This window comes from Mastigoproctus giganteus, chromosome 3 (genome assembly GCF_048544385.1).
Source record: "Mastigoproctus giganteus isolate SK-2022 chromosome 3, ASM4854438v1, whole genome shotgun sequence".
NCBI lineage: Eukaryota > Metazoa > Arthropoda > Arachnida > Uropygi > Thelyphonidae > Mastigoproctus > Mastigoproctus giganteus.
Genome location: NC_143577.1, coordinates 79,830,254 through 79,902,342, shown reverse-complemented (window position 1 = coordinate 79,902,342; position 72,089 = coordinate 79,830,254). Strand labels below are relative to the sequence as shown.

Sequence of the window (72,089 nt, the reverse complement as noted above, 5' to 3'; positions counted from 1 at the left end):
GCAGCAGTCTTCCATGTGCAACAGTATCAAAAGCTTTCCTAAGATCCAAATATATTATATCAAAGTTATTCCCTGCATCCAGTTCATTTGTGACCACATCATAGTATCCAATCAAATTTGTCAGACAAGACTTCCCCTTAACAAAACCATGCTGTATCTGAGCTATAACTGAAGTCTTGTCTAGATTATCCTGCAGTGCTTCTTTAACCAGTGCCTCCATTAGTTTCCCTGGATCAGAAGTTAAACTAACAGGTCTATAATTACTTGTCGCCCTTTGATCCTCCTTTGTGAATTGGGGTCAAATTTGCACATCTCCAGTCCAAGGAAGCTCTCATAATTATGACTAAAGGTTTGCTTACTTCCTTTTCTGCCTCCTTTAATATAACTGGATAAATCCCATCCACCCCCAGGTGCCTTTTTTTTATGTTTATCTTCAACAATCTCTCCCCCACTTTCCTCTCAGTTATTACAAAATCATCTAGCTCACTTCCAGAGTTTAATTCACCTCTGGCATTCCCCTTCCTGAATAACTCCTCATGTGTGAATGTAGATGCAAAATATTGATTTAGTTTGTTAGCCACCTGAGCAGGATCATCAACAGTTGAACCATCAATATCCAGTGGACCAATCTGATTCATCCCTTTCCTTTTAGAGTTTACATAGGTAAAGAACTCTTTGCTGTTTTTCTTTGCATTCTTTGCCAAAGATTTCTTATAATCTGCCTTTGCCTGCCTAATTTCCTTTGTGACTTGGTTACAAATCAGCTTATATCTTTCATAGGCTTCCATGTCACCCATTAATTTATACGTATCCCATGCATTTTTCTTCTCTGCCACATGTCTCATTAGTTCATCTGACATCCACTTAGGTCTAAACCTTGAACAATATTTCTTGGTACGTAAAGCCTAGTAGCTTCCAAGATTAATTCTTAGAATGAATACCCATTTGGAATTTGCTGTTGGTATCATCATTAGTTGGTCCCACCATATAGAATTTAAATACTGTTTCAGATAACTGTAGTCGCCTTTACGAAAGCAAAGAGTAAATCCCACTTCAACACACTGTGATCACTGCCACCTAGTGGTTCCTTTATCTGCAGATTCTTAATTCATGAAGAATCACTACTGATAATCAGATCAAGAGTATTGCTCCCTATAGTTGCCTCCCAAACATGCTGATGTAGAAAACAATCATCCAATAAATCCACAAAAGCCTTGCTAGTGTGTGAGTGACCAACCCACAAATTCCAGTCAGTATCTGGGAAATTAAAATCCCCCATTATAAGACTCTCTGATTTACTGGCTCACTCTATTTCCTTGTACAGGTTCTTGTTATACTTATCAGAGTCATTAGGCCTATAACACACTCCTACTCTGAATTTTGATCTCCCAGTGTTTAAGTCACACCAAACTGACTCGACACAGCACTGTCTAGCGATGTCGATTGGCTGCACGTCTTTGGATTTTATGTGTTTCTTAACTAATAGCATATTTCCTATCCTGCCTATCCTTCCTGTACACATTGTACTCCCCAAATTCCAGTTCTGCATTTCTTATATCTGTGTGACACCACATCTCTGATATCCCAACAATATCTGTCTTTGATGTTTTGAGCAACACCTCAAATTCATCACATTTATTTACCAAACTCCTAACATTGGTGTACATGCAAGTATACATGCACCTGTTCCTATTCTTAGCTACCCTAACACAACCTGTGTGTTTACTTGTACTGCAGTGACTCCCAGCAGTCTCTGAAATACCTTGCATCTTGTTTTCCAGGCTGCTGCTCATTCCAGTAGAAGCATTGCAAGAATCACTTTCATCTGTGCCAGTGGCTACTGTTAATCCTTGTATCCTCCCCAAGCTAGCAGTTTTCCGACCCACCTAATACCGCCTCGATAGCATCAGCAAATATTCTTGCACCCTTTCTATTTAAGTGTATCCCATCCCTGTAGAAGCAGTGTCTCCTGTTAACATAAGATTTCCAGTCAATGAAAGAAGGTCATTAATAAACAAGAGGAAAAGAGTGGAAGAAAGAACTGAATCTTGGGAAACATCAGCATTAGTGGAGAAGTTAGAAGATAGAGAGCCATCTACCATCACTCGCAGTGAGCAGTCAAGAGAGAAAACTGGAAACCCAATTTCAAAAAACAGACTTTTATCCCCACACGATCAAAAGCCTTTGAAATGTCAAGAGCAACTGCTTTATTGTCACTAAACTTTTCTATTGAATTTGTCCATAGATGGGTAACATAATATCACCAGTGGATCGATACTGACAGAATCCATGCTGACAATCATTAGTGAGATGGAAGGCTTCTATATAGTTTAAAAGTTGGCAGTTAATTGATTTCTCCGCTTAGAAAGAGTAGAAATAAGTGCAATGGGACAATAATTGGATGGGAGGGATTTGTTTCCATTTTTGGAAACTGGGTGGATATGAGCAAATTTCCAAGAAGGAAAAACACCTTTGGAAAAAGAAAGTGAAAAAAAAAAAACAGACACAGAACAGGAGTAAGCTCAGAGAACAGGTTTTGTTTGAGAACAAGTGGAGAAATACCATCAGAACCTGCACTTTCTTAGCATCAAGATTGATCAAAATCCTTCTGACATCCTTTTGATGGAAGACCACAAGAGACATTGAATGGAGTGCACTGGGAATGGTGGAAAATGGTTTACCAAGATCATCAATACGAGTTGAAAAAAAAATAGGATGCTATCTGGTCAGAGCTTTATCTTTGGCTGAAATGGCAATGGAACCATCTGGTTTTGACAGAAGTGGAAACAGAGATGGGCAAAAGTTGCAGCCAATAGCTTTGGCAAAAGGCCAGAATGCTCAACTACCATTTGGACAAGAAGCAAGTTTTCTACTCTTAGCTTGTTTGAAATCTAGTTTGGATTGATTAATAACTGGTTTACAATTGTTGCGTGCTTTGGTGTAGGCAGAAAATGAACTTGGAGATTTGGAAATAAGCCAATTATGATATGCAACATTTCTTCTCTTGAACAGCCTTAGCACATTTATTGGAAAAACCAAGGTTTAGATAAAGGACGATATTTTAAGGTGGAATGTGGAGTAAAGGATTTCATCCCTACAAGAATAATTTCACTGACATGATCTAAGCAAAAGTTGACATCAGAAGATTTGAAACAGTAATCTGAGCAAAGAAAAGAAGAATAGAAATCTCCCAAATCATCCCATTTTGTATTCTTGTAATGCCAAACAACATGAGGTTGAGAATGTCCACAACAGAAATTCTTCATTGGAGAAGAGACCATCACCAAGATGTGATTTGAGGTGCCCAGAGGACCACTCCCCTTGATCGTGTACTTAGAGGGGTTGCTTGTGAGAAAAAGATCAAACATCAAACATGTTGGCTGCATGGTTAAGATTGTCTGATGTTGTAGGTAAATGAACAATCTGTGCAGGGTCATTAGTAATTGCAATTGCCTCAATGGGCCCATCTTGACCAGCTAGGTCCATGTGATTAGAAAATGGAAGCCAGCTGGAGTTGTGAACATTAAAATCATCAAGGAAAATTACCTCACTGTTAGGAAAGTTGGACTAGAGAAAGTCAAGTTTAAAAGAGAGGAATTGAAAGAGTTCCAAGTGATTACTGGAGTTGGGAGAACAATAGAAGTAACAGATGAATTTGATAGAATGTGGTAGAGAGATTTTAAGTCAGAAAATAGTAATAGAGGTATGTGAAGCAACAAAGCAAGCATATGAGCTTATGTAGCATCAGCCAAAAAAAAAAAAAAAAAAAAATTCACATATCAATAACCTCTAAAAGATTGTCTAGTTCCTCCTTGAATTTATTTAAGCTATCAACTTCACACAACGACAGATGAAAGTTTGTTCCAGCAATTAACCATCTACTGGCTAAAGGCAAATTTCCGCACATCTATTCTACAACTGTTTTTCCTCAATTTCAATTTATGCCCCCTTAGGTTTGTAATCTGAGCAAGTGGAAGAATCCCATCAGAATTCAGCATGCTCAATCCATTCAAGGCTTTATACACAATCAGATCACATCACAAGTGCCTAGTCCACAGCCACTGCAGTTTGCAGAACTTAAGCCTTTCTTGGTAAGAGGATCCATTCATTTCCCCTCACCAATCTTGTTGCCATTCTCTGTACATGCTCAAGCAAATCTATATCCTTCCAAAAATGAGGCCTTATACAAAGGAATAATCACCTTTTCCCTGCTAGCAAATTTCCTATATATCATTGACCTGCTCTTGCAGCCTGTCTGCATTGCTGAGAAAACTTAATATCTGACTGCACAATTACTCCCAGGTCTTTTTCATTTTCTACCACCCTAAGTGTAGTACCACACGGTTGGTACGTTCCTCTGGGGTTACTTCTACCCATATGCAGTACTTTGCATTTGTCAAGGTTAAACTTCAGTTGCCGCTTCTCAGCCCATCTGCCCAAATTTTCTAGATCTTGTTGCAGTAACACACCGCCATTACTGTCATTAACAACCCTGCCAACCTTTGTATCATCTGCAAACTTCGATACTAAGCCTGATATACCTTCATCAATATCATTGATAAATATACAAAACAACAGTGGGCTCAACACCGAACTCTGCGGCACTCCACTAATAACATAAGTCCACGAAGAGCAGTGTCCATTGATTACCACTCTGTCTTCTGTCACTCAACCACTCTTTTATCCCTTGTAGTAACTTACCCTTAATACCATTCTGCTCCAATTTGTACAGTAGTTTTCCATGCGCAACAGTGTCAAAAGCTTTCCTGAAATCCAAGTATATGATATCAAAATTATTTTTTGCATCCAGTTCCTTTGTAACCACATCATAGTATCCAATCAAATTTTTGTCAGACAAGACTTTCCCTTAACAAACCCATGCTGTGTTTGAATTATTAATGCAGTCTTGTCTAGATGATCCCCAATGCATCTTTAACCAGTGACTCCATTATTTTACCCAGAATAGAAGTTAAACTAACTGGTCTGTAATTACTCGTGTCACCCTTTGTGAATTGGGGATGCAATTGCACGTCTCCAGTCCATGGGGACTGGAGAAGATCGAAAAGAGGAGATTCCAAATTACTGAGTCTCTGACAGGGAATGTCAGAATGGACATATGCACCATTTTTGCAGCAAAAGGAATCATACAACGAATAATTTGGACAACTTAGTTGAGCAGTGGTTGAATCAACTGATAACTGGGATTCTGTCAGAAAAAGTATGTGGGATTTGATAGATTGTTAGTGGAAATGGACATCATTGAGATTAGAACTCAGGTGATGTATATTTGTGAAATAAACAAGGAAGTTTTTGGGAGGTTTGATCTTTTCTCAGATAAGTTTGTTCCATTAGTTTGGCAATTCATGGTGTATTCAGAAGTAAGAAAAGGTGGCAAGGACATGCTGTATTAAGTAATGAAATTTTTGGATAGGGCATACGTGGTAAGAATATACCAACCAATTGTATCTATCGTATATAAATTATCAGGTGATACAGATGCCTAAAGTATATATATAAACTAGTGTGCAATGAAGTCAGAAAGGTTCGGTAAACTAAGGAAGGTTATAAGAAGTCTATGGCAAAGAAAAGCAGCAAAGACATCTTTTACTTAAATAAATACTAGAAGAAAGGGGATCAATCACAATGGCCCATTAGATATGGATGGTTTAATATGGATGGTCATAAACCTAATAAACCATTAGGTTTATGAACCTGCTGAGGTTGCTGACAAATTACTGAATAGCTATTTTGCATCTACATTCATGCATGAGGAATATTTTTGTGATATGGATGCCAGAAGTATATCAAATACTAACAGAGAGCTTGATTTTGTGATAATTGAGAGGAAAGTGGAAAAGAAATTGTCTCCCTTAATATTGTCTCCCTCTATCCAATTATATTAAGGTAGACAGCAAAAGAGGTCATCACGCCTTTAGCCAAATCTAAGGATGCTCTCATCACACCTTTTGAGAGCATCCTTAGATTTTCAGGAGAGTTCTCTATATACTGAACATTTGTTTCTGCAATTCACAAAGGGGATCAAAGGTGACATGAGTAATTACAGACCTGTTTGGCTTTACTTCTGTTCTAGGGAAAATAATGGAATTACTGGTTAAATAAGTAATGCAGGACCATCTAGACAGGGATGCATATTAAGGGGTGTCTTTTCTGGCCAAAGTGGTTGGATGCTATGATGGAGTAGCAAAGGAACTGGATCAAAGGTTAATTTTGATATCATATAATTAGATTTCTGAAAAGCCTTTGATATTGTTATACATAAGACTGCTAATCAAATTGGAGCACTGTGGCATTAAGGGCAAGTTACTGCTATGGATGGTTTTAGTAGGAAACGGCAGAGAGTTGCTATCAATGGGCACTGGACTAATGTTATTAGTGGAACCCCTGAGATTTCAGTGCTGGGCCTGTTATTGTTTTCAACATGATGAAGTGAATAGTGATAATGATGAAGATATATCAGGATGTCTTAAGTTTATAGATACTAAGGTTGGCAGATGGTTGATGACAGTAATTCAGTGTAACCCAAAAAGATCTAGATAAATTTTTCAGATGGCCTGAGAAGTGGCAGTTGAAATTTAACATTAACAAATGCAAGGTATTTCAATTTGAATCTATGCCTCCTCAGGCTCTTAATTGATGGGATACTTCCCATCCTTAGGTTCTTAATTGATGGGATACTTCCACAACCGGAAGTATCCCATCAGCATTGAGCCTGCTCAAACCATTCAAGGCTTTATATACCTCGATCAGATCACCTCACAGGTGCCTAGTCCCCAGATGCTGTAACTTGCAGAACTTAAACCTTTCTTCGTAAGTGTACCCCTTTGTTCCTCTCACCAATCTTGTTGCTCTTCTCTGCACTCATTCTAGCAACTCTACATCCTTCCTAAAATGGAGCCTCCAGACCTGTATACAGTACTCATGGGGCACCCACTTCTTGATTAGACTGAGGTTCGAGCCCGTGACCACCAAATACAGAGGATGCAGAAAGATCAGGGAATGACCACCGCATATCCCCGTAGCAATATGGCCTTAGTTGCTAATGATCCTAAAAAACCAAATAACAGTACTCAGTGTGTGGCCTGACCATTACTTTATACAAAGGGATAATCACCTCCTTGTCTCTGCTAGCAAAGTTCCTATATATCATTGACAAAACTCCATGACCTGCTCTAGCAGCCCGTCTACACTGCTCAGAGAACTTCATATCTGACTGCACAATTACCCCCAGGTCTTTTTCATTCTCCACCTTCCAGAGTGCAGTACCACACAGTTGGTATGTTTCTCTTGGGTTACTGCTACCCATATGGAGTACTTTGCATTTGTCAATGATAAACTTCAGTTGCCACTTCTCAGCCTATCTGCTTAACTTTTTTAGATCCTGTTGCAGTAGTATATTGTCTTTATTGCCATTAACAACCCTGCCAACCTTTGTATCATCTGCAAACTTGGAAGCCTGATATACTTTCAATGATATCATTGATAAATACAAAACAACAATGGGCCCAGCACCGAACCCTGGAGGACTCCACGGTCTTCCATGTGCTCCAGTATCAAATGCTTTCCTGAAATCCAAGTATATGATATCAAAATTATTTTTTGCATCCAGTTCCTTTGTGAGCACATCGTAGTATCCAATCAAATTGGTCAGACAAGACTTCCCCGTAACAAACCCATGCTGTGTCCGAACTATTACTGCTGTCTTGTCTTGGTATCCTGTATCACCTCTTTAACCAGTGACTCCATTATTATCCCCGAAACACATGTTAAACTAACAGGTCTATAATTATTTGTGTCACCTTTTGAACCTCCTTTGTGAATTGGTGATACGTTTGCACACCTCCAGTTCATGGGGACCTCCCCTGACTCTAAGGATGCTCTCATAATTATGGCTAAGGAGGTTGCTTACTTCCCTTGCTGCCTCCTTCATTATAACTGGATAGATTCCATCTGCTCCAGGTGCCTTTTTTATGTTTAACTTCAACAATTTCTCCTCCACTTTGCTCACAGTTATTACAAAATCACTTATCTTCCTGTTAGAGTTTGATAAACTTTTGGCATTCTGCTCCTTGATTAACTCCTCATGTGTGAATGTAGATGCAAAATACTTATTCAGTTTATCAGCTACTTGAGCAGGATCATCAATAGTCGAACCATCTATGTTAAGTGGACCAATCTGATTCATCCCCTTCCTTCCTCCTAACCTCCTTTGTGACTTGATTACAGACTATCTTATATCTGCCATAGGCTTCTGTGTCACCTGATATGTTTTATGTGAACTCCAAACACAAGAGGTATTAGAACTTATAGTACTTAGTATCGTGCTTGGATTGGAGGTTGAGAAGACGAAAGAAGATATTTGTTGACGTTGGACTTGAACTTCTGTAGATTGTAATTTTCAGGAAATACGTATGAAGGAAGGTTGTTCCAGAAAACAGCAGTTGAATGAATAAATGAGGAAGATGAAAAGTTGGTTCTGTGGATTTGAAGTTGGACAGTAAATGTATGTTGGCTGGTGGCGACATGTGTTCGGACTGTTTTGAAAGAGAGAGCGGGAATTATAGAAGTCAATTCAGAAGAACAGTGCCCATGGAAGTATCTGTAGAAGAGGCATGCAGCAGAAACAGTACATCTATGAAAAAGTGAGTGGAGAGACTCTGTTAGAGATGAATCATCAATTAACCTAACTGCCCTCTTCTGAATGGAATCAAGAAGCCTGAGAGAGGTTTTGGGGGCCCTTCCCCAGAGGTGGGAACAATATTCCATGGCAGGGCAGATTTGCGATTTATACAGAGTGAGCAGCTGTTTGGAAGAAAAGTAATGCCGAGAGCGAAAGAGGAAACCAAGTTTTTTAGATGCAGAGGAAGCAATATTTGTAATGTGCTTGTGCCATTAGAAGTCAGAGATTAGAAGTCAGGGTAATCTCCAAAAGAGATATATCATTTTGCCTAGAAATCGGAGTGTCACTAAAGATAAGCATAGGAGCAGAAGAATCCTTTTTGTGAGATATAAGACAAGACTGAGTTTTAGGATGGTTGAAATCAACTAAGTTGTCTTTGCCCCACTGGAAAATTACCTGAAGATCGGCATTTAAGGATTGGTAGCAGATTTTCGAGAAGTTGAAGCTGATTGAACAGGACAAGGTTTCTCAAAATGGAAAGTGGAATGCAATGTGCTATCATCGGCAAAACTATGGATAGGATTTCCAGTCAATGGAAGAAGGTAGTAGTAGTAGTGGCATGTGATGCAAGAAAGCAAATGTATGAGCTTATGCAGCATCAGCCAAAAAAAAAAAAAATCACACCATTCCCTCCAAATTTATTCAACCTATCAACTTCCACAACGACAGATGGAAGTTTGTTCCAGCAATTAACCACCCGCTGGCTAAAGGAAAATTTCCGCACATCTATTCTACATCTGTCTTTTCTTAATTTGAATTTATGCCCCCTTAGATTCGTAATCTGAACAAGTGGAAGGATCCCATCAGAATTCAGCGTGCTCAACCCATTCAAGGCCTTATATACCTCAATCAGATAACCACGCAGGTGCCTGGTCTCCAGCCACTGCAATTTGCAGACCTTAAGCCTCTCTTGGTAAGAGGATCCCTTCATTCCCCTCACCAATCTTGTTGCCCTTCTCTGTACACGCTCAAGTAAATCTACATCCTTCCTAAAATGAGGCCTCCAGACCTGTACGCAGTACTCAAGCCGTGGCCTGACCATTGCCTTATACAGAGGGATAATCACCTCCTTTTCCCAGCTAGCAAAATTCCTATATATCATTGACAAAACCCCATGACCTGCCCTGGCAGCCTGTCTGCATTGCTCAGAAAACTTCATATGTGCCTGCACAATTACTCCCAGGTCTTTTTCATTTTCAACCACCTTAAGTGTAGTACCACACAGTTGGTACATTTCTCTGGGGTTACTTCTACCCATATGTAGTACTTTGCATTTGTCAAGGTTAAACTTCAGTCGCCACTTCTTAGCCCATCTGCCCAAATTATCTAGATCCTGTTGCAGTAGCACACTGCCATTACTGTCATTAACAACCCTACTAACCTTTGTATCATCTGCAAACTTTGACATTAAGCCTGATATACCTTCATCAATATCATTGATAAATATACAAAACAACAGTGGACTTAACACCGAACCCTGTGGGACCCCACTAATAACATTAGTCCACGAAGAGCAGCACCCACTGATTACCACCCTCTGTCTTCTTGCACTTAACCATCCTTTTATCCATTGTAGCAACTTACCCTTAATACCATTCTGCTCCAATTTGTACAATAGTCTTCCATGCGCAACAGTGTCAAAAGCTTTCCTGAAATCCAAATATATGATATCAAAATTATTTTTCGCATCCAGTTCCTTTGTAACCACATCATAATATCCTATCAAATTTGTCAGACAAGACTTTCCCTTAACAAACCCATGCTGTGTCTGAATTATTGCTGCAGTCTTGTCTAGATGATCCTGCAATGCATCTTTAACCAGTGACTCCATTATTTTACCCGGAACAGAAGTTAAACTAACTGGTCTGTAATTACTCGTGTCACCCTTCGATCCCCCTTTGTGAATTGGGGATACATTTGCACATCTCCAATCCGTGGGAACCTCCCCTGAGTCCAAGGATGCTCTCATAATTATGGCTAAGGGTTTGCTTAGTTGCTTTGCCGCCTCCTTTAATATAACTGGATAGATCCCATTCACCCCAGATCATTAATATACAAGAGGAAAAGAGTGGGGGAAAGAACTGAACCTTGGGTGACACCGGCATTAGTGGAGATAATTTATATACATAATTTATATAAATTATATAATTTATCTAAATAATTTATATACTTTTTATATATACTTTTTTTTATATGCCACATAATTTATATACATCCCATACATTTTTCTTTTCTGCCACAAGCCTCAATTCATCCGATATCTATTTAGGCCTGAACCTTGAACAGTATTTCTTAGTTGGTATGAAAAGCCTAGTAGCCTCCAAGATTAAGTCCCTGTACGAAAAAAAAATGGAAAAAAATGATTCACCCATTTAGAATTCACCGTTGGTAACATCATCAGTTGATCCCACTGTACAGAATTTAAAAACTGTCTGAGACCACTTTTCACCTTTATGAAAACAAAACCCTTCCCTTTACCCTTGATTGTAGTTAAATCTTTAAGTAAATCCCACATCAGTACACTGTGATCACTGTCACCTAGTGGTTTCTTTATCTGCAAATTCTTAATCCATGAATAATCAATGCTGATAATCAGATCAAGGATATTACTCCCTCGAACATTTGCTGTAGAAAACAATCCTCCAATAAATCCACAAAAGTCTTGCTAGCATGCGAATGACCAGCCCACAAATTCCAGTCAATATCTGGAAAGTTAAAATCCCCCATTACAAGACATTCTGATTTACTGGCCCATTTCTCTGCACAACTGTTCATTGTACTCATCAGCGTCATTAGGCCTATAACATACTCCTACTCTCATTTTTCCTTTCCCAGTGTTTGTCACACTTAAAAGACTGAACATTGCACTGTCCACCCGTGTCAACTGGATGCACTTCCTTAGATTTTGTGTTTCTTAACTAACGACATAACCCCTCCTCCCTTCTTACCTTGTCTCTATCCTTTCTGTACACATTGTACTCCCCAAATTCCAATTCTGCACTGCTTATATCTGTATGACACCATGTCTCTGATATCCCAACAATATTTGCCTTTAATGTCTTGATCAGCACTTCAAATTCATCAATTTTATTTACTATACTTCTATCATTAGTGTACGTGGAAGTATACATGCACTTGTTCTTACTCTTAGTTACCATAACATAGCCCTTACTTGATGACTCCCAGCAACTCTTGAAGTCCCCAGCAAATTGCTCTGTAGGCTGCTGCTCATTACAATAGAAGTAGCGCAAGAATCACTTTTGTCTCTGCCTGCAGCTACTGTTAATCTTTTAGTCTGTGAATCCCCCAATCTAGCAGTTTTCCGACCCAAACTAACACTGCCTTAATAGCATCACTAAATATTCTTGCACCCTTTCTATTTAAGTGTATCCCATCCTTGTAGAATCAGTCTTTCTTGTTAGTAAGCACAGACCACGCTGAAAAAAATTCTACCCCGTGAGCCTTGCACAATCTCTCCAGGGCCGAATTGATTGACAAGGCTCTCATCTTATACATCCTTCTATTGTGTCTGGGTAGAATTGCAGACACTTTTAAATTTAACCCTAACTCGTGACTGTTTTATTATCCTTTGATTTTGATTGATTATCCTTTTTTCTTTGCCCTACTAGAAAATAGAGGAGAAAAGATTGGTGTGATTTGGCCATGTGAAGACAATGGAGGACGACCAATTGCTTAGAGGAGCCATTGAGAAGGAAAAAGAGGAAGACCAAGAAGGATGTGGATAGAGGGTGTGAGAGCAGCTATGAATAGAAGAAGACTGGTGGAGGAGATTGGGAAGATAGAAGAAAATGGGGAAAAAAAAATAAAGGAATGCCTTTTCGATATTAGGTCGAGGAGAACCATTGTAATAACGGAATAAATCCTAAGAAGATAAAAGAAAGCAAGTAATTTGATTAAAATTGTATTCATAAAATTATAAGTAGTTACTGCTAATATAGAGCTACTTCCTTATCTCATTAAAATTTCACCCTTTAATACTAGTAAACCAAAAATATTTTGAATAAAACGTCAAACTGATCATAAATATAGTCCATAATTCATACTGTTAACTTTATTAGAACTGAAAAATCCAGATCTGTTTTTTCCACTAAAGGAATTCATACAGCAAATTGGAAAAATGTGATTTTCTGAAGTTTTTAACATTAGTTTTGTATTTTTAGCAAATTTTATTCAATATATTTTTTAAAAAAATGTTATAATTTTTTAAAAATTCTGTTATGAAATTCTCACACATCATAATGAGTAATCCTTCCATGCTGTACTTGTTATGTGTGAATTAAACAATAACCAAAAAAAGTCTACTGCTCCTTTGTTCATCTTCATTGATACTGATTTCTAGACAAGGTCATGTATCCCAAATTAGAGATTATTCTGACCTCTATGATGCCTCAAGTTTGCATCTGAACGGCATCTGAATTCAAAAGACAAGTGGAAAAAAAATTTGGCTTTTCTGATGAATCACATTTCTTGCTATGCCATGTCGACAGCGGAGGGTACAGTGACAAACTGCAGAGGAAAATCATTCCTAGACTGACTCTGAATGCTAAAAACTACCTATCCATTGTGGCTGATCAGTTACACCCCTTTGTGGTGACTCTTCCCAGATGCCACAGGTGTGTTGCATCAAGATAATGCAACTTGCCACATTGCTGGCATTGTTTGAGAGTGGTTCACTGAACATGAAAGTGACTTCCAGCTGCTACCTGGTGCACAATAGCCTTAGATGCTGATGCACCACAAAACCCCTAATAACCAACCTAACCAACTAGCTGCTGATCAGTTACACCCCTTTGTGGTGACTCTTCCCAGATGCCACAGGTGTGTTCCATCAAGATAATGCAACTTGTCACATTGCTGGCATTGTTTGGGAGTGGTTCACTGAACATGAAAGTGACTTCCTGCTGCACAATAGCCTTAGATGCTGATGCACCACAAAACCCCTAATAACCAACCTAACCAACTAGCTGCTACCTTGGCCACCAAATTCATTGGATATGAATCCCATACATCTCTAGGATTAAATGGATCTACAGATGCAACCCTGGCAACGTGGTACAAAATACTTTCTGCAATGTTCAGAGGCTTTATAGCGTATGCTTTGCCATGTGGTGGCAGTCCATTAGGTAGGTGGTCGTAATGCTTTGGCTGGACCGTGTATGTGAGAGAAGATATCAAAAAGTTTTTCCCCTGACTATATTCTACATGCCCCAGGGGGTTGAGATTTAGAACATATATTGCTCTTTCTCTATGTAGTCACCGGCGCCTCCGTAGCCAGGTGGGAAGAAGCAGCAATGCATAGCACACGCTTCTTGATTAGACTGGGGTTCGAGTCCGTCACCACCAAATATGGAGGATGCGGAAAGGTCAGGGAATGCCCACCCCATATCCCGGAGCAATATGGCCTTAGTTGCTAATGCTCCTAAAAACCAAATAACAAATAACTCTATGTAGTCACCACCCAATGTGACACATTTCTCCCATCTTTTGTGGCACTTCCTTATGCCATTTTTGTAGGTCTCACTTTGTTCTTGAAACCATTCTTTTGCCACAGAAATTACCTCTGCATTGAAGTCAGAAGGTGCCAAGTCTGGTGAATAAGGTGGATGCGGAAAGATATGAAGTCCTAACTTCTGGCCAAGATGCAAGAGGTTGTGACAGCAGTGTGATCTGGTGCATTGTTGTTAAGCAACAGCATGCTTTGCTGAGAATTCTGCATTGCTTTTCCTTAATTGCTGCATGTAATTGCTTCAGTAAGTCGCTGTAGTAATGTGCATTGATGATGGTACACTTCTCCAGATAATCTGTGAGAATAATGCCCACCTAATCCCAGAAAACTGACAGCAACACCTTTCCTGCATATGGCTGCAATCTGGCCTTTTGGGGAATTGGTGATGATGGATGTTTCCATTGTTTTGTTTCTGTGTCAAAGTGATGCATCCACTTTGACACAGAAATCTATACTCACCAGTCAGGAAGAAAACAAGTCAGGATTGCACATGCAATCAATTCAGCAGAGCAGAACTGCCTTTTTTCTTTCTGAAGATGTGAACAAGCGTGGAATTAATCATTCTGAGACCTTATTCATATTTAAATCATTGTGAATTATGCTTTCCACTGATATGTAGCTTATCCCAATCTCAGCAACTATCTGTTTAATTGTTATCTGGCAGTCTTTGAGGATCAGCTATATAATTTTCTCCACGAATTCAGCAGAGATGCGGATGGCTGCCCACTTCTTTTCTCATCATGGATGATTTCCCAGTTGTACTTGAATTGTCTCTGCCAATGTTTTAGTGTCCAGATAATGGCCAGATATCCCATACACTTTAGACATCTCTTCATGGATAGTTTATGGCTGTTTGCCTTACACAAACAGGAATTTGATAATGGATCGATATCCAGCTTTATCCATGATGACACACTGTCACACATTCATCTCTTTCACAAAAGAAACATAAGCATTAGATCAATGAAACTTTTGGCATATATTACTAGATAAATAAGGAATACAATCAATAAAACAATGTTCATAGAATACAGAGAGGAAGGTTAGAGGAAAACCTTTTGATAACCCCCATCTGTATATATCCACACACACATATGCTGTATATATGTATTTCATTACTTATCCTTCTTACTGTCCTACTTTAATTTATTTTACATTATGTTCCTGGCAACACATTGTTCGATACGCAAATACTGCCTCTTATGTTTGCCATTCATTCATCATTTTCTCTTTCTTTATTTCTTTTGCCCCTTTTTTATTTTTCTTTATTACTTATATTTATTTAACATGGTTGTCATGAGCTGCGTTTCTAGACACTGCTCATGCTGCCATCTAGGTTCTCTTTATTTCTACTTGTCCAGATTCTCACTTCTCTCTCTTTTTGACAGTTTGTATTGGTGTTGTGCAAGTGCTTAAGCTTTCTAATTATTATTTCTCTACTGCATTAGGGCTGCCATTCTGGAAGTCTTATATTGACGGGCTGGTATTAGTTTTTCAGTGCTGTTAACTGCTTGGACTTGTATAACATTTGACTGTCGTTGTTTTGTTTCTTTCTGATGATATGGGACTCGATGGTTGTCTGTTCTCTATTTTTGGTTTTTCATTTATTTGTTTTGCTGTGGATAGTTTACTGTATCATTATCATGATATTTCACATTATTTGTCTTCAGCATTATTATGAGGGTATTGGTCTAAATTTTTTCTTCATTGGCATTTAAATTTATGGTATGTTTGCCTTTTATTTAAAATATTCAACATTTTTAGGTATGCATTCTTTCTATATTATTGTTTTTCTCATTTCTTCCCCATCACTTTTTTATAATTTTTGTGTTTTATTTTTATTAGTTTTTTTGCAGCATCTACTGTCATCTTTATTGTCCTTTAAGCTGTGTTACACTATATAACGCACAGCTTAATTAATAACAACTGACAAAACATGAATGCAAATGTTCAGCACTGTTTATGGTTGCAGAGCAGATATGTGTACATAAAAAGGTGGAAGTGGACAGAAAGAAAACAAGAAAATCAAGCATTACAAAATACTTTAATTTGGCTGCACTATTTCTTAAAGAAAGTCATCAATAAAAATGAAACTGCCATAATGTTTCTCAAAATTCATACAAACAAATAAAGAAAATATTAAAATCGTGACTTAGAAAAGGGTTCATGCTCTGTAAAAGTCAGATTGGTAGGAGTACAGAAACAGTTTTCTTTCACGGAGTAACAATGCAAGAAACCATACAAACTGTAAAAAGCAACAGCAGTAACTAGATGCACGTGTCGGAGTTCAAGAACAAAATGAGACGATATGTATTCACTTCCACTGTATGTGTGTAAACTGTGATAAGGGGGGGAATGTACACCAAAATGCTGAATACAAAGAACATCGTTTTTTCTATGTATTAGTATATGCCCAATCAGGACTTTATAAGAGTGATGACATTACACAAATGATAAATTATCCATGATCACAATAAGTGGGATACACAGTTTCTGATAGGTTCAATATGTGATTAGGTGTAGTCTCATTTAAAAAAAAAAAAAAAATCAGTGGTGGCTGTCTTATAAACTGGCAGTTATTAATCTCCGATCTTTAATTACATTACCAATGATATGCAGATAATGGAAGATAGTTTGAGAGTTTCTTTTTTAAAATGAAGCCTTAATATTAACATCTTCTATTTAATCAGGGTAACTGCTTTTTAAGAATTAAAAGAATGCAAAAAAAAAAAAGTAAAACTATGTAAATCATTCTAAAAGTTTAGGTGTACAGTATATGCAAATGAAAAGTGTAAAACATGCATAAAAAAAAAGCAGCATAAGTTGATCAACGGTATTTATTCACAAATTAAAATATTATATACAATCACAGTCCAACAACTAGTGGAGCACAGTAACCATTCTTACAGATTTCAAGGATGATTAATATTTGTTACCTTGTGTATTGATTTTCTGTGTAGCATTTTAGTAGTTTTCAACGTGATAAGCATTCAACAAATAAATTGGCTGTACATTTATATATATGTATATCCTTATATATGTACATTTATGCACGAAATACTTTATCAATAAAATACACTTTATATAGTATGTAGTATCCTTGTATCACAGGCATATTGTCATTTTCGGTTTCATTGATAAATTATAAACATAATGAACAATTTTCATTTTGGACAAATGAAAAATTTTCATTGTTACCAGAAATGAAACAGATAAATTCTAAGTAACATAATTCAGTAATAGCATTATTTAAGATTTGTTTATTTTGTGTAAAGAAAGGGTTACTGTGGTAACACAATGTTTCTGGACTGACCAATAGTGAAATTCTAGTATGGCATTTCTCTTTTATAAAAGAGGCAAACAAGAAATCTTTGGAATTTGGCCCCTCAATGTATAAATCATTAGAAACTGTACATTAGTATTTACAGGCGCAAAGTCAATAACAACAGTATACAAAAACAAAACTGACTTATTTTTACAAAGTTCACTGCAATAAATTAAGCAGTCTTATTAAACTGTGGCACTTCATATCTGCAGCTCAGTTTCAGATCCTGATGATGCTGCAGTAGTATGTGAGGAACGTTGAGGTCTAGGATGATGAGGTGTGGCAGGACCTGATAGCTGGATGGAACTACTACTTCCTCCACCATGTGACACTAGTGGAGAAATGGAAGGCGACCTTGTAGCTAATGGTGAGAGGGCAGGTGAAAAACTTGGTGACATGGCAGGGGAAGAAAATGTACTGTCATGACCAATTGGGGATCGAGGTAGTGTTGGGAAAGATGCCACTTGACTAGTGTGTCCTGAACTTAATGCTACAGGTGCTATTGATCTAGGTGCTACATTAGTTATTAAAGGTGGTGGTACAGTCTTTACTTGTGGATTAAGAGTTTTTGGAGTTGTAGATGAATAAGTTGATGGAACACTATCATCCTTTAGTCTTGCAATTTCGGCAAAGACATGGGCAAGGGGTTGGTATTGGGGACCCCAGTCCAGTAGATAGTCCCAGTTATAACTTCCCGTGAGTTCTTCTTCACTATGCACAATGGAGCTTAACGAACCTGTCATAGAAGGTTCGCCCTCATCTCCAAATCCAAAGCCACGTGTTCCATCCATTATAGCACTGTTTTCTTCAGCACTAACATCGTTCAGTTTGGAATAAATAAGATTACTGATGTCCATTCCATCACCTTCTCCCCCTCCTTCTTCATCAAACATGTGCATGCTTTCAACACTATGGGAACTAGCTATTTTACTGTACTCTTGACAGCTTCGCTGATCAGAGTGAGACGTGTTAATACCAAGACGTGCCAAATATTCTTGAGTATTGTGTACTGATATATCTGACACATTATCATCATCCCTATGTATTCCAGAATCTGGTATGCCCAATCGCTGCAATTTTTGCTGCTGTAACAAGGGACCTTCATTAATCATGCGAATTTCTTCATCTTCAACATCTTCCCCATCTTCAGCAGAACCTCTTCCACTGGATGCAGAATGTGATTGATCAGATACTTCTGATGTGGCACCATTAACATGCTGTGCACTATCTGGAGGGTCAAACTGGGAAATATCACTGTAATGAGGGGGGAACTGAGATATACTGGCTGAACTTGAAGGAGGATGATGAATGTCAATTGTGTCGAAGGAACTGTCAAAACCCTGAACTACTGGAGGTTTGCTATTGCGTTTTGTTCTCATACGAAGGAAAACAATCATTGTTAGTAATACAATAGCAAGTATTGCAAGCGAAATAACAAGACCTAATCCCCAGGCTGGTAGACTACTTCCCAGTTTTTCTTCTGTGGCACTAAGTTTGGTGGCATTAAGAGAAAAGTCAACAGTTATTTCAGCTACAGCATAATTACTGAGTGAGTTTGGTCGTCCACTGCTTGCTTGAATAGATAGAGTCATTTCGTGTGTATGAGCTTCCCGCCTCTGAGGACTCAGGCTATCTCTACGGAATACATTTTTTATACTAATTAATCCTGTGGTACTATTAATAGCAAAGTTTGCTTGCATGTTTCTGAACTGATAGATAATACGACCATCAATTCCTTCATCAGGATCAATGGCATGAACACTTCCAACTATGTAACCTACTGGTGCATCTCCAGGAATTGTAAAATGATAAGAAATTTGAGTAAATTCAGGAGGATATTCATCTTTACTTTCAATGTCTACCTGCACTTGCACAGTGGCATATCTTCCACCTGCATCCATGGCCATAAGGGTGAAAAAATACCTATTTTTGGATTCAAAATCAAATACTACTAAAGTTGTAACTAAACCTGTGTTGGGATCAACTTTAAATTTTTCTTTACCTTCCCCCTCAGTAACTGAATAGTTTAATTTTCCATACGTTCCACGATCACCATCAATAGCCCTGGCTACAAATACAGATGTTCCTGTTGGAGCATTTTCTGCAACAATCTCTTTGTACATTTGAAGAGGAAATAGTGGTGCATTATCATTCTCATCTTTAACTCTGATTACTATACTAGCCAGAGCAGACAGAGGTCTTTCAGGATCACTATCTGTAGCACGAACAATAAAACGGTATTCAGAAACTGTATCATAATCTAGTAGGTCTCTGAGAGTGACAACTCCTGTTTGAGGATTTAGTCTAAATTTTTGGTCATCATTTCCAGAAGTTATGTCATATACAACTTTGGCATGCTCCCCTTCATCTCTGTCTGTTGCTGTAACTTGTAAAACACTAGTTCCCACTGTTGTCATTTCTGATACTGAAATATCATAGTGACTTTGATTAAAAAGTGGTGGATTATCATTGATATCATCCACAGAAATAGTTACATCTGTTGAAGAGTTGAGAGCTGGAGTGCCTCTGTCCATAGCAACAATCTAAAAAAAAAAAAAAATAATAAAATAATAATTAAAATTACAAAAGATAAATTTCAGTTGTAAGAGAGTGTATAAACATGCAACAAAATCAGTGGATTATGGTAACAATATGTATAAAATTAAGTTATACTCTAAACGGTGCTTAGCTGATATTAGCATTAGTCAAGTGAAAAACTAATGCACAGTAGAACTTCAATCCAGAAATGCTGAGACTTAATCTTTGCTGGATTTTTGAAAGCAAATATTGGAAAACACTGGAAGTAATATATAATTTCCAAAAGATTATCCAATTTATCAATTGAGTGGTGAAACAACATTGTCACTATAAATGTTGCTGGCAAAAAAAAAAAAAAAAAAAATTTTTTTTTTTTTTTTTGCTCCCTGTTAAAATTCAGGATGGTTCTTATAGATGTGACATTGCGGCAACCCTATTGCTGTAACACTCACCAATTTTAAGGGAGAAGGGATTAAAGTCAAAAACTAAGTTTCTGGTAAAAAAAAATTTCATATATTTTAAGAAAATGTTATGTACAGTATTAAATATTGAACAATGGGTCTATAACCTTATTCTATTTACAAAAATGTTTAACTGATAACAAAACACTTATTTTGTTGTTCTTTGCCTTTTATTATTATCATCATTAGCCATATGATGCAAGGAAGCCTGAGGCTTTTGCTGCACCAGACAAAAAAAAAAAAAAAAAAAAAATCATTTAACTTACCCTGAGAGAGAGAGAGAGAGAAGTAGAAGGAAATCACCAAGGAAGAGAAGAATGATGATATCCAGCTTAGGACCCTGGGTGAGTATGGACCAAGTCCATACTCACCCAGGTTTTTCATTTGAGAAATATCTTGGTGAAACCTTTCACTGTGTTCATTGGAGACAGCTCCCAGGTTTTCAGGGAAAAAAGTCTAAATGGGAATGTAGGAAATGAAGCTTTAATGACATGTTGCTGATGCTCAAATTAGCTCATCCACAATTTCAGTATAATTTTGTGATTTCTCATTGCCTAAGAAGTTCTGGCAGATGTTTCTGAATGCCTTCCAGGCTCTTATTTCTGTAGCATTTAATTTTTTAGTGAATTCCTCACCTTGGAATAGCAATTTGATGTGAAGACCCACAAAAATTCCCTCTTTTATTTTAGCCTCACCAATTGGAAACTCTTGCCTCAAACAGGAAAATCCTTTTTTTGTCCATCGCTTTCAGAAATATTTTTTATCAAACCTAGCTTGATATGCAGTGGAGGTAAATACGTTTTTGACTTATATCCAAAAAATGAGGATGTGCTACTTTTTTTGGCCTGGTGTAGTTTCTGAATGGTCTGGCCATTTTTTTTTTTTACCCTGTAGTGGCAATCCTTTGCTTGGCTGCCCCACTTGCATAAAAAGCAGCAGTATTTGTGTATCCACCTTGTAAACCAGTAGCTACCACTTTTAGATCGGCACAGATATTCCATTTGAATTCTTGATAGCATATTTTTTGCAAAAGAACCTGTAGGTTCTCGTACATTTCCTTCATGTGAACTGCATGGACCAATCGTATAGATGTACACTTATTTCCATTATGGAGTAAAACTTCTTTCAAACTGACCTCGGATGAATCAATGAAAAGCTTCCATTTCTCTGGAAAGTGCTCCCGATGTAACTCTTTGATTAATTCTTGGACGTTGTTACAATAAACCAAAGCACTATCCATGAAATAATAGGTTGTGATATTAGATTGCCTCTTCCTGTAAAAAGACATCTTGATACCCTTTTCAAGAAGATTCCACTGCTGAAACCTTGATCCTAGTAATTGAACCTTGGTTTTGGGGAGGTCCAAATCATTCAATTCTTTGAGTGATTAGATGTGGCTTTGCAGTATCATGGCTCTAAGAAATCTGGTGAAAAGAGAAAGTTTGTGCATATGAGTTTTGCAGAGAAATTAAGGCTGTTAGACTCCATTCCTTGCATCTGTGAGGAATATAGCATGTAGAAAACATACTGTCAGGTGGTGTAAAAAAGCAAGTTTAAGGAATCTGACTCTGAAAATTCACCAGTATCTGAACTTTGGCTTCTTAGCTCAGATAGAAATTTTTCCAAGCACCACCATTCAGTGATAGTAAATTATCTTCTATTAACTGTGCACCAACGAATAAGGTGAAGATAAATAAAAGCTTGTTTTTTATTGTTTTAACTTTATTTCGGTGTTTCTAAAATGTCCATAAACAGAGTAACTGTTTAAATTTTTAATTATATGGAATATAAATGATCTTTCAAAAAAACTTTTGATTTAATGGACATTCGTCAATAACAGAAACTTCCTTCCATTAGTTTTTAAAATCAAGGAATTACTATATTTAAAAATTAAACACTTGGATCCAGGTTATTAAGAATTTAATTTTTTTATATTTTTGAGTATTCATCCTACATGCTATATTTGTAACAGTTTGTATGTTATTTCAATAAATGATACCTATTTATAACAGGAGCTTTGTGCTATCAAAAGAAGCTAGATCCACAAGGCTTCATTGTGAACATAAAATTTGCTAACATATATATATTTTTTTTAAACTGAACTTTAAATATTAAGTTCCAGAGTGATGTTATTGTTGTTATTTGGTTTTTAGGAGCATTAGCAACTAAGGCTATATCGCTCAGGGGATATGCGGTGGTCATTTCCTGACCTTTCCGCATCCTCCATATTTGGTGGTGACGGGCTCGAACCCCGGTCTAAATCAAGACCGGGGTTGCTGCTGCTCCTTCCCACCTGGCTACAGAGGCACCTTCCAGAGTGAAGAAAACCTTATAATTATGATCAGGATGACAGAAATATAATTAATATTAATGCTCCATTTTAAAACAATGGAAAAAAAAAAAGTAATAGGATCAGCTAATGTTGCCAGATGTCAGGAAATATCAATGTTGTGCATTTACAGCAGCCACAGATTTTAATTTATAATTCTTGTTTTGTTACATTTTGTGTAACAAAACAAGATGACATAATGGTGCAGGAATATGGCTGTTTAGGGTAGCCACATTTTGTTTGATTGGTCTTTCTAGCATCTTGCAATACAATGTGATCACACTCTTTTCAACAATGCCCTAGCCATGATTTATATTTGCATTTAACTGTATATACACTCGTGATATTTTTATTTTACATCAGTTTTTCTGATTAGGGCTTTTATTTCAGCAGATCTTTAAACAAGGGTTATACCTATAGACAGTCCTTTCACATCTCTTGACCTGATAGCTGGTCAAGAGACATAAAAAAGACAGCTTTAAAAGTAATTAATAAACTGACAATGCAGCTTCTTTGGAATTATACTCAAACATATTTGAAAGATTCTTGAAAATCTGCTCAACTTTATGAAAAGACTAATTTTTAAAACAGAAACAATGTATAAAAGGAATTATAAATATATATTAACATACTTGCCAACTTCCAGTTTAGTTAGATGTTTTCCAGTAATTGTATGTACCAGTTTCTGAATAAGTTTAATTTTTTAAGTATGCAGGTGTGTGTGTGTGTGTGTGTGTGATTTTTTTTTTTAATTGAGAAAAAAAAAAAAAAAAAAAAAATCAACGATATGCACTTAAAAACCAGCATTGGATGGTTCTGCTCACATTTAGCTGAGTACAGCATTCAAGTTCTGACGTAAGTATATGTTTGCAACATTAGGTGAAAAAATATATATGAACTTCATATATCATATTTCTAATAGATATGTTTACATATTTGATTTTTTTTAAGTTGCATTAATGACTCAGGTGGAGTTTAATCCACCACCATTATTACTGGTTATCAGGTAGTTGTGTATTGTAAGTTGCTTGTTAAAAGAAGGTTAGGTTTATTTAAACGTGTTTTGTTATAATAATGCACTCAACTTTAAAATACAGTTTATTGCAATTCATGACAATGTGTTGCTGCAGTGTTATGACATATATTAATTTTAAATTATAAATCAACAGGGATTACCTTTATTTTAGATATAGGAAGCTTCTTTTCCAACTCTCCTAGTCCAACTCGCTAATAATTCTTGAGGATGGCGATATCTATTTTGTAAACCAGGTGGGACATCTTCCCCACTGTCAGAACCGTAGGGTTCAGACCGTGCAGTCTCAACAATGACCGCTCATGACTGCTGTCTACAAACACCATACTTCTGGCAGCATGGAAACCATTACTTGGATTAGCATAAAATTAGATTTTTGTGGTCTAAACTGTTTAATAAATATGGACCGATTATTTCTTTCGGTCCTATAGTTGGATATGGGGGGGGGGATTATTCTCTACATTCCTTAAGTCGGACTAGAACTTTTCGGGTGTCATGTTCACAGGAACGGAGCAACTCACAATTAATCCGAAACTTTTGTCTTATGTTGTAGTGTTTGTTCTTCACACATGTGTATAAGTGACCAATCGTCGGACAATAGGAATGGCCTCTGGATATTGATTGAAGCTTCATGTAGTTTCATCTCTAAAGTTTCTGCAATAAATAGTTTGTGATAGTTGTGTTGAATATTTATAATTTTTGTTTCATTAAAGCTGAATGAATGTCGTTCATTTATTGCGTGGAATGAAAGTTCCGATGCATTTGAACGACCCACCCGCACAGAAGCTTCGTGTTGTTTTGCTCGAAGTTGTGCCACTCCCATGGTAGATCCTACATAGACAGCTGTATACGAGGTCATGCTGTGATTGGAATGTGGTGTTTGAAGGTCGATTTCTGAAGAATGTGTATAATTTGTTCATGGGTTTTGCTATGATTTTCATGTCGGTTCCCTTGCATATTTGATTAAGTTTATTGTACCAGTACTCGTCCTGGTACAATATTACAGTGCCACAAAAATTGCGACACTGTCTATGTAGGATCTACCATGGGAGTGGCACAGCTTCGAGCAAAACAACACGAAGCTTCTGTGCGGGTGGGTCGTTCAAATGCATCGGAACTTTCGTTCCACGCAATAAATGAACAACATTCATTCAGCTTTAATGAAACAAAAATTATAAATATTCAACACAACTATCACAAACTACTTATTGCAGAAACCTTAGAGATGAAACTACATGAAACTTCAATCAATATCCGTAGGCCATTCCTATTGTCCGACGATTAGTCACTTATACGCATGCGTGAAGAACAAACACTACAACATAAGACAAAAGTTTCGGATTAATTGTGAGTTGCTACGTTCCTGTGAACATGACGCCTGAAAAGTTCTAGCCCGACTTAAAGAATGTAGAGAATAATCCCCCCCCCCCATATCCAATTTTATTAGACCCCTAAATTTAACTCTGAAGTCCAACTATAGGACCAAAAGAAATAATCGGTCCATATTTATTAAACAGTTTAGACCTCAAAAATCTAATTTTATGCCAATCCAAGTAATGGTTTCCATGCTGCCAGAAGTATGGTGTTTGTAGACAGCAGTCATGAGCGGTCATTGTTGAGACCGCACGGTCTGAACACTATGGTTCTGACAGTGGGGAAGATGTCCCACCTGGTTTACAAAATAGATATCGCCATCCTCAAGAATTATTAGTGAGTTGGACAAGGAGAGTTTGAAAAGAAGCTTCCTATATCTAAAATAAAGGTAATCCCTGTTGATTTATAATATAATAGAATATAGGAATTATCGAGCATTTAATAGCTCTCAATTATCAAATTAATTTTAAAGAAAAGCCTGAGAATGCAGTTTCATTATGGACTGAAACCCAGTTCTGAAGCGTTCTTGTTAAAGCCAGACCTCTGTTAAGTTTTCTGGTTTTTTTTTTAATTCTAAAAGTTGGCAGATATGTATACTTTTTATTTATTTATTTAATTCAATTGGATGCATAAATTTATAACAGCATGGAATAATACCTTAAGAGAGTAGCTGGAAACTTCTTCTCGATCTAGGGGATTCATCAGAAGCAACTCACCAGTGTTTCCAGAAATAATAAATGTATTTCCAACATTTCCACTAATTATACTATAATCTATATTATTGTTAGAATATGACTTATCATGATCAGTGGCAGATACTTTTAGTACTGTAGATCCTCGTGGTGCATCTTCGGATATATGGGTTCTAATAAAATAACAAGAAAAATGACTGTGAGAAGCTTAATGCATAAATGTTTAAGTAATTTTTGCTATTTCTTATTTGAACAGATTGTTTTCTAATAAAATAATATATTCACAATGGAAAGTGTGTCAGAACACAAGGATAGAGATTACAATCAGGAATTATTAATCTCAACCCTTTGCTTGAGATACAAAAAACTGTGTGCAATTTTTAATTATGGCTTTGATTAGCTGTGCAGAGCATAACTTTACTGATGATGAAGATATCTTAAATTAGAAAGACAAAGGGTAGGTAAGTTTCCTTGCTTGAAAGATATTTTTATATAAAATATAGAGTTTAATTATAAAGTGGGTAACATAAGCCAGAATATCTCCAGTGAATCAACATAATCCATACTGGTGATCGTTGATCAGACGGAAGGTTTCTAGGTAGTTTAAGAGTTGGCAGTTAATTGATTTCTCCATTACTTTAGAAAGAGTAGAAGTAATTGCAATGGGACGATAATTGGATGGGAAGGATTTGTCACCCTTTTTAGGAACTGGCTGGATATGAGCAAATTTCCAAGCAGAAGGAAAAACACCTTTGGAATAAGAAAGTGAAAAAAGGCGGCAAAGAATAGGAGTAAGTTCAGGAGCACAGGTTTTGAGAACAAGTGGAGAAATACCATCAGGACCTGGAGCTTTCTTAGCATCAAGATTCATCAAAATCCTTCTGATATCCTTTTGACAGAAGACCACAGGAGGCATTGAATGGAGCGGGTTGGGAATGGTGGGAGGTGTTTTACCAAGATCATTAATACATGAGCTGGAAGAAAAATGGGATGCTAGCAGGTCAGCTTTATCCTTGGCTGAAGTGGCAACAGAACCATCTGGTTTGAACAGAGGTGGGAGCAAAGATGGGCAAAAGTTGCGGCCAATCGCTTTGGCAAGAGACCAGATTGCTCGGCTACCATTAGGGCAAGAAGCAAGTTTTCTACTCTTAACCTGTTCAAACTCTAGTTTGGACTGATTAATAACTGCTTTACAACTGTTGCGAGCTTTGGTGTAGGCAGAAAATGAAACTGAAGAATTAGAAACAAGCCAATTACGATATGCAACATTCTTCTCTTGGACAGCCTTAACACATTTATTGGAAAACCAAGGTTTAGATAAAGGACGAGATTTTAAAGTAGAGTGTGGGATAAGGGATTTCATTCCTGCAAGAATAATTTCACTGACTCGATCTGTTGGTAAAGTACAAGAAATATTTAACTTTCATGAAGCAAATGTGAATACAAATGTGCTTTCTCTGCACTTGTGGAATTTTCCATTTCTGTTTTTCCATAGTAGTACCTCCGCTAGATACAAACGTGACAGAAACTGATGAAAAACAAATACTGTATATCTCTTCATTGTCATGTTCTTCTTTCAGGTGAAAAAAAAAAGCTATTATAAATACAGTCAATTCCGGTTATTTGGGACTGGTGTATTTTGACCCAATTAAGCAGCTGCCCCAATTATCCGAAGTTTCACGTAAATAGTTACAATGGCCCCCACTTACAATTGGTTCACTGTACAATCAAATCATTTTACGATGGACTCACCATAGTAAAGTGCCATTCACTATATGATGTGTAAATTCCACAAGTGCAGAGAGAGAAAATGCTTTCTCTGCACTTGTGGAATTTACCATTTCTGTTTTCCATAGTAGTACCTCTGCCAGATACAAACATGACAGAAACTGATGAAAAACAAATATTGTATTTCTCTTCATTGTCACGTTCTTCTTTCAGATGAAAAAAGCCATTATAAATACAGATGATTCCGGTTATTTGGGACACATCGGGACTGGTATATTTTGGCCCGATTAAGCAGCTACCCCAGTTTCACATAAATGGTTACAGTGGATCTCCGCTTTACAATTGGTTCACTGTACGATCAAATCATTTTACAATGGACTTACTATAGTAAAGTACCGTTCACTATACGATGTGTAGTAAGCACCGGTCATTGTGATCACGTTTGTGAATTGAATTTTAATACTATTAAACAGTGATTCTAATTAGCAAAAATAGGAGGAATATTTATCCACACACCATAAAAGTAAAGATATATTAAGCACAAACTTGCCCTTGATTACCTTACTAATTAAAAAATTAAATGATACGTGATAATTGGAATAATTAATACGTATTGTGATATGTACATACTAACTAGTTGATGTTTCTGTTCACTGACATTTGTGGGTGAGGGTTAAAATTTAAAACAGTAAAAAGATAAGCAACCAATAAAATGAACACGTCACACAAATTGCAAGTAACATGATACACGCAAGTGAGAACGGAGTAACAAGTTACAAAGCTTTAAAAATAGGAATGAAGAGAAGATTCTGAAAATTAATTGTTTTATATGATTGAAGATTCCATGGAAGTGTAAACACATTTCACCATAATAACCCACAGAATTCCAGCTGTCGGTATTATCGCAAATTCAGTAAGATCGATTTTACTATCCGTTTATGATAGCTTGCACTAACAGAAAAGTCCAATAAACAGGTGACTGCTAATTGTTTTTGTTTTATGGTTGTGACCTCCAGAAATCTGACCAAATCACGTGGTACAGTCGCAGACAATAGTAGGGTAATTTCCAGTGTTGGGGTCTCCTGCCCGATTAAATGGCATGTTGTCCTAATTAAGCAAAGTAAACCCTGGCTATTTTCTCAATTGGGTTCTGTTTTTTTAAGATTTGCCCGAAATAAACGGCTGTCCCAGTTAACTGGGAATCCACTGTATTTGAAGTTGTACTGTAAATCCTTATGGTGCATCTTTATTTATATATACAGGGTGTTCTCAAAAATATTGGTACAAACGTTTAGGGGAGGTAGGTAATATCTAAAGGAAAATATAATTGGAAACATCACTGTAAGTCAGTTCTTAAGGTGGCGCTGTTCATCAGTTCTCGAGAGGGAAAATTTCTGGTTTACTAATTCAAGCAGTAGTCGCCACACGAAGAGCATGCATCGATATACGAACTGTGAGCTGGCAGACATGCACCTAGCATATGGATTAGCAGAGGGCAATGGACGAGCTGCTCAACAAATTTATGGAGAACGCTTCCCAGACAGACATGTACCAGACCACCGTTTGTTTGCACGTGTGCAACAAAATTTGTGCGATTATGGGTCATTTAGAGGTAACAGGAGTAGTGTGGGCAGACCACGTTCGACGCGAACTCCCGCCATGGAAAAAGTGTGTTGAATGCCGTCCAGAATAATCCTATTACCAGCACACGTGCCATTGGCTCTGCCTCAGGAATGTCTCGTTGCAGTGTACAGTTTGTCTGGCACGATGATTCCTTATACCCCTTTCATCTCCAAAGGGTTCAGTTACTGCTCCCCCTGGCGCCTTCGTAGCCAGGTGGGCAGGAGCAGCAGTGCGTAGCACACGCTTCTTGATTAGACAGGGGTTCGAGCCCGTGACCACCAAATACGGAGAATGCGGAAAGGTCAGAGAATGACCATTGCATATCCACGGAGCAATATGGCCTTAGTTGCTAATGCTCCTAAAAACCCAACAACAACAACTGCTCCCTGAAGATCATCCTGCACGTGTGGCTTTTGAGCAGTGGTTTCCCAACAAAGTGTTCAAGACTTGAATATTCCAGCCTATGTTTTGTTAAAGGATGAGGCTTATTTCACTCGGGAAGGCTTATTCAATCAGCACAATGCTCATGTGTGGGCTCACAACAACCCACACGGTGTGTGCCCCCATGCGGCACAACATCACTTCGCAATAAATGTGTGGGCAGGTATGGTCGGTGACTGCTTAGTCGGCCCATACCTGTTACCATCCCGCATGAATTCCGCTAAATATCGGATGTTTCTTGAACAAGTTCTACCAGGGTTACTTGACGATGTTCCAACAAATGTGAGACAACATTTGGTTTCAACATGACGGGGGCGCCTGCCCATTATGGAAGGTGTGTTCGTGACCATTTGAACAGGCGTTTTGGGCATCGATGGACTGGCCGTGGTGAACCCATTGCCTGGCCCCCACACTCACCAGATTTATCGAGCCTTGATTTCTTTCTGTGGGGGGGGGCCCTCAAACCTATCGTGTATGAATCACCTGTGGAGATGGAAATGGGTCTCGGGGCGAGACTCATCTGCGCTGCTGCTACTGTCAAAGAAACTCCAGGTGTGTTCAACCGTGTCCGCCAATCCATGCTGTGTCGGTGTCGCACATGCATCGCATCTCATGGTGGAACCTTCGAGCATCTGTTGTAACATTATGAAATGCATCCATCTCATACTCCATTGTTAATATTATGTCAAATAAATGTTTGCTACTAATTACTGTCTTGTGTCATTTCTTCTTCTTGTGCCTCTGCTACTACTTTCCCATGACATTTCCGGTTATGGGTTCCTATGCGATTCACATTCCTTTAGATGTTACCTACCTCCCTACAGTTAGTACCTACTGAAAGTGATCTGAGGAGTAAAACTCACGAACTGCCAGCGAGGTGTTGGATGACCATCGCTCATCAAGGTGAGCGAAGGCTCTCCCAGATGGTATGTGGCAACAGAAGGTCTGCTGTGGCGCAACTCGCCAGTAATTGGAATGCTGGTGATGGGAGTAATGTGTCACAACACAGAGTACATCGAACCCTGCTGAAAATGGGACTGTGTAGCAACATGCCGCCCTGAGTGCCCATGCTAACCACGGTTCACCGGCGACAGTGCCTAAAATGGTCTCGCGAGCATCTAAACTGGATCTTGAGTGATTAGAAGAAGGTCGTCTGGTCCGATGAATCACGTTTCCTGTTCCACCATGTGGACGGCCAGGTACATGTGCGTCGCTTACATGGGGAAGTGATGGCGCCTGGATGCACCATGGGACGAAAACAAGTCGGTGGCACTGGTGTCATGCTTTGGGCAATGTTCTGCTGGGATACCCTGGGTCCAGTCATCCATGTGCCAGGAATTCTGACTTTTACCACCTACCTAAACATCAGAGACTGGCTATTGTAAAGTTTATTGTAATATAGTGTGTTTGGTGTCAAGGGGCACCAGGGGTTCCCCCCCCATCTCCGCATTGTGATGGGTGTGCCAGTTCACTGGAAATGCCAGAGATTTAAGCGTGTGGATATTGTACATGTGTGGTGTCATGTACCATTGTTCATCTGGTCATTTAGCCGCTAGTCCCCTACTGAGGCCCAATGTTAACGCGTGGAAGCAGACCAGGAAACCCACTAGTTTTAGTTGTACTCTGCCAGGTCCTGCCACCTAATTTCCTGAGATTTCAGTGGCTGGCTAGTGTGATTTCAACCATGCAGTCATGTTTCTATGTGCTTTGATTAATAAGTGATTTTAGTGCCAATTAAACATGGATTTACCGTTCACTAAAGATTTGGACTTGAAGAACTAATGATACTGGATCACCAGGTGACTTTATGTGAAATTCTGTTAGGATTTAATGAATTTATGTGATATTTTAATTCTTACATATGGTAGCATTGTGCCTGTATATAGCACCAATATGGCTGCCAACCACATCGGACACTTTCATTTCACACTCATGGATTTCAGTTTAAAATGTTTTTCTCATCAAAATTATATACCATGATTCCTCAACTCCAGTGGACTCTCAAGGTGAGAAATGTTCTGTGCTTTGTTGGGAATTTGTCTGGTTAGAAGCGTCACTATTTGTGTCAGACCGCATGGTAACCATGTGGCTGACGTTTGGAATATATAAAGGTAACCGATATAATGCGGTCACCATGGTGCTTGTAACCTTGGACAACATTTGTGTCCTAACATTTCCCACTAAACTGTGTGTGATTTTACCCAAAAAATAATGACTTGTGTGCTACTCCCCCTCTCTGCCATAGACTTTCCATGGTAAGGGCTGAACTTTTTTCTGGAAGATTCTACTGTCTTTTTAATGCCACCATCGTGTTCACCATGCCCAGAAACTCCATAGGGAAGTAGTCCTGTTGTTCTAGGGCTATTTTTAAACCTGACTATTCCCCCCCCCACAAGTGACTGAAGGGGATAGCCCAATAACTTAAAGGCTTATAACTTGCCTTCCTTTTGTGCTACGAACTTGTGGCTGACTTCATTTTTCATAATGCTCACAGTGCTTCTCGATAGTAGAGAGGAAATCCCGATAAACTGACAAGTCTCGGTTATTTGGAAATAATGATATGGAAGGGAACATGGACAAAAGCAGAGACCCTCTTAGGGGAACCCAAAGCAACAAATGCACTATCATCACATACCAAAAGGACGAAGGGATGGATCTCCGTTCCGGGGACCCCCCCCAAACAGGTAAGAAGAAAAACAAAAAAGGCTTGATACCAAAATTTGAATGAGAAACCCATTCCCAGATGGAGATAAGAGAAATGCAGGAATATCTCACAGCGATTGCGACAAAGGAGACTAGTGATGAAAGGACACGGGAAACCTCCCTGGATCCCAAGGGTACAATATATGAAAAATCCCTGTTCCAAAAAACTGCTCTAGAATCCCTCTTTAAAGAGCAAACAAACAGAGTCACCACCACACTAAGGATTCAAATAATAACATTGTGGAAAAAACTTGACGCACTCCTTGTCGAGGCCTACCTCGAAAGCAAAAGGGCCAATGCTAAATTGCAAGCCTACGCTGAATGTGGGGCAAAAAAAATGCCACAGCTTGCCCACATATGCACAAGCGCTGAGGACCACGGCTCCAGATACCTCTCCTCAACTGCCATGCGTGACAATTACTACAAAACGCAAGACGCTCCTGCCGACTCCACACCTAGTAATACTAAACCAACCTCGTGTAAACGTGAAACAAACCGTTATGAAGAACCTCTCACAGGATCTAATGACTACAAAAATCAAATCTGTCTGAAAAATAAGGAACACGGGTGTCATCATTGAAACCAAATGAAGGAGGATGCAAACCAATTCCTCAACAACCCGAGAATCCAGACACTTGGTTTAGATGCAGCATCTCCCAAGGGCCCCAGTATAGTCTTTTTTTAACACCAAGGATCTAACACCAGAAGCTCTGCAGAGGAACTATATTCCAGGAACCTTCAGCATGAGTACCCAAACGTGGAATCAACGACACTGATCACCCCAAAATTGCAAACAAAATCCTGAACAGGAGACCACACAAATTGGGTGGTCAAACTCACACCAGAGGCATGGAAGACGATTGCCCAAACAACCAGGGTTTTCATACATTGGGGCAGCCATCGCTTCAAAGAGCATGTGTCTATTCCCAAATGCTTCCATTGCTGTTGATTTGGATATACGACACACACCCCAAGACAGAGCCTACTTGCTGTCACTGTGCAGAGAAAGGCCATGAGTTTGGCACCTGCCCTAAAAAAAATGACCCTTCCACCTGTGCAAACTGTAAATCATAGAAAGACGCCAGTGGAACATTCACTCAGGGATAATCAATGTCCCAAATGAGGGTGTGTACCAAATGAGGACTGATTATGGATGCACGCCTTAAACTGCCAAAGTGTCAACTTTGCACAGCTAAACGTGCAGCGATCTAAGGCACTGGCCAGACAACTCACCAAGAAAGCGAATGAACAGAACCTCGGCATCTTAGTTATCAAAGAGCCATATGTGCACAGCTGGGAGGTAAGAGGATATCCCGTCCTATAAAACAGTTGACAACAGAGAACCCCTGGGCTTGCACATCCTGGGCCAACTGTGCCCATATAACCTCACTCGGCAAACTCTACGCTGTCTCACTGTACTGTCGCACCGGGAGGGGGGATATTCTCCTAGCTACCTGCAGAGTTTACTCACAGAATTCCAGAAAGCCAGGATTGTGGAGTGGATGTGAACTGTCGATCTCCGGCGTGGTTCAGCCAAACCCCAGGGCATCGCAGTGCCACAAATGGACAACACCTAGAGGAGTTCCTGGCAAACAGTACCTTCACTATACTCAATCAGCCAAATAACCCCACCACCTTTTCCAGCACACTGTGGGAAGTCACAATTTATGTTACACTCGCCTCAAGGTCTCTGGCTAGTCATGGATGCATGCCTTAAACTGCACAGGGTCAACTTTGCACAGCTAAACGTTTTTTTTTTTTTTTTGTTTGTTTTTTTTTTTTTTTTGTTAGTTGTTGGCACATTGGCTTCTGTGGCCATAATGCACCTCCCAAAGTTTTTTGCACTACTCTGATCCATGCCCGAGGCGGGATTGGAATCCACGACCTTTGGGTTGCCAGGCAGATACTTTAACCACCTGGCTAGCCCCGTTGGCTCAGCTAAAAGTGCAGCGATCTAAGACAGTGGGGTGGAGGGTCAGGGAAAGCTGGACCACAGGGTCATAACCTTTGAGCTCCGATGCACCACAGACAGGCCCGACAAATCCAGCATAGATACACCATACAGAAGGCGGACTGGCCACTCTTCCAGACTACCTTAAGAGAAGCAACACAAACCCTCCAAATAGGGTGCCTCCGTAGCCAGGTGGGAAGGAGCAGCAGTGCATAGCACACGCTTCTTGATTAGATCGGGGTTCGAGCCCGTCACCAATAAATACGGAGGATGTGGAAAGGTCAGGGAATGACCACTGCATATTCCCGGAACAATATGGCCTTAGTTGCTAATGTTCCTAAAAACCAAATAACTAACAACCAACCAACCCCTCCAAATAGAGGGGCTGAGCCCAGACCAGCACCAAACCGCCGGGGTGAACCTCATCACTACCGCTGCAAACCACTCAATAAAAAGGAAAAACCCAATTCCAGGGACTGTCCTGGTGGTTCCCTGGAACTACAACAGCTCAGATGCGAGGTGAACAGAAGAGACTATTACAGAAAGCACGACGTTCCTGGCCAGCAGCAGAAATAGACCAACTCTGCAACCACTACTGCGCCACAAGAAATGAGTACATGGCTCTAATTCGACTCAAGAAACAACAACTTGTGGGGGACCACCATAGGGTGTCAAATGCCCAAACCTTGGTGTTTGACACCCTGTGGTGGCCAAGCATCCTCGGCAGACTCTGGAAGGCCAACATCCAAGACCTGGCAGAATGATATCAACAACATCTTGAACAGCATGTTTCTGGGACATTACTTCCACTACACCAGAACAGCAACAATTATGTCAAGACAACTATACCTTACTACCACCAATAAGGAAGAACCACTGACCAGCATCGAACTTCACACTGCTGCAACAAAACTGTGCAACAAGAAATCACCGGGTATTGACCTACTGGAGCCTGAAATTGTCAAGAAGGCCGTCGAGACCATTCCAGAGGTAATACTCACTCTCTTTAATCACTGCCTTAATGAGGGATGCTTTCCACAAGCTTGGAGAACTGCCAAATTTCACTTAATCCTGAAAAATCCAAACAAACAACAGGACCTTCCGGAGTCATACCGACCAATAGCCCTTCTCTCAGTACTAAGTAAACTCTTCGAACACCTCCTCAGAGATGGAATCGAAACCAGCTGCAGGCCTGCAATCACAGAATCAATTCGGCTTTAGGAGGGGCTGCTCCACTCTGGATGCCCTGGAAAACATTACCAGAGCTGTTGAAACAACAAACCATAAATATCTACTTGTAATCGCAATAGATTTTTCCTGGGTGTTTGACACCCTATGGTGGCCAAGCATCCTCGGCAGACTCCGGAAGGCCAACATCCCCGCCAACCTATACCAATGCATCAAAACATATTTTGGCAACAGATTGGTTGTCATAGAATCTCCATACCGTTCCATTTCTAGACAGATCTTCAGAGGCTGCCCACAGGGCTTGGGTCCGCTCCTCTGGAACATGGTTCTCGACGGCTTACTAAATCTAGACCTAGGTCGTGTGGTAACTCAGGCACACGCAGACGACCTGACCCTAGTACTGCGAGAGAACAGCAGAGCCGTGCTAGAAGCTTCTGCTACTTGCACCATTGACACCTTACAGAAGTGGGCTGATGAAAACAATCTCTGCATATCCTCAACCAAGACCAACTCAGTACTGCTAAAAGGTACCCTGGACATCAGGAGACCACCCCAAATCCGCATCCAAGGCACTACAATTAAGCTCACAAAGGAGCTAAACACCTCGGGGTTGTCCTAGACAATAAACTCTCATTCACCCTTCATCTGACCTACATACAGAAAAAGATCAGAAGATACTCTGCTCTGTTCATGAGGGTCTCCCACAAGGATTGGGGCCTGTGGAGGAGAGCCCTCAAGCTATTCTATAAAACAGTCTTCCTGCCTGCCATAACGTATGCCACTGGTGTATGGTACCAGAAGGCCACCACGGCCGCCAACAGAAGAAAACTGGACACTGGTAAATAACAATAACAAGAGCTTGCAATACTGTAAGCACACATGCTCTTCAGGCCCTGACGAGGGCTCTTCTCCTAGACCTGGAAATAGTCTTCTAACATATCAACTCTCCAAAGGACGGGAGGCTAACCACCTGAACTTCACCATGGACCCTGAAACAGACCACAAAGTGGAATGCAAGTGTCTCCTCGCACACCTCAACCAGACCTGGCAAAACCACTGGTAGACATCAACCAAAGGTGAAATCAGCAAAATATTTATTCCCGATATCCAACTGGTGCACCCAAACTATCTGCCTTGGTTTTCTCCTGGACTTCTTGCCACCCACCTGTTGACCGGCCATGGCACCATAAGAGAAAAATTCCATGGATTCGGATTAAGAGACACCCCTCTATGCCACTTTGGTCTACGCAAGACATGGGGGCACTTGATGTACGACTGCCCACTGTACAAGGATCTCTGCTACCATTTTATAATCACCAACCGAATAATGCTACAAAACCAGGAATATCTCACACTAACTGAAAGAGATACTTATATTGCCTTCACTCAATATGCACAAGACCTCTTCACGAGAAGACAGACTCTCCTACATCCACCACCACAACAGCAACAACCATGAATAACCTACCAGTTTGTTGTTATTGTTATTTGGTTTTTAGGAGCATTAGCAACTAAGGCCATATTGCTCCGGGGATATGTGATCGTCATTCCCTGACCTTTCTGCATCCTCCATATTTGGTGGTCATGGGCTTGAACCCCGGGTCTAATCAGGAAGCATGTGCCATGCACTGCTGCTCCTGCCCATCTGGCTATGGAGGTGCCAACAACCAACCTACCAGTGCAAACTTTGGCTGAATTGCATCTAAAAGTCACAACCCCACTTTCACCAGCCTCCAGAATTCACAGCCACCAATTGCCAATGACAGCAAACAATACAAACCAACAACTAAGTGCCTCAGAGAGCAAAGGAAAAAAAAAAAAAACATAAGAGGATCATATGAACAGGACCTGATCCACAAAAGGTGCACAACCAATATGTGGACCCCCCCCCGCATGGGACGCAGTCTCATGAGTGACTTCTACTCAGCTGAATTCCAACCAGCCAAATGAGACTGCAGAGCTTTCTGCATATGCCAGCTATGATGGCAATCGGTGTCGGCACTCCAGACGGGCCCATCTTTCTTTAACCCTTCCCTTGGTGGCAGGGAAGGAAGTGGTCCCTCCTGGTGGGGCATGGGCATGCCCCACTGACTTATAAATAATGGGGTCTCTCTATTGACTCCATTTCTTGTACCCCCCCCCCACAATTGATGTTGGTGGACAATGCAATGTTGATCTGTTTGGTGTGGCATAAGCACTGGGAAAGGAAAAATGAGAGTAGGTGTGTGTGTTATAGGCCAAATGAATCTCACAGAAGCCTATGAGTATAATGAGCAATTGTGCAGAGAAATAGTGGGCCAGTAAATCAGAGTGTCTTAAAATGGGAGATTTTAATTCCCAGAGATTGACTAGAATTTGTGGGTTGGTCACTCACACACTAGCAAGGCTTTTGTGGATTTATTGGATGATTGTTTTCTAGAACAGCATATTTGGGAGGCAACTAGAGGGAGTAATACTCTTTATCTGATTATCAGTAGTGATTTTTCATGCATCAAGAAATTGCAGATAAAGGAACCACTAGGTGGCAGTGATCACAATGTGCTGAAGTGGGATTTACTCAAAGAGGTAACTACCATCAAGGGTAAAGGGAAGGGTTTTTGCTTTCGTAAAGGTGACTACGGTGGTTTGAGACAGTATTTAAATTCTATACCGTGGGACCAACTGATGATGTTACCAACAGGAAATTTAAAATGGGAAGCATTCAAAGAACTTATCTTGGAAGCTACTAGGTTTTGCATACCAACTAAGAAATATTGTTCAAGATTTAGGCCAAAATGGATGTCAGATGAACTAATTAAACATGTGACAGAGAAGGAAAAATGCATGGGATTCATTTAAATTAACATGTGACACAGAAGCTGATCTGTAACCAAGTTACAAAGGAGGTTAGGCAGGCGAAGGCAGATTATGAGAAATCTTTGGCAAAGGATGCAAAGAAAAACAGCAAAGAGTATTTTACTTATGTAAACACTAGAAGGAAGGGGATGATTCAGATTGGTCCACTTGATATCGATGGTTCAACTGTTGATGATCCTGCTCAGGTAGCTAACAAACTAAATGAATATTTTGCATCAACATTTATACATGAGGAGTTATTCAAGGAGGGAATGACAGAGATGTATTCAACTCTGGCAGTAAGCTAGATAATTTTGTAATAACTGAGAGTAAAGTGGAGGAGAAATTGTTGAAGATAAACAATTATCCATTTGTAAAGTATAAATTTTTGATCACCTTTGTATATATTATTGAAGTGAAAGATTTTCTGTATGATCTACGTATTTGACAAAATAAATAATTTCTATCTATAAATTTAAATAATTTGTATAAACTTACGTGTAAACATGACTGGTAAATTTAGGAGCATTATTGTTTACATCAACGATTTGAATATGGACTGATGCCACAGCAGCAAGAGGAGGGCGACCACTATCTTGAGCTGTTACTATTAACTGTATAGTGGGTTGTCTAGGATCAAATATTAATGACTTGTTGGTATAAATTTTACCTGAAATGAAAATGAGAGCACACTTAATAAACAATCACACTATTTATGATTTTAAGAATTCTATAACTATAGTTAGCAAGAATGAAATATATAGACTTTTATTAAAGTCAACTTACTGTAGTCCAGCGCTCCAAATTAAATTTTTGGTAGTTATGGCTATCATTCAAAAAAAATTAAACAATATTGTAAATTTGGACTCTTGTGGGAAATACAACAAAGAATAAAGACAGATTCACTTAAGAAGTAAGATACATTCATCTAAAACAGTGAATTGTACTTTTTGTAAACTTAATTACTAATCATTGTAACTATTGCCTTGAGTGACCGGTGTTCAAGCCTGTGACTGCTAAATACGGTGCTGTTTCTTGTGAACTCCTCTGACTGTTTGGTCGTCCCAGAGTATAAACAGAAAATTTATTACTTTATTAATTTTCAACCTTATATTGTTACCTTCCTGAAATGTAAAGCTTCCACTGGTTTCATTTGGTTGATCTAATGCACTCAATTTGAGATCATTAAATATTATTATTATTAGTATGAAACTTCAGCACTATATCTGGAGTGTTTATTTGGCAGAACTTCTACCAAGAACTGGGCAGAAGTCAAGGTTACTGGTTAGCAATAAATTGTTTAAAATTAAAATTTTTTTTCTCTATTGGTTGAGAACTTTAAATTGAAATTTTCATAATTAATATCATTACTATATATATAAAAAAAAAAAAATTGATGAATTTTATGAACCTTTTGCTTTTTGAAGAAATTTTGCATATATTTATTATCAAGGAGCTAACAATGAAGTCTATATATAAATTTTTTTGGTTAATACATGCACTTAAATCACTTTTTAGATATTTTTAACCTTGACATATAGCAATTTAGCATATGCTAAACTATCAAAGTTTTTTATATTATGAAAACCCCAGACATGAAAGGTGAAAGAACCTGTAGTACTTATTACTGTGCATGGGTTGAAGACCAAGAAGATACTTGTTGACATTAGACTTGAATTTCTGTAGATTGTAATTTTCAGGGAATACATGTGGAGGAAGGTTGCTTGAGAAAACAGAAGTAGAAGGGATAAACAAGACAGAAGGAAAGTGGTTCTGTGAGTTTGAAGTTGGATGGTAAACGGATGCTGACTGATTGAGGCACATGTCGGGAATGGTTTGGATGAGAGTGGAGGAAGAACAGTTACCATGGAAGTATCCAGTGCTGTAATTGTAAAATTAGCAGAAGGTATACTCTATGAATGTTACGTGTGTGTGTGTGTGTGTGTGTGTTAAAAATAATAAACCTATAAGTATTGCCTAAGAAACAAATCCCAATAAATTTATTTTTTAATTTTCAGTAAATATTTTAATAATATATGTCTTTTCAAGTCTTTCAAAAACCAGAAGGTACATGCACTATTCACCTAAAAAAATCCAGAAGGTATATGGCATAAAGGCATATAGCAGAACCTGAACTGTGAGACTGAGAATGCAGGCTTTGTAAGAGTTATTAATTAACCAGTCTCCTGTTTTCATTGGGGTCAAGAAGCCTGAGACGTTTTGGGATCACCACCCCAGACGTGGGAGCAATACTCCACAGTGGTAAGGCAGATTTGATACTTGTACAGAGTGAGTAGTTTTTTAGATGAAAAGTAATGCCAAGAAACAATAAAATAAAATAAAACCCAGTTTATTGATGCAGAGGAAGCAATATTTGTGATATGCTTATGCCAAAAGAGATTAGAAATCAGCGTAATCTCTAATGGGATATGTGATCTTGTCTCCATAAATCTGAGTGTCATCAAAGATGAGCAGCATAGGAGCAGTAGAAATTTTTTTTTGTTTAATTCACATGTAACAGGTACAGCATGCAAGAATAACTCACTTAACAATGTGTGAGACTCTTTTTGTGAGAAGTAAGATAGGACTGAGTTTTAGAAGGATTGTAGTGAATTAAGCTTTCTTTGCCACATTAACCAGAGATTGGAATTTAAGAAATTGGTGGATATTCAAGAAGTTGCACTTTGTGTAGGGCAGGGTTTTTCAAACTGGAAGGAAGAATGTAGTATGCTATTATCAGAAAAACTATGGATAGGATTTTCAGTCATTGAAAGAAGGTCATTAATATACAAGAGGAAAAGAGTGGGAGAAAGAACTGGACCTTAGGGAATATCAGCATTATTGGAAAAGTTAGAAGGCAGTGTGTGCCATCTACCATCACCTGCAGGGAATGTTCAGAGAGAAAACTGGATACCAATTTGCAAAAACAGTTGGCAGGTCATAAGATGGGAGCTTATTTAAAAGATCTTTATGCCAAACATGATTAAAAGCCTTGGAAATGGGTATCAATTACTGAATTTGTCCAAAAAATGAGTAACATAGTCAATATATCACCAGTGAATCAACAGTGTGGAATCCATATTGACAATGACTGATCAGATTGAAAGGTTTGAGATAGTCCGAGATTTGGAGTTGATGGATCTCTCCATTACTCTGGAAAGAGTGGAGGTAAGTACAATCAAGCGATAATTGGATTTTGTTATCCCTTTTTAGGAAGTGGCTAGAAATGAGCAAATTTCTAAGCGGAAGGTAAAAAAAATAGTGAAATAAGAAAGTGTAAAAAGGCAACACAAAACAGATGTAAGCTTGGCAGCACTTTGAGAACAAGTGAAGAAATTCCATCAGGATTGTTCAGAATTCTTCTAACATCCTTCTTTCAGAAGACCATGGGAGATAGAGTATAGTGTATTTGTAAAATACTAAGAGAAGTTTACCTCAATATAGTAAGTAGATATAGTCATACCCAAGAACACTTGGGTATGAAAGCAGGTGGTTTACAAAGGTCATCAATATAAGCGTTGGAAGAAAATATTATTCTAGTAAGTTAGCTTTCTTTGTAACCAAGGATGCAATAGAACCACCAGGTTTTAACAGGTTTGGGAGTATTGATGGAGAGAAGTTGTACCCAATGGCTTTAGCAGGAGTCCAAAATGCTCAACTACCATTTAAAAAAGAAGCAAGTTTCATGTAGGCCATCCAGTTTCACACTCCTGTAATGTCAAATAACACGAAGCTGAGAGAGAGCGAGAGAGAGAGAGAGAGAGAGAGAGAGAGAGAGAGAGAGAGAGAGAGAGAGAGAGAGAGAGAGAGAGAGAGGATCCATTGAAGAGACCATCACCAAGTTGTGATCTGAAGTGCCTATAGGCCCACTAACATTATCAGTGTACTTTGAAGGACTGCTGGCAGGGCTTTTTTTATAAACCACAAGGAAGTCCCCCTAAGAAAGAGGGGAGGTCCGAGAGATTTGGGGAGCTTTTACAAAGTCTTAAACAGTTAGTTTTTAATGATTTTTTTTTTCTTAGATTTCACAAAAAAAATTGTTTTATCGTTTTGGCTGCTCGTTACTTTCTTCCTTGCCCTGCACACCCACTTAGTTGGTGTAGTGTAGTCACATTTTCCTTTACTTGATACTTCTTACTTACCACAATGAACAGTATGTGTTCTCATTCCCAATGATGCATTTCAAACAATCGCATCATAAGCGATAATTTGACATTTCAAATTACAAAAGTATAGTAAACTGGATAAAACTGATCAATAAAACTAATTTAATATGTATTATTTATGTAAAGATTTATATTTTTATAAACATTACAAAGTCAAGCTGTGCATCTAGCTTAACTCTCAGCCGACAGCATTAATAATAATAAACAATTTTTATTTTTATTTCTTTTTAAATTCCAGAACACCATTCTGGTACATTCTGGCAGGAAAAAAGCCCTGGTTTTTGGTGAGAAAAAGATCAAGGGTGTTGAGGTGTGTGGTTAGGATTTTTTTAGTATTCTGGCAGTTAATGAACAAGTTCGTGTGAAGTCATTAGTAATTGTAAAAGCCTTGGCATCTCAACCAGCTAGATCCATATAACTGGAAAACTGAAACATTGCTGGAGTTGTAAACATTAAAATCATTAAAAGGAAAATTATCTCACCGTTAGGAAATTTAGAGTGTATAAAGTTGAATTTGACAGAATGAGGCACAGAGAGATTTTAAGTCAGAGGAGATTCTAAATTAGAAGGTCTTTGATAAGTAATATCAGAGCAGATGTAAGCAGAAGTACCACCTGGAAAGGAATCAGAGCAAATAGCTAGGGCAACTGATAATTGAGAGTCAAAAAAAGTAAGTGGAACTGAGACCATGTATATTTGTGAGATGAATGATGAAGTACAATTGACTGTCAATTTTCCAGGATAGATGGTAAAAAACAAATCCCGGATAATCGATTTCCCGGTTAATACAAAAGTCCCCGCGACATATGCAAGAGATATGTTCCAGGAATTCTTACGTAAGTCGAGTTTTACATAATTCGGGAATAGCTAATAATACATTGCTACTATATTATTATTGAAAAATCTGAATTCAGCGCGATACTTGTTAATGTTTGGCCATTTTCATACATCCTTATTAGTTTAATTTTCTGATCCAAATCGATGGCTTTCCTTTTGTTGGTAGATTTACTAGTAGCGCTGTCACTTATTCTCTTAGTCGGCACCATGATAACGGTCAAAATGAAATTTTCTGAAAAGAACTTCACAGGGTTAAGGGGGAAACACACTATTATCAGCTGACGCGAACTCACATTTTACTAAAGAACATTTCTGGAGGTCACTACCATTAAACAATTTGCACCTTCCGGGTTGCTGGGCTTTTCTGTTCGTGCATCTAATTATAAACGGATAGTAAACTCGATCTTATTGCATTTGCAATAATACAGATAGCTGGAATTGTGTGGGTTTTTACGTTATTATGGTGAAATTTGTCCCCTTTACTGAAATCTTCAGTCATATAAAAAAAAAAAACCATAAATAAATTGTAAGAATCTTCTCTTCTTTCCTATTTTTTGCTTGTTACTCCGTATCTCACTTGTGCAATTTGTAGATGCTGTGATCATCATTATTAATTGCTTATTTTATTTATTTATTATTTTTGTTTGTTTTAAATTTACAATACTCAAAAAAAAAATAATAAATAAATAAATAAAATAAATAAATAAATGAGTGAAAAAAAATTTGCGTAAGTCGGGGATTTATTGTATCAAAAAATGTTCAGCAACCTGTGTAAAAAAATATGGCGATAGATAAAAAACTTACCACGCACTACTCGCGTGTCCAATACGATGCTTCCCTTTATTTTTTACGATGTTGTGTATGGTTTGGTCACCAACATTATAATGGTTCCTTAGAGGTTTAACAGATGCACCATTTTCAAACTTTTGAATAATTTGAAGTTTTTGTTTAAATGAAAAAGCAACTCTTTTGCATTTACCCATCATTTTCGTGATTTCTAAACAAAAACAAAAAAAAAAAAAAAAAAAAGCTATAAAAAAAAATTTCGACATCCCTGACATAAATAACGAAACAAAATTTGTCCTTTTGCGCTGCAATGGAACACAACAATTGAAGCGATGCACTAAAACAAACTAAACATTTGGTCTTTTTTTTTTTCTTTTTTTTTTTTTTCAAGCAGCGGATGTGAAGACAGCAGGGATTGGAAGATAATAGGTACGCTAATCTCCCAAAGACAACTTATAATGCCGTTTTTCGCTTATTTACGACATGAAAAATATCTCTTTATACCTATTCTAGGTATTACTTGAATTTTTTGATTTCTGGTTGATTTTTTTTTTTTTTTTTTTTTAAAATTCGGAGTCTTGAAGTGTCCTGGTTAATCGAGAGTCTGCTGTATTTAGGAGGTGTATATCTTTTCACAGATAAGTTTGTTCTATTGGAATTACTATTCATGATCCATGCAGTATATAATGTAAATGTGGATGGGGGAATATATTATATGAATTAATGAAATTTTTTGATATGGTGTACACAAAGCAAAAAATATACACAGCTCCTTGACTTAATGTGGTCTCAACAATGCCTCCCACATATACCCTACTCAGAAACTGTCTGGGGAAAGTCCAGAGTAGTGGTAAAGAGATTATACACTAGCTGATCCAGCCAGGATTACCAATAGGTTTAGTCTGGTGAATTACCTTGCGACCGGCCTGCAAACACCGTTTCAGAGTTATACCATCAAAATGTAAGGAATATTGGATTTTTCAATGATGCCCATTGTAACCTCAAAAAACATCACTCATACTACATCTGGAAGAGATGGGGAATCATTAGAGCTTTGCTTTGGAGACTAAACATGGTTTCCCACTTCAAGCCTGCAGTAAGCAAAGTGGCAGTGTTGTTCCAGATGAGTCATTTACTGGTATTGTCTAGAGACACAGAGGGGCAGCATTGCTCTGTGTGATGTGGGTGCTACATCATGTTATTGTAAATATGTATACAATAGACCATTCCCTTCAGTTTTAACTACGACTAGTATGATATATATAGGAATGTTTGCCCTTCCAGCTAACCAGAGTGTTAAGAGTGCAGTAACAAAATTTTCACTGCTTTGTAGAATGAAAAACTCAGAAGCCACCCAAATTCTCAAAATGAGATAGTAATATTTTAGTTTGCAGGGTGTAAAACCTGGTCTTCAGATACAACAGATGTCATCTGTAGGTTTGAAGTAGCAGTCAAGCAATGGTATAATCATATTCAGATATGGAGATCATATATAGCATTGAAGAATGTTAAGGCACAATACAGACCCATAATAATTACAGTGGGTTACTTTAATATTCAGTCAGTCTTGAGTTTTCATTTTAATGCCTAATTTTAATATTTAAAAAGGAAAAGGCAAGGTGTTGTATCTGTAAATATAACACAACAAAAAAAAAAAAAAAAAACCCTTAGTTTCACAATTTATATGAGATAATAATTCTTTAATGGAAAAATTCCATGCTGTCAAATTACTTTAATATTCAATTGACATAAAGAAAATCATAGTATTCATCTTCAATGGGGAATAAAAATTAAATATTTTGTTATCCCTTTTGGCATGTTAGAAATCTTTTTTTTTTTTTTTTTTTTTTTCATATAGTCAGAGCCAGTATGCTTCCTGAAAAGTAGGCTGCAGGAAGGCTCTTCCTGTAACTTACTTTTTCAGTTCCTCATTTATCACTGAATAAGGTCCTTATTCAGTGATCAAGTTCATCTCACAAATTTTCTGTAGGATGATTGGAGTAGTGTTTCCATTACTTCAGGGGCAATTACAGAGCAGCTATTCACAAACAAGATAAACTTTATGCTTAGGATCATTATCCTGGTATGTATAATAATCCCTATTTTCAGCACTTTTGTGCAAATATTATACAAATTTTCTTGTAAAATTTTTATATATTGCATTTTTTTTCCCGTTCCCTTCAATAAATACCAACTTTCCTACTTCAGCATATACACTCCCAAACCATCATGCTTCCTCCACCTGGGCGCCTCCGTAGCCAGGTGGGAAGGAGCAGCAGTGCATAGCACATGCTTCTTGATTAGACTGGGGTTCGAGCCCATCACTACTAAATACGGAGGATGCGGAAAGGTCAGGGAATGACCACCACATATCCCGGAGCAATATGGCCTTAGTTGCTAATGCTCTTAAAAACCAAAAAACAAACAACTTCCTCCACCATACTCTACAATTAGTTGCAAATTTTAAGGTTTTAGCAAACTCGAGCCTCTTTTTTTTCTGATAATTCTGTAAACTGTTTCAAGCTGTACTTGCTTCAAACATTCCTGCAAAAATCTCTGTTGCAAGTTTTGTCACACTTAATCATGAATTTTTTTATTTTTCTATTTATCAAATGTTTTTCAAGTTTGGTTATTTTCTTTGATTGTCCTTTTGGAGTTTGCATTCAATTTTATCTTCATTCTTATTCATCATCATCATCAGCCATTTTCAATCCACTGCAGGATGAAGGCCTTTCCAGTTCCTTCTGTTTTGTGCAATGGCCACCCACAAACTCATGAATTTCATCTATCCATCTCCGCCATTGTCTTCCAGGTTTTCTTCTAGCTCCTCTTGGGTACCATTCTGTTATTTTCTTAGTCCATCTGTCATCATGTCTTCGAGCTATGTGTCCTGCCCAAGCCTATTTTAGTTCTTTAGTTTTGATAAGAATGTCCTTTACTTGAGTTTGCTGCCTAATCCATACGTTTCTCTTCTTATCTAACAGTCTGATTCCCAATATAATTCGTTCCATTCTTTGTTGTGTAGTTCTCAGCTTCTCTTCCATTCTTTCCCAAGTTTCACTTCCATAAGTCATAGCGGGGAGTATACATTGGTTCATTACTTTACGTTTCAGACAAACTGGGATATTGCTCCTCAGTATGTGACTATATTTTCTGAATGCTATCCATCCAAAATTTTTTCTTCTCTTGACTTCCAGCCATTTATCATTATTACAGCTAATAACTTGTCCCAGATAAGTATAAGACACCGCCTTTTCAATTATTTCTCCTTTAATCATTATGTCCTTTTCTGTGGCATACTTGTTCATCATTACTTTTGTTTTAGCCATATTCATCTTTAGTCCAAAATCCTTACTAACTGTGCATAACTGATTAAGATTTTCCTCAAATTCTTTGGGGATTGTGGTTTAGGTACTCTCTGTTCACACTGACTCCTTTCTGCGGCCAGTCTAATCTTCTGAAAGCTTCCTCAAGGGTAGCAGTAAACAACTTGGGAGATATTGTGTCTCCTTGTCGAACTCCTTTTTCGATTTTAGTAATGACCCTTGTGAACAACTTGTAGATGTGGGATAACAAGCTAATTGGTCTATAATTTCCAATTTCTGATTTATCTCCTTTCTTATGCAGCAAAACCATGATTGCATTATTCCATTCCTTAGGCGCCACACCTTTTCTAATGTATTTTGTGAAGAGTCTTGCCAGTTTTTGTGTCATGTCTCTTCCTCCCAATTTTAACAACTCTACAGTAACTTCATCTTCCCCTGGGGCTTTCTGATTCTTCATTTTCTTCAACGCATGTTCTATCTCATCAGGAAGAATGTTGGGTATGTCATATGTGTTACTAATTTGCAATCCATCTTCCCCACTGCTGGCATCATTCCCTCGCTCCTTGTATAATTCTCTATAGTAGTCTTCTGCTATTTGAATTATGCCTTCTCTGCTATTTATAAGTACACCATCGCTATTCTTCAGTTTCAGTATCATTTGTCTTTCTATTTGTAAAATAATAAGAGGAGTTTACCTCAATATAATACGTAGAACACTTCCATATGATACCCTCCAGAAATTAAAAATGTAAATAATTAAAAAACCAATTTAACACAATTCAAATCAATTTAAAATCAAATTAACACAATTAAAAGAATCTAACGAAAATATTCAAAACGATTTTCGTTAGATTCTTATAATTGCGTTAATATGATTTTTAATTGTTTTAAATTGGTTTTTTAATTATTTATATTTTACTCTAATGTACCAGTAAGTTGTTGATTTTTTCGTTTTTTCCATTTTAATTTCTGGAGGGTATCATACGGAAGTGTTCTACGTACTATATTGAGGTAAACTCCTCTTATTATTTTACAAATATTATCAACGTAGAACGTATTGAGTATTACAGCTCTGATTCATACTATCTAATTCATTTGTATTTCTGTATTACTGCTCATTGCTGCTGATTTCCCTTAATGCTTGTTCTACTTTTCCTGCGTAAAATCATCTTATGTCCTCTCTGAGTCCCTTTCTAATGGCTTTGCATAACTCAGTATATTCAAATTTCTCCTTGTCAGTGTTTATTTTGCTCTTCGTTTGTCGTCTTCGGTTCATCGTGACAAGTGTTTCTTGACTAATTTTTTCTTCTTTGGATTTCTTTTTCCCTATAGATTTCTTGGGCTTTATCACTTTCAGAAAGTTGTAATATTCCTCGTCGATATCTTGGTCCTGAGCAGTCTGCAGAAGCTCAAACTTGTTCTTAAGTTCCAGTACATACTGCTTTTTTCTCCTCTTCTGTTATCTCAAAGACCTTTGTATTATTTACTCGAGTCAGTTTTTTCCTTTCCTTTCCTACATCTATATCAAGTGTACATCTTACCATTCTGTGATCACTTCCAACATTTACCTTGTTCAGGACGGTAACATCATTCACGATATATCTTCTGTTAGGATGAAGTCGATTTCATTAGTTGTTAATCCATTTGGACTCTTCCATGTCCACTTTCTGTTCAACCTTTTCTTGAAAAAAGTGTTCATTACTGACAATCCTCGAGATTCTGCAAATTTCACAAGTCTTTCACCTCTTTCACCAATTCCAAAATTTCCTATAGTTCCCCTTTCTGTGTTTTGTCTTTTCCCAATCTTAGCATTGAAGTCCCCCATAATGATAGTTTAGTGGGTTTTCTGCTCATCTAGAAGACTCAATTTCAGTGTACATTTCTTCAACCTCTTCATCATCATTGCTTGATGTTGGTGCATAAATCATTATAAGCTTTAGCTTGTACCTCTTAGAAATCCTGAGTATTAGTCTTTTCATCCTTGGTGATGTACTTTTGAATTCCAAAATGTTGTTTTTTTATATCTTTATGGACCAGAAAGCCAACTCCACCTTCGCTCCTTTCACTGTTTCCATTGGTGTACAGCAGATTTCCACTTGATAAACTTATAAGTGATTCATTTCTTCTTCTTCTTCTTGTTTCAGCCAAACCGATGATATTCCAATTCCTTTTCCAGCTCTAGTATCCCGTCTTCTTCACCGATGAGCGATCTTACATTGTAACAAGCCAAGTTTAGTTTCCGTGCATGGGCCTGGTCGTACCCAGAGATTCTTAACACCTTCTGCTTCCACTCTGATCCACTCACTGCTGTAAGAGGGGGAGTGAAAGCCGCTAGGGACTGACGGCCATTTGTTTCGTCATACTGTCATGTGCTGGAGGGTTTGGTCTTTTCCTCTTCATGCTGACCAGGCGTCTTGAAGAGAACCACTCTACACGTTAGTTGCCACCCAAGTGATGTAACACGGCTTGCTATCGAGAAGGTGTGCATGAGTGGATTTTAGGGAGGCAGGCCAACCGGACTTCTCCTAAATCTTCTGTAATAGAACAAGTGTCTGATAACACACAGAATACCTGTTCCCCTCTAAGCCCCCTCATTCTTATTACCTCCTTACAATGTCACCAGCTGTACATTTACTTACTGCTAAAAGTTTAGCAATTTCCAAGTAGGTAGATCGTTTTTCATAATGAAAAATAACAAGTTGTCTTTGTTCATAATGTAGAATTTTTTTCCTTTGTAACCCATTTCATTAATGTTATCATTCCAAGCAACTCAGCACGTTTCTGGTTTATTAAACATGTTTATTAAAGCATACTGGCTTTGTTCTGTGAAGATCTTACAAGGAAATCACAAAAGATCAAAGCTGAGACAAAACTTAACATCATACTGATATACATTAAGATTAATCTAAGATTAAAGGAGTTTTGTTTAACATGCACATAGTTTTATTTAATGACTTTTTTTTTTTTTTTTTTTTTTTTTTTTTTACATTGTATAACATGAATATTTATATTTGAAACAATAACTTTTTATTTCCTCTTTAAATATTATAATTAGGTGTTAAAACTGGAAAAATTAATGCTGACCAACTCTGTCTTTTATTTTTTACAATTTTATCTTCAGTCATTTAATTTAATTGAGTTATGATTATATCTTAAATCTATCAGATAAAAACAAAATTCCCAGATCTTGTAAACAGTATATATAGAAAGAAGGAATTATCTATCAGCAATCAACAGACCAAGAGTATTTGAGATTGTCTAAGAAGTGCTACTTAAGATGAGTTAAAGCTTTTATTATTATTAACCATTTAAAAATTCGAAATTTTCTAAGAATTGTATATCAAAGAATTTGCTGATAATTGCTCCTGTAATATGATTTTTTTGTGACTTGCTTAATTTTTGGGAACCAATGTATTTGGTCCTGCAGAAGGAGAGACTCATTGGTCAATAGCACTCAATTAAAAGTGATTGTTAATCTGTTTTATAATGTTCAATAATAGAATGAGTTTATAGTATTAATACATCAATCAGGATAAATGTCAAAATGTCTTTGCAGTGATTGGGCAGATAACAGTTGAGAGGATAGGATAGCTCTCATAGTAAAATAACTTTTTCCTGCAGCAAACTAATTTGATAAAGCATTTCATTAGCAAATTTTCATAGTTGCCTTAGTTATTCTCTGAAACATGTACAAGAAAGTTTTACTCCATGCATGCATACACAGTATCTATAACTAATAAAAAAAATACCTGTATTTTCATCGATATAAAATCCATCCACCGAGGAAGTACTCATGCTATAATGAATGTGAGCATTTACTCCAGAATCCATGTCCACAGCAATTACTGTAATAACCCAATAACCAGGTTCAACTAATTCTGGAAGCGACACCTAAAATATCAATAAGGAATCAAAAGTTATATTATTTTTAAATACAGTAAGTTCCTGACTTACACAAACCTGTATATACATGAGTTTATTTTTATATAAATAGTTTAGGTTCTTTGGCTTAGTTCTAGATATGTAACATTTTTACATAAATGCTTTTTAATACACTATTATAACAGGATTCTGTTTTTAATAAGCACACTTTTTTAGCTTTAGCTATCCATTGAAATAAACACATTGTTTTAAAAATATATATATCATATAAGCATTGTTGGGCTTGCACAATGTTTCAACTCACACGGAAACCTTTGGAATGAATTAACCATATAAGTTGGGACTTACTGTAGCATAAACAATTTGGTTAAAATATCACCTTCATTTTAAATATATTTTGCAAAAATATACTTCAATTATTCAATTATAGAAAATACTGACCATATATATTTATCCATTAAGAAGAAGTTTATATACATAAAAATATTAATTCAAATATATATACGCACACTCAGTGATCACCTAGCTAATACTGTGTTGGGCCACCATTCGCATGGATAACAGTCACTATTCACCTAATCATTGATTCTATTAGATGTCTGAAGATGTCCGTAGAGATCTGCAGTCATGCTATCTGCATGATTGCAGACAGCATGACTCCTCACTTTCTGTTCCAAAACATTTCACAGGTGTTCAATTGGATTGAGGTCAGGCGAATTTGGAGGCCAATGGAGATGGGTGATATTTTCACTGTGTTCCTCGAACCACTCATGCACAGTGCTGGCCCAATGACATGGCACATTATTGTCTTGGAAGATTCTGTTCCTGTCCAGGAAAAAATGCAAAGTGGTCTCCTAAGAGCTTCCAGTAGACCTCAACAGTGAAATATTGGTCCATACACACCAGGGGTCCTAGTTCTAGCCAGCAAAACATGCCCCATATTCAGCAACTGCCACCACCACCTGCCTAGATAGTGGGCACTATGCATGATGGGTCCATGGACTTGTGTTGTTTGCACCACACATGAAGGCATCCATCAGTGTGTTGCACCAGGTATTTGGACTCATCTGACCAGCACACTCATTTCCAGTCTTCCAGTGTCCAACCAGCATGTTGAAACCACAGCATTTGCCACTAATATTGATCAGCAGTGAGGAAAGGATGTCTCTTGGTTTGTCTAGTGTGGAACCCTATGCATCTGAGTGCGTTGAGCATTGTCATTTGGGATATTGTTCTTACATTTCCCATATTGTGTTACAATGTCAACTGTCACACAGTGGCCTGCTGTTGAGCCCATACATTGCGCTGCACCCTTCACTCACCATGAACATCTACACGGCGTAATCTTTTACAGTTCTGTCACAGGAGGTGGTTTGACACAATTCTTTGTACACCTTAACGACAGTGGGATAGAAGTACCAGGTGCACAAGCTCCCACAACATGCCCTTTTGAAACTCAATATCTTTACCATATCCCATAACTGCTACTTTATCACTTTGACTTGCACAACCAGATGCAAATTACCATTGCTCTAGCATACAAAGCTATGCAGCATAGTCCATTATGGATGGGGTCATCACAATTCAGTGATCACTGAGTATATATATGTATATATATACACACACACACACACACACACACACATATATATAGGGTGATTCACTACCAGTGCGACAAACTTGTAGGAGGTGTAGGGGGCACACAAAGACGAATCAGAATCACATAGCATTGCAGGGTCCGAAATGCCTTCGTCATGCGGTAGAAGACATTGAATGGGAGGTCGCGTGAACAGCGATCCCGCTGGAAGTCAGCATTTGCGAACCGTTTCTGTTGAAGAAACCAAGTAGCAAAAGTCCTCCGGAGTGGATAATTCGCAGGCTCCAATGATTGGACGCATTGCAGATGAACTCATTTTGTTTGTTGACAGTATCCTCCATACAGTGGATTGGGAAATACCCAACCTTTGGCCTATCGCTTGAGTACTCGTACTCGGATTGCCTTCTGCAAGACGTAGGACATTCTCCTCATTGTCTGGCGTCCTTGTCGTTCGTTCTCGATTCATGGTACCTCTTGTGAAACAACCAGTCTCACGTAACCTTCTGTGCACACATGCGAAAATCGTATGATGAGGAGCACACCTGTGTGGGAAACGTTCCTGTTACAAGCACAGAGTGGCGCACCCGTTACAGTCCGCAGCTCCATACGCGAGGTGCATGTTGGCCAGTTCAACGTTTGAATACTCGTCCATCCTACTGCCTCGGGAACCGGTTCGAAAATGCTGACTTCCAGTGGGATCGCTGTTCACGCGACCTCCCGTTCAACGTCTACCGCATGACGAAGGCATTTTGGACCCTGCAATGCTATGTGATTCCGATTCGTCTTTGTGCCCCCTACACCTCCTGCAAGTTTGTCGCACTGGTAGTGAATCACCCTGTATATGATTAGCCAAGATCTAAAATTTTCATACTACATAACTGTTTTTAACAATTTTATAATTTTTTTAAAATGAAAATGCCAAAAATGAAGCTTCCAACTGGAATAATAGAAATGCAACGATGAGCCAAAACATTATGACCAGCGAGTCATTATGCAAATCAAAGCAACTGCAGGTGAACTACGGCGCTTGTGCAGGTCACGACAAGGTATAAAAAACACCTCATACTGAGCTCCGTTAATTAGTGTTATGCTTGTTCTTCAGATGGGAAAGGCAGCGGACTTAAGAGAGTTTGACAAAGGCCAAATTGTTATGGCCAGACGACTGGGTCAGAGCATATCCGAAACAGCACAACTGATGGGGTGCTCACAGTCAACTATAATTAGTACCTACCGAAAGTGGTCTAAGGAGGGAAAACCCATGCACCGCCGGTATGGTGTTAGACAACCACGGCTCAAGGTGAGCGAAGGCTCTCCCGGATGGTACGTGGCAACAGAAGGAGGTGACAGGAGTAATGTGTCACAACACACAATACATTGAACCCTGTTGAAAATGGGGTTGTGTAGCTGCAGGCCGCTTCGAGTGCCCATGCTAACCGTGGTTCACCAGTGACAGCACCTACAATGGGTACGTGAGCATCAAAACTGAACCTTGAGTGATTGGAAGAAGGTCGTCAGGTCCAATGAATTACATTTCCTAATATACCATGTGGATGGCCGGGTACGTGTGCATCGTTTACCTGGGGAAGTGATGGCACCTGGATGCACCGTGGGACGAAAACAAGCTGGTGGCAGCGGTGTCATGCTTTGGGCTATGTTCTGCTGGGATACCCTGGGTCCAGTCCATGTGCCGGACACTCTGACGTCTACCACTTACCTAAACATCATTGCTGACCAGGCAACCTTTCACAGTACACCCTTTCATGGCAATAGTCTTCCCTTCTGGCAGTGCCATCTTTCAGCAGGATAACGTGACATGCCACACCACCCGGATTGTTGAGACTGGTTCGTGGAACATGAGGAAGACTTCCAGGTATTGCCTTGGCCTCTAAATTCCCCAGCCATTAATCCCATTGAGCACCTGTGGTTTGTGTTGGAACATCTGCGGTGTCTCAACCACAGACCTTACAGGAGTAAAGGATCTGCTGGTACCAGATACCACAAGACACATTTAGAAATCTTGTAGCGTCCATGCCTCACCAGGTACGAGCTGTTTTGGCTGCATGTGGAGGACCAACATCATATTAGGTAGATGGTCATAATGTTTTGGCTCATCGGTGTATATCAGGAATAAGTGATTTTATTAAAAAAATGTTGAATGCAAGGAAACAGACACTTCCTTGTGGAGAAAGTGTCTTTTTTCTTACATTACAGATGTTTTGTTTTCGCTTACCAGAGATCCTTATCAAGGATAAGAATCTCACCAGAGATCCTTATTCTTGATAAGGATCTCTGTGGGGGCCATCTGAAAGCCATTGTTTATTCTAGACCAACTGATAACAATGAAATGCTCTGCGTGGAACGAATGTGTGGAATGTGTGGAACGAAGCTGCCAGCAAATCCAATAGACACCTGGAACTTTTGAGTGGGTGAGGAGATCTATGGTGAGACATTTGTAGGCTTGTATTCCTTTGTATAGTGGTAATTTTGAGCAATTTTTGTAAGCTTAAGCAGATAGTTGCTGGGGGGGGGGGAAAGCCCGTAACTCACAAACAATATCTCATATTCAAAGCAAAATCAGACCTATGTTTACATGACCTTTTTTCGAAGGTCAATACCAAATACCAAGTCTAACTGAAATTAGATTTGGTATTTTCACAACTCAATAGTTAGCAAAATCCATTTCTAGACTAGTATCGTGTCATAACCAAAAACTACAGCAAGAAGTGATTGTTGTTCAAGTGATTGTTTTATTGTTTCATTCTTGAATCAAAACCATTTAAATTTTAAATGGTTTAATCAAAACTTACTTACTTATACTACTTAGAAGGTTGATGTTGATCAAAATCTTGATAAGCAGATTTTATTAGAGTTTGCATTTTTTTTTTTTGTTCTCTATTTTTTTGAACTCTACTTTTCGACATGAGAGGCTTCTTCGGTGGATTTGAAGCTTTTATTCTTGCATAATATTACTACCTGCTGCTTACTCTACAGAATCAACATTAGTAACTGAGTTGCTCCATTTAGGAAGTGATGTCATTTGTGTTATTTAAAATGTAGCATTCACCTAATAGGAAGTGGTCATTTTGTTAGCAAATTGAATTGAGTAATTTTCGGAAGAAAATTTCATTACCAATCGGTTTTATTCTAGTGCTGCCATAGATGTTTTCACATCAAAAAACTTGGAAGCAATAGATGGAAAGGTGAATGTACTGAATTAAAAATGAGGCAACTTAATTGTTGAAATACTATTGGTGCTACATATCTAATTAATATGAAAAACACTATTGTATACGAAGAGTGTTTTGCACATAACACTGAGCAAACTAAGTTGCTACTTAGTGATTTATTATTATTAGTCATATGGTGCAAGGAAGCCTGAGGTAACTCGGAAAAAAATTCCGAGTTACCCTGAGAGAGAGAGAGAGAGAGAGTAGAATGATAGTATCCAGTTCAGGACCTTGGGTGTGCCAAGCCCATACTCACCAGATTGTGAGTCCCTGGGGTCTTGATCTCATATTGTGGAGGAACTTTGCCACAAGCTGCCATGGAATTGCACTACCCATATAAAATGCACTACTACAGTGGAGTAGGTAATTATTATTTAAAATACACCAATATTTAAAGTGGCACACACTTTGAATATTGGTGTATTTAAAGTGTGTGCCACTACCCAGGCTCAGGTTTTGATCCTCTTTGGGATTTTATTAGTGAGCAGGTAGGCACATAGTATTGATTGTCAAGTAGCACCAGGTCCTCCCACCCCCAACTGCGTGTTTATATATTCTGTGCCACAGTACAAATTCTGTAAAGGCGAGAGATAGTGTGTTTCAGTTTTGGGATGTGTTGTGCTGTTCTGTTGTTCCGCCAGCCACAGCCACAGAGCCCCTAGTGAGACCCCACATTGCCTGTCTGCTCTGTGGAGGCAGGTCAAGTGTAGTAGGTAATAGAAAGGTCTCTGGCAGGGATGAACCTTGCCAGAGACCTTTCTATTTTTTGCCTGGGGCCCTGCCTGGCAGGGCCCCAGGTGGGAAAAAAAAAAAAAAAACCTTCACTCAGAAAAAGTGAAAAGGGAAGACAGATGAGGAGGACAGGAACAGATGAAAAGAAGGTGGATGATAGGAAGTTATAGGGGTAGAGGGGCACCCTTGTAGGAGGGAGGACTGTTACGAGCAGGAAAAGATTTGTGGTGGTAGAGTCCACCAGGCAAAAAGGTTGTGATGGGAGGTGGGAAAGGGAGACAGGGACTTTAGGAATTAAAGTCATAGGGGCAGGGCACCTATGACTTTAATATGGTGGGAGGAGATTAACCCTATATGGTGGGAGGAGATTACACTGCGGACATGGGGTGCTTCTCTATTAGTAATCCCATATGGGCCAGTGTCAGCAAATCACACATCATGCCTCAGAAGATGGGGATATGATGTCAGCAGGTGGGGAGGAAGGACTTTCCTGGTAGGCTGTCCCCCACTGCAGTCTAATTTGAGGAACCTGTTAGAACAACATGCACTCAGCCCAATTGCACACCTGTCATACTTAAATTTAGACAATTACACTTTTTTTTTCTTTTTTTTTTTAATATACATATTTAGGGACAGACTGAAAAACAGCACATTAGACAACACTCTCTCACACACTTATCATCTTACTTTCATCATCGTGCAGCCAGACAGAGCACAAGTGCCACCTAAATATAAAACTACCACGACATCACTTTTTTTTTAAATACTAATCATAAACATTTATTCAGTCACTGCATGGTTTACACAGGTAACCTAATATTCATTCACGTTTATACAACTTAGAATAGCCATTTTGTTTATATACATATTCCGGGTACAACAGTTAACTCTTATAGAACATTCTTATTCATTCCCCATTTTCACACACTTATCCCACTCAATACACAGTATCCTGAATAGAACAGTACACACTTTTTTTTTTTTTTTTTTTTGGAATTCAGTAAGTTCAGGAGCACAGGTTTTGAGAACAAGTGGAGAAATAACCATCAGGCCCTGGAGCTTTCTTAGTGTCAAGATTCATCAAATCCTTCTGATATCCTTTTGACGGAAGACCACAGGAGGCATTGAATGGAGCATGTTAGGAATGGTGGGAGGTGTTTTACCAAGATCATTAATACATGAGCTGGAAGAAAAATGGGATGCTAGCAGGTCAGCTTTATCCTTGGCTGAAGTGACAACAGAACCATCTGGTTTGGACAGAGGTGGGAGCAGAGATGGGCAAAAGTTGCGGCCAATAGCTTTGACAAGAGACCAGAATGCTCGGCTACCATTAGGGTAAGAAGAAAGTTTTCTACTCTTAGCCTGTTCAAACTCTAGTTTGGACTGATTAATAACTGCTTTACAATTGTTGCGAGCTTTGGTGTAGGCAGAAAATGAAACTGAAGAATATGAAGCTGATGCATTAACCAGCAAACTTAGTTTGCTCAATTCTATGCATAGAACGAGGCTATGCCCTTCATGTACAATGCTATGAGAACTATATAAATAATTTTTTTGTAGTATAGGGCTTTGGCCATAAACCCATTTGACTTCATAATATAATGATGATCAACTATTTAAATTATCTATATAAACTATAAATAGATTTAAAATTTCTAGCATTATATCTCATACCTGGTATGGCTGTTCACTGAATACAGGAGCATTATCATTAATATCAGTCACATGAACTGTAAGAGTGGTTTGTGCCAGATGAGCAGAATCTGAAGCTTGAATTTGGAGAAGGTAACGGTTCTGCTTTTCATGATCAAGTGGATGAGCTAAAGTAATACGGCCACTAAAGCGATCTATACTAAATAAATTACTTGGATTTCCTCCATCAGCAAAACTGTAAATGAGAGCAGGATTGGTGTCCACATCATTTGCCGTGATAGTAGTTATTACAGTTCCTACTTCAGCACCTAAAAAGTTTAAGGAATTAAATGCATTTATTTGGTAACAATACTCTTTGCAATGTTATGCCTATTATTTATGTGTTTTTTCAAGGCTCTTCTAGAACAGGGATGGTGAATCAGTGCCATGAGTGGCATGTACAGGAAAATAAAAGGACATGTGGCTGATAGACCATAATTGTATGAAGAATTATGTAGCAACAAAGTTTTAATTGGAAACTTTCAAGTATTGTTATCTTTTTCATAATAAAAATAAAAAGTGATACTAATTTTGAGATGCAAAACTGTTCTATTCCAGCTTATTTTTTTTTTGTCATGCAAGACAGAAACAGGTTCACCATTGCTGTTCTAGAATAACAGAAAAAGGTTCACCACTGCTGTTCTAGAATATGACATATATATAAACATTTTGGAGGCAAGGTGAAGGAGAGGGGACCTAATTATTTCCCAGTTTAAGAAACTAGTGGATCACTAATACTGGTGTGCCAACCACACCAGTGGGAAACCAATGGCATGGTTAAGAAAATTATATTCTTGGATGTTACATAAGCTAATTTTATATACCGTACTTAGCAAAAGTTTTATATACTTAGGAATTTTGTGTTCCTCTATTAAAAGTGTAACTTTCAACATTAATTTGAATCTATATAGTCTTAATATAGAATACTGTAGAATTCTATATCAGTTAAAATAAACCCTACACAAAATTTTTTTGTCAATTCAGAATACTTAAGAATGTTTAAGGTTGTCATGCAAAAGGCAAATCCTTTTTCCAAAGCAAAACTTTCTCTATAATGTTAAAATATGAAAGATTTTTTTTTTTTTTTTTGTATTTGAAGTATTTAAAAATGCAAATTTTTTCATGCCTCCTTCAGTAGCTCATCACACTGCATGTGAATTTTTTCCAAGTCAATACTATTATAACTACTTCAACAATAAGATTGCCATGTTCATAATTATAGCGGTTAATTATTTATGTAATTTTATAGTTCTTAGAATTTTTCTAAAACAACTTGCAAATAAAATGAGCAAACACACAACATTCTGAAACAAAAATTAAAAGGAAAATTATACTTTCTTAGTAGAAAAGTTTGTTTCAATGCCATAAGAAATCTAATCTGTGGGGTATTTTGACCACAGAAATATTCACAGTCACTGAACTTAAAAGAAATTTATTATTGCAAGCCCAACCTTTGGAATTTCCTTGAATGGTTCAGAAGAGTATAGCAGGAACTAATTTTTTTTTTTTTTTATGAAAAATATATTTTAGGGCTGTGGGGTGTAAATTTACCCCCACACTTGCAGTGGCATTAAGAAAAAGGTCAGAGTCAGACATTTTATAAGCAAAAAGTTAGGTAACATACACATCACATTGTATTATATTTCAGATTTATTCGATTATATTGGTGTACATTAAAAAAAAATTCTGATTTTTTTCTGCAAATAATGAACTTGTATAATTTATTTCACTTTTTTGAAAAGCGCAAATTTATCCTTTTTTTTTATTCATAACACAAATTCCTTTTCAAACACTAATGTAACATTAGTCATTATCTCATTCTGTTTACCATGGTATCTTTTTTCCATCGCCTTGGTGAAATGAAAATTTTTCCATAATCCTGGTGAAATTTTTCGTTCTGCTCTTCACTCTCTGCATGCAGTATTCAAGATGGATGTGCAAAAAGTGAACCTTCACATTCATGCTGCAACCCTAAATTTTTAAACTTGGTAAAGATGTTATTGACAGTCTTTTCATAGTCCTTTGATTTATAAATGCCTACAGATTTTTACAACAATCCTGAATGCTAACAGAGTTCTCTCTTTTTTCTGAGACATAAAAAGTGGGAAATTATCATTTTGTAGCATGTCTGATTTTGTGGTCTCTCAAAAACACTTGTGTAGTTTAGTGTGGAATTCAAAGAAATTCAAAAACACTAGTGTGGAGCATCATTTATCTTGTGAAATTTTTAAAGATGCACTAAAAACAGCCTCCCTCTTTATTAGTAGGCCTTAACCAACTGTTTCATTAGTCCCAGTTTTATATGTAATAGTGTCAGTTGTTATTTGAAATGTTATGCCTATAGCATATTAGCATCTCAGACCATACTGCACTGGGCAGTGACAGAAGCATTTTACTTAGAGGGACAAGTGGCCCATTGATAACTTTCTGCTTCCAACTATGAGATTACTCCCTTCTGGCCATATTTTTATAATATAATGTTCAGCTTTAGTCTGTCGTCCCATTTGCACATAGCTGTCTCATTATTGCTGCCTGTCACTCATTTGAGAAGGAAGGGGAAATTAGATTCGAATCCCGTTATTGACTGGAGAAATTTCCAAAGGCCTTTTAAATGGAACTGTATTTAGACAATCACAGGGAGAGAGAGAGAGAGAGAGAGAGAGAGAGAGAGAGAGAGAGAGAGAGAGAGAGAGAGAGAGAGAGAGAGAGAGGTGTGCTTCCCTTCTATAAGTTATTCAGGGTTTCAGCCCACATGTCATATTTATTGGCCTGTAAACACACTTTTGTAGACACAAAAATACCTATGGATATGAGCTCCAGGGCCATTAAAACAACAATGTCCCAATAGCAAAGAAAGCAAGGGATTATATGTAATATGATTGTTGTCCAAGAAGAATGGTTAGTACCTTAAAACCAGCACAACTATCCACACATCATCACAATATTTCACCTTTTATAACAAGAATTTCAGACTGTTGTAAGTTTCCTTTAAGCGTATGGAATAAGCAACTGAAACTGAAAATAATATGTTCCCACTGTGTAGCAGAATTCCTTTTAAGCCCTTCATCAAGCCGTGAATTAAGAATTTCTTTTCTGATAGATCACAAGTAACACTCAGTGTTATATGTGATTCTACACTTACATCAGTATAGAACATAAGATATCCCCCTTCTTGGAGTAGAAAAGAATGAATTTTTTTTTTTTTTTTTTAATTTTTTATCCCTAACAATACCAGGCAAATAAAGTGCCAGCATTGCCAACATATTCTTTTAATTCAACCTGGAGCCTGTGGGCTGTGCTGAATTCCCTAGATCCAAGTGCCATAGCAGTTTGCTATGCTTACTTGGGTGATAGGATGAATAGCTGAGAACAGATTTTGATACTGTATTGTATCTTTGTTCTTAGTGCCACACTTTGTAATACTGCACATGCAAAAGTAGTAATGTGACATGCTGCTAGGTTTACACCACATCATAGGTAAACCAAATGCAAGGGATTTTCTTCTTCCATAACCCACATGGTAGACATAATGCTGGACTTACCAGTTGTCTTGGTCACCAGTTCTAACAACAAAATTAGCATGGCATGCTTGTTTGTAAGAGTCAGTAATTTTTTTATTTTTATTTTTTTTTCTGATTTTACAGTTTTTGCAGTGTAAAACTTCCACAAGTGTAGCAGAAGGAATCAGGACTGTTAACACCACCTGCTGGATTATCTATGACTGAGCTCTTTCCTCTTTATTTAATGCTACCAAACATAAGGTAGCAATAAAAAGTTTTTAGGTACCCAAAAGAGTTTTTTACAACATTCTTGAATGCCAACCAAGCTCCAACTTCTTTCTGAGATACAGAAGTTGTGAAATTGTCATTTTGTAGCAGGTTTCTGATTTACTTTTAACTCTTCCTCTTCTTTCCTCCCCATTTATAGATTGCTCTTGGGTTCAAGAAAAACATATCGATTACAAGAGTGGTGGAGTTAAAGGTGGTTACTGATGAGAAAGACTTACGAGATGATGGTACAAGTGAATGTGAAGCTCTCATGCAATATATGTGACACTTTCATGCCACTTGTCAATTATTTACCAGACCTTTTCATGGACAGACAAAGAGGTTATAATTCCAGTACAGTCGAACTCAGTTGAAGTCATTGAACATCACTGAAGGGACTGCAATATTCTTAACATTATAATTTCTTTACAGAGGTTAACATTTTTTAAAATTATATTGAAATTAGTAGAAATTTAATAAACATATATTTTAGTTGTTTATTATAAGTTCTTAATCTTTGTATGCATATTGCATTTATGTGTCATACTAAATTGGGAGTATGTACTGTAATACTAGTTCCTTGTGCTTTTATTTTTTTTAGAAGTTAAAAAAAAAAAAAATTATATTACTGTATGGCATTTCAGAACAACAGGGTGTGCCATAACAAAAATGTGATACACGTGCTTGGATTTACTAAATTCCAGAAAGCTATTTGTAATAAAAAAAATTATTATATAAACTTGTATTTTAATATAAGCATTTGATAAAGCATAACAAAAAAATAAATAAATATGTAATGTTTCTTACCTTCACTTACACTAACCACATTATGTGGAGGAAATACAGGCTGGTTATCATTAACATCAATAATACTGATTCTTAATGTACATGTTCCTGTCAACTGCGGAGCACCATCATCAGTAGCAATAATAGTCAGGTGATATGTATCTCTAATTTCTCGATCTAGTACAATATTGGTCTTTACAATGCCGCTGAAAGGTGGATCAATAACAAATGCATTGTCATGATTACCTTCTATAATGTGATATATTACATTTCCACTGCCATCTTGATCTTCATCAGCAGCTGTCACCTACAAGAAAATTCCTATAGTACATACACTTGTGATTGTTAAAAAAAAAAAAGCCCACCATTTAATTTTTCTCATAAATAATAATAAGTATTTTAACTGGTGGTGGTGTCTGGAGGAGCATGACAAATGCCTCTCCAAAATAATGATTAAAAGTTTGAAATTTTTTCTATCTTCTTAAATATAGACAAATTTTTACTTGGTATGGTTTTTGATGCAATTTTTACTGTTTTCTCATAGTAACTGAGCACAAGCTACTGTCAGGTTCCCTGCTATCTCCTTTGCAATTGCATGTGGTGGTAGGAAATTTGTCAATGCTACAAAGTCTTGAATTTAACAATGTAGTTTATTTACAGAGGCAACTAAAGTATGGCAAATATGGACCTGGCCACAAGTACCAATTCATGGGTGTCAAATGGAGTTACAGAAAAGCCTCAGAATAATTGAATTTAGAATTCATTTAGCACCGAAGGTGAATCAGTGCCTATGGCAACATTATAAAGTTTAGCAAGTATGAGTGCCTTGTTATGGAAGTTTCCAATCCATCCTCTGTTGATTGGAGCAGCAGAGAGAAACTCACCACAAGTGACAAAATTTTTAGACAAGCTCGATGATTGTTATCTATGTCAGCATGTTAGGGAAAGACAAGAATATCCTGGAACTGAAAATTTCTGTGGTCCAGCTAGTATCATAGCAACTCTAAGTGGGAAGTGATCATGAAGTGTTCAGATGGATGATGCTGAGTGAGGTCTTTCTATTTAAAGATAAGATGTTCCAATTTCAAGAAAAGGGATTATGATAGTCTAAGATGCTACAAGTAGACATGTATGGTAGCTCATGTAGGATGGTACCTAAACATCAATCCAAGCTTTGCCTTGGTAAACTGTGATGAATACAGAACTCTGTAAAAGGCCAGAAATGCATGTAATGTTATGCTTGTAGTGTGTGTGTGTGTGTGTGTGTGTGTGTGTGTGTGTGTGTGTGTGTGTGTGTGTGTGTGTGTGTGTGTGTGTGTTATTGTATTGTTTAGTTGTTTCTGGTCATTTTGCCACCAGAAAAGTGATCAACTGGAAAGCCTGCTGAGTGCCTGTCTACACCATGAAGAGGTGGGCCACAACTACAGATGTACCATGGTTGACCTTGAAGATCTCTGTTCTGCAGCTCTTATTGCCCTAACAATGGGCCAAAAAATAAAATAAATAAAATAATAAAATAAAACAAAAAAAATCCTATATCCACTGGAGGCAATGCTAGACCAGTGGGTGCCAGCAAATGATCCCTTACCCTGGGCATCCCAAACCAAAGGTACCAGCAATAGAAAGAGGGGAAAAAAAATTGGATAGTGAGCATCTAACTAAAATATTAAGAAGCCTAGAGACTGATTTTGTTGGCAGGCAAAACATAAGTGGAACCAAATCAGGTTAAAAAATTAATAAGTAAATATATATGCTTTAAAAAACTTTTTATTTAATTTTGGTTTTATTGAATTAAAAAAACAAAATTGCATTTTGAGAAATATAACCGTATTTCCATAAGGTAACAAATACATATGTTACCTTATGGGAATATGGAGCTTAGCACTGATTCACTTAGTGTCCTGTTTTTTGGGAACGAATTATCAGCATTAAGTGGTGGCTGCTTGTATTGCAGAAAGAGGTAGATGAATAAGGAACTGGCTAGTGTGACAGAGAAAAAAAAGAAGTCTAATCAATTACAGAGTGATGAAAAGTTCCGAAGCATATGATTGCCCCTGGCTAAAGAACTTCAGACCAATTTTAACTGCAGCATCCCCACCCACACAAGATCCTTAAAAAAATGCTTGCTTCCAAAACTGGCTTGATGCTTCTTGGCCCAAGTGCCAAAGCAAATAGGTCAGCAATGACTAATCTTTTAATATTAAAAACAGCAATTCTAGGGGCATTCGAAAAACAAGAATGAACTGCAGTTCCCTACCTGGACATCCAAGCTCCATTTAGCAGCTCTGATTCTGCATCCCTTCTGGATCTATTACAGTCATTCTTTAAAATAAATGCACATATTCAGGCTGGTAAACCTAATATGCATGGAGAGAGCTGCAAGAATGTTCAGGACAAGATCAAAGTTCCAGATATATGGGGCATGTTCCATTGACACAATCCCTCCCCCCACACCCTCTAATTCAATTTATGAAATCAAGGTTCCATCCAGTCTTAACTTCATATTAGCACTGACCTTCAATAGACTGTCAGTGACAGTGGATACAGATGCTCACTTTCTGATGTAATCCCCTTCTCATTTTCAACTAATAATCATGCTATCCCAGGGGCTCACATCTGGTGAGTATGGGCTTGGCACACCCAGGGTCCTGAGCTGGATATCATCATTCTTCTCTTTCTTGGTGATTCCCTTCTACTTCTGACTCTTTCCCCTGGGGGTAACTCGGAAATTTTTTTTTTGGCTAGTGCAGCATAAGCCCCAGGCTTCCTTGTACCATATGGCTAATAATAATAATATAGTTTCTGTGTATACCTCCTCCTCTCCAAGTATCCTGTACAACACTGCAGATACATATTGGCATGCGAAGACAGTTCTTTTGACTTATCACACAGTATGGGCAATGGTATTCACGTAGATCCTTTTCTCAACTGCAGGGTATGATGTGACTATGCAGCCTTGTGCACTATTATGAATGGATCAACTAATGATTATTGTGTATGGGTTATTTACACACTCATAATTAATAATATGATGCGGTGTTTGAATTTATTTATAACTGTGTCTAAGTGATGGTTGGTTATGTTAGGGTTTAATGGTGCATGGACTACGTTTGTCATAACACACAGTTCATATGGTATGATGTGTTTCAGAGGTGTTTACTTTAAATTTGAGTTGTTCCTTTTAGCCTGATTCATACTTCGTTGTGTTAGTCTGTTGCTTGTATTTACTTGCTTAGAGGAGGTGGTATAAATTAATATCTTTAAGGAAATTGAAAACATCTGTAAAGTCATCTCTATTATTCGAGAGATCTGCTAGGGTAATGGTGTAATGTGTCCTATACACACCTTTGAAGGCTTGTTTGCAGTCTTTTGCATATTTAGGACAGTCTATTAATATATGTTTTACTGTCTGAATACTATCACAAGTCTGGCATTGCGGTGGTTCTTCTGCTCACAATAAGGAAGAATGTGTAAGATGGGTATGCCCAATCTTAGTTTGGCCAGTACTGTTTCTTCTTTTCTCGACTTTCGTGTGCTAGAAACCCAGTTTTCAATTTTCCACTTTATTTGGTATAGTTCATTTTCAGTTTGCAGATTCCAAGTTTCTTGCCATTACATCTGGCAAGTACGCCACATTACAGGCTTGTAATCGAAATAAGGGACAGATCTCTTCTCCAGTCTGCAGTATGGCTTCCTTTGCTGATCTGTCCGCTGCTTCATTTCCAGCAATTCCTATATGTCCTGAGATCCAACAGAAATGTATCTCCTATTCATTTATGACACAGTCAGTTAGTATTCACTGTATGTGCCAGAGGATTGGGTTTACCTCTGCTTTGCATGGCTTGTAATGAACTCAAGGAATCTGTGTATATTACATTAAGGCTATTTTTTGTGTCTACAATTCTGCCATGCACCGTACTCTTTTGGCAGTTGTTTTGTTAATATAATATCTGAGAAAACAGCTGCTGCTCACACTAGTGTCTGTTTTTGAGCCATCTGTGTATATTAGAATATAGTCAGAAAATTTAAGTCTATGCACCGCATGTAACTGTTGAAAGATTGTTGTAGGTATTGCATTTTTATTCCATTTCTGAAAGAAGTCACATATTGGGATATGCAAATCCCATGGTGGAGGGGTATGAACTGGCAAGTGCACTATATTGTCTATATTAAGGTTATGTACTGCTAAAAATTCTTGCATTCTTATCCCCAGGGGTCAATTTACTTGTTGACAGTTCTGATAAATATTTCTACAACGTGGATCAAAGAGCATCTCCCAAGCAGGGTGTCCAGGCATATATTTTATTTTAATTGCATAATCCAACGCTAGTTGTTGTTGCCTAAGAGTTAGGGATGGTTTGTTGGCTTCGGCATAGAGACTATAAATGGGAGAGGTACGATAGGTGCCAGTGCTATACGTAATACATTGTGATTAACTGGGTCTAGTCATTTGAGAGCTGTTTTCCTTGCTAAATTGTACACTGGGGCTCCATAGTCAAACTTTGATCTAATTATTGCTTTGTATAGGTTTAATAAGGAATATCTGTCTGCTCCCCATGCTGTTAATTAAAGGATTTTAAGTATGTTAAGATGTTATGTACAGCTTTTACGTAGCTGTCTGACATGCTTCACGAATGTGAGTTTCTTATCTAAAGTTAGCCCAAGAAATTTTGCTTTCGGCTGTGTTGGTATATTCTGGCCTTCTAGTTTTAATTCAGGGTCAGGATGGGGATTTCTTTTGCAGCAGAAATGTATACATATTGTTTTTGCGTCGATAGTCTGAATCCATTATCTAGTGCCCACTTATATTGTTTATTGCACGTTGCAACTGCCTCTCAATAGTTCTCATGTTCTGTGACTGACTAGAGATACTAAAGTCATTGATATAAAGTGCGTGTGAAACTGAAGGAGGGAACTGATTTGCGATTGAATTAATCTTTATGGCAAACAAAGTGGCACTCAAGACTGAGACCTGTGGGATGTCTTCTTCTTGCTGGTAGATTTTGGAGAAAGAAGTTTGTATTTTGACTTAGAAGGTTCTGGATAAACATAGGAAGATTGCCTCTGAGTCCATCATGGTGTATGTCTCTTAGGATCCCTTATCTCCAAGTGGTATCATAAGCTTTTTCAATGTCAAAAAATATGGCAACCATATGTTGTGATCTGATAAATGCATTTCTAATGATGGCTTCTATCCTAACTAGGTGGTCTAGCATGGACCTGTAATGTATGTAAATACAAACATTGTATGTTTGTGTAAATGTTATTTTCTTCTAAATACCATCTCAATATTTTATTTATAATTTTTTATAGTAGTTTTCCTAAAACAACTGGTGAGAGCTATTGGTCGATAGCTGCATGGGTTTAAGTCTTTGTCAGGTTTAGGGAAATCAAGTACTATTGCATGGCACCATGTATTTGGAAACACATTTTCATGGAATATTCTGTTATATAGTTTCAGTAGATTTTCTAATTCAGTCTTATTAAGGTGCCTGATCATGTAACGTATGTCGTCTAGGTCTACTGACTTGGCATGGCTGTGGACAAAACGTCATGCAGTTAATTTATTGTGAATGGTTGATTGTAGGGCTAGTTTCCCTTTAATTTAAAATTGATATTATTATTTTTTTCTGCTTTTTCTTTTTGTATCAGAAATTCCAGAGGGTATGAGGCATTTGCTGATACTTTTGCAAAGATTTCACCTAATGTATTTGCTATAACGGTAGGGTCAGTCAAACATTCCATTACAGACTAGTATAGGGGATGGCCTATTTCTATATTTACCAGTCATTTTTCTTATTTTATTCCAGACCATATGAGCATTTGTTGAGTTGTTTATTGTAGATGTGAATTGGATCCATGCTGTTCTTCGACTCTGTTTCAGAGTGGATCATGCTATAGCTTGCATTCTTTTGTACTAAATCTGATTCTCTATAGTTGGGTAGCTGCAGAATCGATTCCATACTCTATTTTGTTGTTTTCTTATTTCAGTACAATCAGAATTCCATGATGTCTTCAGATGGTTTGGGAACTGTGACGAAGTTTTCAGGATTGTGAGCTTACCTGCATTTTGTATGATTTTGTTGACACGTGCTAGAGCAACATCTAATGTTTCGTGCTCAATGGTATTGGCGTTGAAAACTTCTTTCCTCCCAAACTCTTCCCAGTTAGCTTTATCTATTTTGTAATGGGGAGTCCTGCTGATATGATATGGATAGTCACCCACCAGTATAGAAATTACTGGGTAACGATCACTACCAAAAGGATCCTCAAATACTTTCCAAATAAATTTTGTGTAAAGCGTAGGCATACATATGGTGAGGTCTATTGCTGTAGTGGTCCAAGTTGGAAAGATCGGAGTCACCTTACTGTTTTTGGTGTTCAAGCTAGTCCTTGCAAGACTTTTTATATAAAAAAATGGGGATTTCTTTCCTAATGTCTCTTCTCCAGTGGAGTGAATGATTAGGAATAAGGGTGTTGGTTTTTAACTGTTGTCCTTTGCTTTTGGCAATATTTTCAGGTTCTTCAGCATTTTTGATTTAGATATCTTCTCTGAAGTCCCTTGGGAAGTAGTGACTGTACTACTCGTTTAGCTCTTTTTAGCCCAGGGAGTGTAACTTCCAACTCCCGGGTTTCCGGCCACGCCACGAGGAGGCAAGAGTGGTGCCACCAAGTGACCAAGCAGTGGCTATAAATTAGTAGGGAAGGTGGTGGTTAGTTTGAGAATAAGAAAAAAAGATAGGTGACTTTCTTTTCTGATAGCAAAACCTACTTATTAAATACAGAAAAATAAAGATGGCTATAAACATAATAAACTAAATATAATGGAGAAGCACACTATAGAATCACTTAGAAAACGCTTGGCACTAGAGGCCGTGTCTAAGTGATTTTTGCCTGTTGTACCATTTTATATACTGTACAAATTGTAATTAAGTTTACTGCTCACTAAACCATGTAATGTTCATGGCCTATTAGTTGTGGCAAACAATTTACCATTTTTGCTTTGTACAGTGATGAAACAGTAATAAAGATTATTTATTTTTTGTTTAAGATAGTTAAGATGATTTGTAATAATACTGCAGAAATGATTAATTCGACAAAGGCTGACTATATAAAATCATTGGCTAAGAGAGCGAAGAAAGGGAATGAGGTGTTTTACATACATGTAAATTAGGAGAAAAGGGCAAATCAGATTGGACTTTTACTTAACGATGCAGGAAAGTAAAGGATAATCCAGCTGATGAACTAAATGGATACTTTACAGATTGGCCATGACATTGGCGAAGGAATACAGATGATATCAAAATTTGTAGATCATATAAGAACCATTCTTGAAGTTGTCTTGAAAAAAAGACTTGGATAGTCTTTTTTTCAAGACAGTGTTAACTTATCTGACCATCAAGGATGGTCAGATAAGTTAACACTGTTTTAATGCTGCAAAATGCAATTTTTGGCACATAGAAAATAACAATCCCAAAATAACATACATTTGGAGGAGCTGATTTAAAAATGGCAGAGGAAGAAGGATTTTGAGATTATGATACAGGCAGACTTGGAGTATTGTATGCAGTACTGACAGGTGGCAAGAAGAGCCAGTGATGTCTCCTATCAATGATTATTGAACAATTGCCTGTAGAGATAGGGAAGGTCATAAGGCAACTGGAGAGCCCATCTGGAACACTACATCCAGGTAGTGCACATAAAAGACAAGCTTCATGAAAATGACCAAAGATCAAAAGATGAAAAACTTGTCTGGTGAGATTGTCAAAAGGGCACTCATACCAGGTTAAACTTTGAATATCTCAGCTCCAGAACTTGGTAGCCAAACTCTAAGATTAGAGATAACAGGACTGAAGTTGTCACCTCTAAGCTGACTTAACACATGGGGATAGTAAAATAAACAAAGCCAAAATTTTCACATATTAGTGTGCTTTAACTCTGAGGTACAACATAAAATGAAGGGAGAAGAGGTAAAGAGTGGAATGTAGAAAGTTTTGCTTTAGCCAACAAGTTGTTAATCATTGGAATAAGTTTCCTCTGTTGGTAATTGAGGTTGATGGCTAAGTGAAATTCAAAAACCAGCTCTGATCAGTGCTTATAAGAGGAGAAAATACATGAAGTTTGGTTTAAAAAAGTTTTTTTTTTTTTGCTGGTGCAGCAGAAGTCTAGATTCCTTGCAATATAAGCCAATATTAATACTGATAATTAAATTATTATTACAATTAATTAATTAAAACAATATTAAATTGTAAGTATAAATTATAATATTAATATTTTGTTATATTATTTGATATTTTATTATTAAATAAAATTAATTTACTTATTAACTGATTTAATAAAAATTAATATAAATAAAAGATGCATTTTTGGATATTTGTACATAGATGCTAAAAATCCTATTTATACTTATGATTATTCACAGTTCAAGGTTACTTCCTTTTTCTCTCCCACAGCTATAAATAGCTACAGTCTTACATTAGTTCTTTTTGAAAGATTTGTTATTGTTTTTATACAAGAAAGATGAGAATACAGTAGTCACTCAGGATGTCTACTATTGTAGCATCATGTAGCAACATGTGTAATTAAATTTTGAAATAAATCTACACTGGAAATAACTAATAGTACAAAAATATATACATGTTTTTAATTTTTTTAAGGTATTTATATTCATAATAATCAGAAATATATGCACATATACATTTGAAATTTTGCATGAAATGATAAATTATATAAATAAGATGTAGTGGTGGAGAAATACAACTTTCTCCGTTCAACTTGTCCTTTAAATTTTTGAAAATCAGTGCTGTAGCTTGTAACTGCTGCTGTAGAAGCAAAATAATCAGCC

The 72,089-nt window shown here is 37.7% G+C and overlaps 2 protein-coding genes across 2 annotated transcripts in view; both read right to left on the bottom strand.

The window, feature by feature from the left end:
- Positions 1-17,676: 17,676 nt before the first annotated feature.
- On the bottom strand, positions 17,677-51,429 carry LOC150088103 (protein dachsous-like). The gene is made up of 4 exons (XM_090370573.1): positions 51,311-51,429; positions 38,945-39,116; positions 25,943-26,150; positions 17,677-20,093 (listed from the first exon to the last, which is right to left on the bottom strand). The coding sequence occupies exons 1-4, from the start codon at positions 51,390-51,392 to the stop codon at positions 17,751-17,753; spliced, it is 2,805 nt and encodes a 934-aa protein (XP_090226699.1). The 5' UTR covers positions 51,393-51,429; the 3' UTR covers positions 17,677-17,750.
- Positions 51,430-58,667: 7,238 nt separating this feature from the next.
- LOC150088102 (protein dachsous-like) overlaps positions 58,668-72,089 on the bottom strand; it is a 132,719-nt gene continuing 119,297 nt past the window's right edge. The window contains exons 10-11 of the mRNA XM_090370021.1: positions 63,266-63,551; positions 58,668-58,960 (exon numbers count right to left, since the gene is read on the bottom strand). Of these exons, the coding sequence (XP_090226147.1) occupies positions 58,668-58,960; positions 63,266-63,551 (579 nt within the window). The remainder of the gene's footprint in view (positions 58,961-63,265; positions 63,552-72,089) is intronic.

Coding starts and splice junctions, on each gene's coding strand:
- LOC150088103 (XM_090370573.1), bottom strand. CDS start 51,392: ATGGATTCTGGAGTAAATGCTCACATTCATTATAGCATGAGTACTTCC. Junction 39,117..51,310: donor TTATATCGATGAAAATACAG/GTATTTTTTTTA, acceptor TTTTCATTTCAG/GTAAAATTTATACCAACAAG. Junction 20,094..25,942: donor TTTCCAGCTACTCTCTTAAG/GTATTATTCCAT, acceptor TTTTTTTTTTAG/ATTGTTGCTATGGACAGAGG.